This window comes from Ascaphus truei, chromosome 2 (assembly GCF_040206685.1).
Source record: "Ascaphus truei isolate aAscTru1 chromosome 2, aAscTru1.hap1, whole genome shotgun sequence".
Lineage (NCBI taxonomy): Eukaryota > Metazoa > Chordata > Amphibia > Anura > Ascaphidae > Ascaphus > Ascaphus truei.
In genome coordinates, this window is record NC_134484.1 from 140,019,543 (window position 1) to 140,091,631 (window position 72,089).

At 42.5% G+C, this 72,089-nt stretch overlaps 1 protein-coding gene across 1 annotated transcript; it reads left to right on the forward strand.

The window, feature by feature from the left end:
• The first annotated feature begins 5,037 nt into the window (after positions 1–5,037).
• Positions 5,038–43,484, forward strand: LOC142488145 (uncharacterized). Its single transcript, XM_075588518.1, has 4 exons — positions 5,038–5,460; positions 5,826–6,649; positions 38,911–39,452; positions 43,415–43,484. Exons 1-4 carry the CDS (start codon positions 5,364–5,366, stop codon positions 43,482–43,484), a joined length of 1,533 nt encoding a protein of 510 aa, XP_075444633.1. The 5' UTR covers positions 5,038–5,363.
• The last annotated feature ends 28,605 nt before the right edge of the window (positions 43,485–72,089 follow it).

Below are 72,089 nucleotides of genomic sequence, written 5' to 3' on the forward strand. Positions count from 1 at the left end.
TAGGATCGACCCCTGGGAAGAACTGCCCCGGGCAGCAGGTCGATCGGACAGTCAAAAGGTCGGTGCGGAGGTAGAACCTCGGATCGTGCTTTGTCGAACACATCGCGGAATTCGAAATATACAGTAGGCAAGGAGCTGACCTCCTCTGGCAAGGTACACAAACCTCCTACTTTCTGGGACAGCCTGGTACAGGTCTTAGCACATTGAGCACTCCACTGGATGAGTTCCCGGTTGGTCCAGTCGATGTGAGGATTATGAACTTGGAGCCAAGGAAGGCCCAGAATCAACTCGACGGAGGGAGTGTGGATGACATCGAGGGTAATGGACTCCGTATGAGCCCAGACAAACTGCAGTAGGAGAGGGCAGGGTAGAAGAACATAGTTCTGTAATAGTGCTACTAATGAACAAGGATGGTAAATGTATAATCAATCTTGATTGAAGAAGAATAATAAACGGTTGGTATTATACACAAATGAGTGCTGGGGTATGCAGGTGGGCGTAAAATAAAGACATATATATAGTCCTGGTGAGTGTTGTAAGCGGAGATATATATAAGCCCCACCACATCACTCCCAATAGGGACCAAGTCTATAACCGCCTATCACCTGTAGTGTTAATTCCCAGTTAATTGCTGCAATGCAAAAACTCACATGAACCGTGCCCGTTTTCTTCTGATGTGCGTGCTTCTGCTGGGTTGAGTAGACAGTCTGGTAACCACGAGATGCGGCAATGCAGAGAACAGCGGAACAACAGGACTCCACAGGACAGCAGCGGTAAGATAAAAAAGATTCTTTATTGGCACGTCATGGTGCAGACAGGGATGGGTGCAAAATGTCCTCCTCTTACGCGTTTCACGCCTGTGCGGTGCTTCGTCAGAGATCACTATCAGAAGTCTCATTATTTGTGCATTTTTCTAGGTTTTTCTCTTGCTGTCCTGTCTGATATTTACAACCATACCCGTTATTTTTTTGGTAATAACACAGGTCCCTAGAGAACTTCTTCTGTTTCCTCATTATGATTTGCTGCTGGAACGTTGCCATAACTCTAATGAGATTCATTTGATACAGTTCATAGTTAGCTAGTTTTTCACTTCCTTTGAGTTCTTCCACACATTTAGTAATGTCTCCTTCGACCCCAGTTAATGCTCCTTTCTCATATTCAACTAATAACGTCATTAATTCTAGCGAGCATTATTCCAATTTTTAAAGAAGTTCTCATCTGTTTTATGAAAGGAACGTTTTAATTTGAGCCTCAAACCCCTAGGGACCATGTATTTCCTTATATAATTCTCTATACTTAACACATCCCACATAATCTCATTTGAACCTTGTGAAGTTTATTCAGTTTTTGAAACTGCTGTTTAAGTTTGTGCATATCATCACCATTAAAATTAGATTCAACATCACTAGTAACATTAAAAATCTCATTGACCTTATCAACCCATCCAAACATGTTATGAAACAAAGCCATTGTGTGCAATTTTGTGATACAATGAACCAAGCATATCTAAAAAGAACTGCAAACGCAGAAAAAAACAATACTAATTGCAAGCATAGGGGGGGGGGGGGGTTGGGGGTCTGGGGGGAGATTCAGATACCAGCTCAAGGTTTGTTAATATGGCAATCAAAAGTCTAGTAGCAGAAAGTGCATATGGAATAAACCATATGATGGAAAGAAAAATGGGAGGGGGGAGAAAAAAGTATTCCCAGGCAATGCAATCAAAATATATAATTTATTAGCAATCAATGTTAAGTTCTAAATCATAAAATAACACACAGACGTTTACTACACCAAACATGACAAAAACAATAAAATCATCAGACAAAAAAAGCTACATATACACAGGTAATTCAATCAAAAATCTGCAGCTAAGTCAGCAATTTTAATAAAGATAATGTCCCGATGTAAAATGCTAAGGGAAACAAAGTGCTACTACAGGTACATGCTGTATGTAATGCATGGGGTCAAATAAATGAGGAAATCCTTGGTTTGCAATCTTTATCTCTGAACAAGTGCCCCTCAGATACAAGTAACACATATTGACACAACCCAATGTAACCTGACTGGTATGCCCATCGTATAGACAGAAACGTGTCTGTAAAACACAAGGAAAATATCACACTGACTAAATACAACTGCTAGAAAAAAGAGAGACCAGGGGCCTCATGCAGTAAGCGTCGATTAAGTGAAATCGGCAAGCTTACCGATTAGTCATGTTAATGGCGATTTTTCCTCTCCGTATGCAGTAAGTGCCGAATACATTCAAAATCAACCCGAAAACAAATCCGCCCACTCTCACGATGATTATCCGATCACACACAGGTGTATCGGCGTGCGTGGCGGGGTGCTGATAGGTTGCCCAATCACAAATCTTGCTGAATCAGGCGAAACAAGCATGTATTGGATTGCGCGCCATATTTAAAGGCAACGTGTACTGCTAATCATTCTCTGTGTTGTTGGGAGTGAGAGAGAGAGAGAGACGCACAGAGCTGGCTGATTGAACATTTGCATATTGACGGAGAGACTTGTTGTGTATTGGGTGAGCTTTGTCCATTGTTGTTTTGTTTACATCTTTGTCTTGTTTTATATGTGGAAGTGTTTCGTGTGATTGGCTGTACATTAGTTGTCTGTTTTTTGTGAGTGCTGGAAGTATGCCCGCAAAGCGTGGGAAGAGTGATGCTGGTGGGAGTGGGAGTGCTACTCGTGCGAGTACGCGTCGGAGTGAACGTACTGTTCAGGGGAGTGATGTTGCTGGTGCACCGAGTGGTGTTGCTGGGAGTGGGAGTGCTGGTGCTGGGAGTGGGAGTGCTGTTGCTGGGAGTGGGAGTGCTGTTGCTGGGAGTGCTGTTGCTGTGAGTGGGAGTGCTGTTGCTGTGAGTGCTGTTGCTGTGAGTGGGAGTGCTGTTGCTGTGAGTGGGAGTGTTGTTGCTGGGAGTGGGAGTGCTGTTGCTGGGAGTGGGAGTGCTGTTGCTGGGAGTGGGAGTGCTGGTGCTAGGAGTGGGAGTGCTGGTGCTAGGAGTGGGAGTGCTGGTGCTAGGAGTGGGAGTGCTGGTGCTAGGAGTGGGAGTGCTGGTGCTGTGAGTGCTGCTGGTGGCGCAGTTGCTGATGGGGTGTCTGGTGGTGGCGTGCTTGCTGGTGGGCAGCTTTTGGAGGCTCTTCCATTGGAAGAAGGAGAGTCCAGTCAGCACCAGCCAAGCTCTGACCCTAAACCTGCTCGGAAGAAACGTGTGGAGAAGCCACGTAATCCTCGCTTCAATGACCAGGAAAATACAGCTCTTGTCACTGGCATTCTGGAGCACTATGACAGTATATATGGACATTTACTAGGTAAGTGTACCTTTACATTTATTATTCAAATACATGTGATCCTAGGTCATCTGAGTTTTGTTCATATGCAAATATGGGTTCAGAATATCTTTCTATGTTAATTAGTCTGGAAACACAGCTTTTTATCATGCCTTACAAGGACAACTAAACACAGGCGGTCAATTTGCCATAACTGCATACAATATGAATGCAACCTTGCTTACATGTATAGGTTTAGTAGTGAATGCTCATGTGCTTCACATATTACACATAAAACAGCATGTTTGCTATCTCTTGGAACAGCTAGCAGTGTAGGAAACTGGTGCTTCTATTATTATTCATTTACCTCATATATTTTATATGTTTTTCAAGGGCGGACAAGTTCAGCAAGCAGAAAAGAAATGTGGGACACAATAGTCATTGGTGTCAATGCCTGTGGGAATCATGTGAGGGACAAGCGGAATTGTCACAAGAGATTTGATGATATTAGGTCCAAATTGAAAAAGAAAATACAACACCAACGCGTGCATGCTACTGGCACTGGAGGTGGCCCGACACCACAACGTCTCATATTAAGTCCATTGGAGGAGCTGCTTCGGGCAAAATTACTTCCCGTCGTCGTGGAAGGCTTACCTGGTGACCGTGATATAGGAATTTACCCCTCACAATTTCCACCAGGTGAGAAATATTACTGTACTAGGCATGTCGTTGCTTACAGTTATTTTGCATAGTTACACTGCTTTTTATACTGTCTTCACAATATAAGCATACCTGCATCTATATATGTATATGTCTGATTCTGTATATATATATATCTCAAAATAGACATATATGTTGTAGTCCTACTAAAAGCAGTAACTAATATAGCACGTGCCATTGCGTGCTCATTTACATGTGAATTCCCAAAATGCATTGCTGCAGTGGAAGCAATTGATGGTGGGCGAAGATGGGGAACAACAGGGTAGTACACATGTGTAACACATGTTAATGAGAAATTATTACTAGCTACAGGTACAGAACAGAAATATGTATAATATTATTGTGTATTTTATTTATTTTACTCCGACAAACATGACATTACTGCCTATTTTAAGCATGCATCAAATATATTGCATGCAACGGCCTACAAACATCACTTGCACTAACACATCTATAGTTGTTTATGAAAAGGTCCATTTTTGCTTTAACTCATATACAGACAGCATAATGAGGCACACGTATCATATTTTATGTCACTGTTTTCATAACTTAAAAACTGCACACGACTATTTAGCTCATCTACCATTGTGTTAAAGCAGCTGCAATTAATATCTCATCACAGCATACACTTCAACAGAGGGGGTGGGGTTCAGCACACACACTAATTACAGCCTCATTTTAGGGTCAACTTAGTTCACACCATTTTCACCTGTTTCAAGTAATTGAAAGGTGTGGCTGATTAGGCTTTTTGGGGAAGGGAATACCGTTCTTACAACCTGACTAGCACAACTGAAGTTAATCACACTCATTTGAAAGCTACACTTTAGCTACTAAATGCCCCAACAACTCATTACTTATCAAAGCGTACGTCACACATTAGTTCATTCATATCTATAGTTGAACTACTACTATCAACGACACATTATCACACACTGCATGTGTTGTCTTGTTTAGTCACAGCCACATTCATGTGTGCCACATCTTATATTAATGTACCACACATATCCTCTACCAAAAACAACACTTTTTGCAATATGACCACCTTCATGATAACCATTGTGAATGGTCATCTCATGATAGTTATGTACATTATGATACTGATATCACTACACAACATATGATTTTTATGTACAAATTTTATCTATTTATCCTCACGCATTACTGCAGGAACATAGTATGTTTTATGTTAGGGAACTCAAAAGTTCTAAGTACACAGGCATGCACATTGTTATTACAACTATTTATGTTCACTTTCACACACACATTTTGGGTTAAGGAAATGATGCTGTTAGGTACTCATAAATACAGAACATACAATAACTGTTTGTTCAATATTTACACATGTAAATGTAAAACTTATGTTATTGTTATATATAGTTGCCCCTGAAGGACATGTGTCACCTGAGACTGAACAAGTGTCTTCACCTGGGTCAGCCAGCTCAACACACCTAGAAGGTGAGTGTATCAGTTGGTGGCCATATAATATGTGCTCTTCTATATGTTATGTTGTCATGTTCATTATTTGTTTTGCACATCTTCTTTAAATAGGATTACTTAGTGTCAGTGAAAATGAAGTGTAAGGCAACTTGTATTGTGTTAGTGATGTTAACTATCATGTAGGAGTTGTGAGTTTACAGCAAGTTTTCATTCACTCATATTTCATACTGAGTCCAAACATTATTCTTAAGTCAAGGTAGTTTTTAATGTGAGGTTATAAAACGTATGGAAACATGTTAGTTGTTACTTATGACACAGTACAATTACATAGTAACACAGCAGAGATTAACATGCCATTTAATAATGTGTACATTTATTTGTAGAACATGATGAAGAGGATTTTGATGATGATGATGATGATGATGATGATGATGATGATGATGATGATGATGATGCCGCCGCCGCCGCCATAGACACACAAATACAAGCAAGTGACCATGAAGAGGTTCCAATTGAAACTGTTTTACCGCCAAAACGTCCAGCAAATACCACATATGATGCAATTGTAGCTTCTGAGGGAAAAATTGTGGAAGCAGAAAATCGTCGCCATTCTGACCTGATGACAGTGCTGGAAAGGATGATTGCACTGCAGGAAGAAACAGTTTCACAATTGGCACATCTCCACAGAGTCTTCATTGAAGTGCCTAAACAGTTGCAAAAAATCAACACCTCATTCGAAGCATTAGTTGTTCAGCAAACACAAGCTAATTACTGGAGAATGACTAATGTACCACAATTCAACACCTCCCAGCCAGGATCTGTTCATGCAGGTCAGTTTTCACCACATTCATCTGATATTCATTCACCAGGCCCAAATGTTACCGGTCAAGTAGCAGACATTGCTGTGCAGGTTCCTGATGACATCCTACCGCTGCCATCTGTACAAATTCAGCAGCAGACACCTACAAAGGAGGCGACAAAAACAAAACAAGACACACATGAAACAGACCAACCATCACTTGTGCAGTGTCTACCAACTTGCTCACATGTGTCAGTGGGCACAAGCCCTGTCCGTGAACAGTCACTACCCAAAAGCCCTGTAGGTGAGTCACTGGCCAAAAGCCCTGTAGGTGAATCGCTGCCCAAAAGCCCTGTAGGTGAATCGCTGCCCAAAAGCCCTGTAGGTGAATCGCTGCCCAAAAGCCCTGTAGGTGAATCGCTGCCCAAAAGCCCTGTAGGTGAATCGCTGCCCAAAAGCCCTGTAGGTGAATCACTGCCCAAAAGCCCTGTAGGTGAGTCACTGGCCACAAGCCCTGTAGGTGAGTCACTGGCCACAAGCCCCGTAGGTGAACAGTCACTGGCCACAAGCCCTGCCCGTGAAGTGCCAGAGGCCACTCAAAGTGGCTCTGTTGTGCCTAAAGTTGGTGGCAAAAGAAAAAGGAAAATTCAAGAGACAACAAGCAGGCCTGTTACTCGCTCGCAAAAGGAACAAAAAAAATAAATGTTATAATTCAGAAAATATGTCTTTGGCCTTGTTTTGTTGACTTCAGATTATCTAATTACTATTGTATGTATGCTGAAGACTGTGTTGTTTCCAAACTTTCAAGTATGTTCTTGTACACGTGAAGTTTTGGAAATGTTAACACTCCTAATTAATGAATAGTGTTATAAATATTTATGTTTTAATCGTCTGTTCAGTAATGGTCCACCAGGAGCCAGTTGCTAAGTTTAGAGAAGCTGCCATTGACTTTGCAGCAAAACATTGCATTTGGGTGTGTTAATTGATGTAATCATTGCATGTGCATATTATTTTCATGCAATTATAAAAGCACCTATTTAACTGCAAACATCTTTCTTGTACGTGTACAGCTGGATTTTGTGTTAAATATTACTTACCTTTGGTGGCCATTGTAATGTTGTCCTTTAATCATTTATGTGTTCTTGTTTCAAGAACATCTCTGAATTTATACTAAAATATATGTAGTATGTATTGATATATGCACACACACACACAGACACACACTGTGTGTGTGTGTGTGTGTGTATATATATAGTACTATCTAAACTGGTATAGATGTATTTACAAAAAACATACACTTCATGCTTCCTTGTGAAAACACACTATTTTAATAATACAGGCCTAATGTTTGACAACTATACTAAGTGTGAGCCTCTAACATTATTGGGTGCAAACAAATGTTTATGACTTAATTCACTCATGTTTATCACCATTTAAATAGGTTTCATACAAGGCCTACTTACTGCCATCAATATGTTGTGTGTACTCCTGCAATATAAAAAAAAAAAAAAAAAGATACATTATATATATATATATATATATATATATATATATATATATATATATATATATAATATATATATATATATACATATATATATATATACACACACACACACACACACACACACACACACACACACACACACACACACACACACACACACACACACACACACACACACACACACACACACACACACACACACACACTATACATATAGTACAATATACACTTTATATATATATATATATTTTTTTTTATGAGAGAGATATATTTATATATATATAGATACACACGTATTTAAACTCATGCAGACAGGTAGTTAACCAGACTTTCAAATACACACAGAAAAGTATGTGGGAAAAAAACATTTCATTTTGCAGGTGTGTGTATTTACTGATATGGCTGTCTAAGCACTATTTTCACACAGTGCTCTTTGTTATTTTTATAGAAAACTCAATGTTACTGAAATAAGTGTAGGAATGTTTTCACAAATGAGATAAAAAAATGATACATGTTTTTCCCACATTCGCCTATCACTAACCACAAAACTTAACCCAATTAAAAGGACACATCCAATTGGCGTTTGAAATAAGGAGTAAAAGTAGTTACTTTTGTTGACCTTGAAAACGAAACACAGGAATTTGTTAGCCATTGAGCAGAATCATTTTGATGAGCAAAGAAGACAGAACTGCACACATCTTTTGTGCTACTCTGACATGGCTGATGAATTCGTTAACAATATGAATCCCCTTTTAGGGTATAAGTACATGGTTTCAGAAGCAATTTTAAACAGTCGCGGACACAAAGCAAGCACACGCCAAATCTATGATTTGATTCGAGCTAAATATCCTTATTACCAAGACCGTAGGCATGCGCGGAATTTTAATTCCTCAATAAGATTCACTTTATCAACTAATGACTTTTTTGAACGTGTGCAGGATAAGCTAGAACACACCTATGGTTTCTGGAAGATTGCAAAGGAAAAGTATTTTACCCTGAAAGAGGGCACATATATTGTTGTGAAAGGCATATTTATTCCTAATGCCAATAGCAATGGATCCGCTACTACTGTTCCGTGTGAATCGATACCTGCTGCAATATCTGCACCCTCCATTCCTGAAACCCACATTGTACAACAACAAAAGTACTATGATTATGTACCAAGCCTTTCAGCTGAAAATGCATTGGAATGGGAACCAGAAGAAATGAACCTACCTCCCGACCAATTGTTTGAAGAAAGCAGTGGCGATTCCTATGAGCGCTTCATGGAGGAGATGTGTGTCATACTAGATTCAGCGGGTGGGTCAAGCGTGGATGAAAATGCCTTGCATTTCTGGAGCGACCAGTTGCAGCCAGACGAAGAGTTAATTCTAGAAGAATGGTAAATATAACAACCGTTATGCGTTGACTGTGCGTTTAAACGTTTTTTTTTTTTTTTTTTTTTTTTAACCACCATTTTCCCTTTCAATGCGTGGATACAGCGTAACATTGCAGACTGCATAACATGTAGCGATCACAAAGAAATTGTTGCCGAATACAATATAGTATAACCTGAAAGAGTAGTACACATTGCTGACGGAATAAATATACGTACTTTCCTATCCCTTTAACCATATTAGCAACATTTTAACATAACTCTAACACATACCTGTTTTGTTATCATGCAACATTTAAAAGCGGGTCCACCACGTATGACGTGGGACCCTTGTCATGGCCCAAGGCGTCCTTAAAAAGGATTACGGATGTAAGTCCCGCCCCCAAGCGACGTGCGCGCCTCAAAGCCTATTGGCTGTCATGTTTTGTTATAGTAACGGTAACTGCAGTGTGTCATGTGTGCGGCTCAGTGTTTGTAGCCGTAAAGTGGGCGTTAGCCGAATGTTAATTGAGTGGGAGGAGTGTTAGCGTGCGTTTCACGCTGGTTTAACATGACGTCACACGTATTGCATTTGCGCATTGTGTTATCGGCCATCCTTTCTGTCCAAACACGTCTGTTTAAAAAGAATACAGATGTACTCGTTTAGAACGAATGTAGTTTCGTATTCATTGTATTTGAAATAAAGATTTTATGTTTAATGGTATTTTCAAGATGTATTGAACACACAACGTACGCTTTGTTTTGCGCATGCGCTAACAGTTAGTGCAGCCAAGCGTGAAGTGCGTGCGCACACTAAGATGTGCGCGCACATTTTTCAGTATACAGGCAACGTTCACATCATATACATAGTTATGCCTGCTACAAATTTAAAGAAACATTACATACTGATGTACACTTGTACTTCTAACATATAAGTGAGTGACGTGTGTATGTACACAATCATATAGAGCTGTGTAATGCGTTGTCACGGATACATATATAGTAAGGTGCCATATTTGACCATCATGTGTTTGCTGTATTTCAGAGATGTCGGGGAAGATACAATCGGATCAATGTATGATTTCAGAAGAGTCTACCTTTATATGAGATGATTGTGAGGAGGAGCCACCGACTACTATACTACATATGGAACTAATTTTATATTGCTTGCAGCGCTTATTAACAAACAATTAAAAATGTGATACCCTTATGCCTATATTGCATAAGCACTTAATTAACATAATGATGTTGCAAAATAGTGCCTCATGAATTTTTATTGAGTGTTCTTTAATGACTACTATCATTTTATGGCATGGTGTGTTTTATATATAACAACCATTCCCACTCTGCTAACACATTTGTGAATTCTATTGTGTAATGGAACGTATGACTGTCGAAACTATGTAACAATAATAATAATAATAATAATAATAATTATAATATGAGCATGTTCATGTATAGCGCTGCTAGTTGTACACAGCGCTTTACAGACACATTTTTCAGGCTGAGGTCCCTGGCCCGTGGAACTTACAATTTATTTTTTGCCGCCTGAGGCACAGGGAGATAAAGTGACTTCCCCAAGGTCACAAGGAGCCGACACCGGGAATTGAACCAGACTCCCCTGCTTCAAAATCTCAGTGCCAGTGTGTGTCTTTACTCACTGAGCCACTCCTTCTCCCAATGTAAAGGACACTTACAACCAACTAGCCATTTCTTGTTAAAAATCTCTTGTTACATGGGTATGTTGATAAAATGGTTTGGGACTGTAGCAAATAATGTTATTGGCCAGATGTTGTGGTCCCCTACAATGCATGATGTTCTGATTATGACATCAACATCATGTAATGAAGTACGTTTCTGTGTATATTTCATTAACCTAACTAACTATAGTTTACTGTGTTTATTAAACGTTCTAAAAATACATAGTATAGTCAATATGATGATATAAGCTACCATAATAAAGCTGGTGTTATCATTTGTCGGTGTTATACATGGATCCTACACAAATTGATACAGACACAAACAGTTGTCTTACAAAGTGTGTCTATGCTAATGTGCACGTGATTGACGTTACAATTGTGAGAATACTTGATAATTATCATCATGATAATGATGAAGTGACGTGATTTATATTGCAAAAATATTACCAACATTGTCATATTGGTAAATTATAAATGCTAAATGACAGTAACATTAGTGACAAATTTGTCTTCTCTGTTAACAGTTTAACACTTGGTACATGTAGGACACATCCACACACGTGTGACTTATACATACACATGTCACAAATGTAAATTAATGTTGACTATTAATTCCTAGCATTACAAAACACCAACATTGCTAAATATAAGATGTAGTACGCATTGTTGTGATTGCAGGCATTCATGCATGGAGTTTTATGATCAGTCAATTTCATCCGTGATGAATGATGTCCCGTAAGTAAAGAAATAAGTACAGTTATCCCCTTGTCTCCAAACACCTCTATATTACATTAATGGAATTTATAAGGAAACATACATAAAATGTGATGAAATGGGAGTAATCATTTTCTAATACAATGCACATGAAAGCTCAAGAGTAGCTAAATGCATATACATGATACAGAAAGTACATATATGTAACATTTGTGTTTAAACCAATATGTTGGGTTTTGACTTCAAATAATTATAAGAAGATTGATGTAGGCACATCTTATGAGAGATGTCAGCAAATATACATACCATGATCAGTCATACTGGAGATATACCTATAATGCAAAGGAACAATATATAAATTGCAAACATTGACATGCCATCTTCAGTACCGTAAACAACACAGCAAAGTATGTATTTGGTGTTAAATGTGCAACACCATGTATATTTCATGACATTCAAAATGTAAATCAGGCTGGTGTACACATCATATGGATGTACATGTTACACTGCACCAATAACATTGTATGTAAGCATACTAGAAGCATGAATGAGTATGGGCATAATATGTGTATTGTGTTAGCATAAGGAACAACACAATGCTAAAATATTAGTGCTTTGTTACCCCAGTTGTATTCACATACACACAACTAAAGTACAATTGAAGAGGGATTATATAACCTGTGCAACAATAACATACCGGTGCCACATCCCTTTGTGCACACAGCAGAGAAAAGAAAGGTGTGCAACCCATATTCATCTGTGTCCTACCAGAAGGGTATATAAAAAAACATTATTGTTAAGATAACATAATGTAACTATAAAAGTAGAACTTGGAACATATATGTTTTTACTTACAAGAAAAAAATGAATTGATGAGATTCTGGCGTGTCTGACCACTGGCTGTTTGTTCATTTTCAGCAGCTACATGGGTGGGATGCTCGTCTACCAAAGGCTCAGCTAGGTCTGATTGTACATTGTGCCTGAGTGCAACATTGTGCAAAATGCAACAGGCAAGGATAATATCAGACACTTTTTGAGGCTTGTATAGAAGAGCCCCACCAGTTCTGTCCAGACACCTAAATCTGGTCTTGAGTAGGCCAAATGTCCTCTCTATAACAGATCTTGTAGATATATGGGCTGCATTGTACCTCTCCTCTGCTTCAGTTTGAGGGTTTAGCACCGGAGTCAAGAGCCACGGCCTAATTCCGTATCCTGAGTCACCTATAATGAATGGAGCACACATAAGCTTACATTAGTGATCAAATTGTACAATGCCAACATTCCTAAATAAAAATGTGTTTTGTGTTAGAACATGTAAATGTGTACTCACCCAGCAGCCAACCATGTTCAAAATGTCCCTCTTCGAACGCATGGAAGACTGAAGAGTTCCTCAGGATGGAGGAATCGTGACTGGAACCAGGGAATTTGGGTACCACATGCATTATCCTCATCGTCGCATCACATACCACCTGTACATTGAGTGAATGGTAGTGCTTACGATTGCGGTACACATGCTCACTCTGACTAGGTGCAATCAAAGCAACATGTGTGCAATCGATTGCACCCAGCACACATGGTATCCCTGCTATATTATAAAAGCCAGTCCTGACTTCCAGCCACGCTGTCGCCTCTGTAGGAAAATGAATATAATTCCTAGCGCGTCTATTGAGTGCATAGAGAAACTGGGTCAAGGCCCGCGAGAATGTAGATTGCGAGACCCCGCCCACTATGCCCACAGTTGTCTGGTATGACGCGGAAGCAAGATAATGTAATGAGCACAGCATTTTAACAAGCCCAGGGACTGCACGACCTCTGGCTGTGAAAAAATCTAAATCTCCCCTTATCTCCTGATAAAGAGCTAAGATTGCTGCTGAACTCAAACGATAGCGACTTACAATCTCCTCCTCACTCATCCCATCTAACAGGGTTCTCTCCCTGTACAGACGCGGACGAGGCACAACTTGTCTCCTCTATCTTCTCCTCTGATCTCCTGTCCCTCTCCCTGTCTCTGTCGTATCCGCGTGACTGTCCCTGTCACTGTCACTGTCCCTCGGTGTGTCCCTCCCTTGCCCTATATGATTGTCTTCATCATCAAGCATGTCATAGAAAAGAATGTTCCTCCGTCTCCTAAACAATCTCAACATTTTGAAATGAGTAGCTGTGAATGATCAGGTAATGGGCGTCCTTTAAATAGGTATGTGATGATGTCAGGTGACATAGTAAAATGCAAGGTGTTACATTAACATAATAAAGTACTTCTGTGGCAAGCTGTGTGCAGTTGTTGTTATAAGTATTTGTTGTATGTATTCTGCAGGGAATGATGATATTTGGCAATGATGTGACGTGAACCTTTGTAGAAACATTGCTTGCAAATAAATAGTTGCATGTGCAATGCATGTAACACTTGTGAACGCAACAGTCAGTCATGTAATTAGGCAAAAAGGCTGAGATTGACGTGGGAAAAGTTTTGTGTAACATGTGTAATTAGGCATGTTATTGTGACATGTTGACAACAATGAATAGTCGTGTGCATATGCATGCATTTCTGTAAGGAGGATAGTTGGTATAGAATGAGTTAACAAGGTGTCCCAATGCTGAATTACTGTACATGTGTGTATAAGTTAGGTTGAAGTGCTTGTAATGCTACGGTTACAATGTAAACATGCAATGTGATTGAGCGTCCAATAAGTGACGTCATGAAAATAGGGAGGACCCAAAAGTATATGTAAACATGAGAAGACAGATGTACATGAACGTTTAAAGATGCGTGTCACATTACAAGCATTGTGTAATGTAAAGGAAGATGAATATACTGTGTATGTGTGACATGTGTGACATGTGTAACATCATGTAAATAATTGTCGCTCAGTTCAGTAAAATGTGTGATATGATGTGAGGTTCTCCTTTAAGAGTTGAGTATAGTATTTTCCCTTGGCACATCATCACATGATGAGTAATGTGACCCGCAAATGCTGCAAACATCTAAAAGTATAATGTTATGCAAATAATACACGTCAGCTGTGACACAATGCAGGGAATGCCCCCACACTGTAATGCAAATGACGTTTGTATTGTGAGCAATGAAACGTAAACAGTACTATACTGTTATACGTCCCCGCTCCATTGACTCCATTGATGTACAGAAGATTTTTTTTTCTAAGTGCCTTTCCGGCAGCCTTAGCGATCGTTCTCCCCTCCAAACTGCCAACTTTAGTTGGCGGGAGAAATTGGCCATAACATCTCAATTTCGTAGTGCCGATCAGGCCCGATAAGCTGTTTTTTTTGTTGAATCCAGCCGATTTAAAAAAGTGGCGATCAGTGGCGAAAACAGGCTTATCGGCAGCCGACTGCCCATAACAAAATAATCGGCTCCGAAACATGGCGATATCAAGCACTTATCGGCGCTTACTGAATCTCAAACCCAATTTTGGCTATAAAATGGCGATAATTCCCTTATCAACGCTTACTGCATGAGGCCCCATGTGAGAGCATAATAAGATACTTAGCATGTATCGGAGGCCAGAGGGAGAGAAGCACTATATGTAGCTGCAGTCCGTGCTAGTCTCATGGCACTTCACAGCCTCAGGGAAAAATCCTGTACCTCAGCTTGCATCACAGTCCACAATCTCTAGATACGGACAGAGATACCACCCATCATGGCATCCACCACCAGCCAGGCAGAGGATCAGCTTTGCAGCTCCGTGAGGCAATATAGTAGGGTTAGTTGCGACTAATGCCGGGACAATTTGTCGTGCAATTAGCGCTTGAATATCTAGTAATACAAGTGTGTGACGGTGAGTGGGTTTACCAGGCTCACTAATAAAGGTTAAGCCTGTTTGGTTACCTCTGATCCATGTATTGGGGTTCGGGAGTGTCAGCTCTTGAGCCCAGTGATTATACATGCATTCTGTAAACTTATGCGACAAAAAAGAATTTATGTGTTTTTACCTATTCAAGAGTACCAGCAAGCAGAGATTGCTGGGCTATGAGTTTCAAGGGTGTTTTTGCGGAGAAAGTGTTGCCAGAATGTGTCTAGGTAGTCAGAGTCCAGAGTTGCTGGATACCCCAAAAATGGATGTAGCACTGAGCTCTGTCTGTGTTTCATGTTCTGTCTCTGGTTTTAAATATATATTGCCATGCTCAGTAGCACTCCTCTTTGACACCTATACACATATATATAGTGGTTATTTTGGGGGTTCAATATGAGCTTATTGGGGTTCTGTATGTATACCCCAAAAATGTACCTGGGAATCAGGTCGAATTCCCGGATACATATAGGCACCTTGTCCTGGCAAAATCTCCCCTTGAAAATGCTTCAGCACAGACCAGAAAGATAAATGGGGCATAGGGATGTGAGGTGTCCCTGGAATGGTCAAGGGGTCCTAGGTTAAGGGGGATACCCAGTTAATGCCCAGGTCATCCATAACCCGATATAAGGGTTCTGGGGGGTGCTCCAACCATAGATAAGGTTGTGAGGAGTTTTAAAAGTCTAAATCTAGTTTATAGTGTGTGGGGAATATGGCTAGTAAGAAATAAAGTGCAGTTTCTTATTCTATTCCCCATAATCAGAAGACTTAGGAAAGTTAAATTGTATATTTTATTAAACAGTGTGTTTTAAAGTACATACTGTATATGCTTGTGAAGGTATTATGAACTGGATCAGTAGGGACCAATGTTATGAGTGAGTCACTGGGCTTCCAACTGGGTGCCATCAAGTCTACTCAGACATCGGACATGAAAGCAACAGAGGATGCCAGAGGTGTGAAGGACATTTGGGCAGGAGGTTTGGGCACGAGTACCCACGTCCTGGGATGAATGGAAGTCCTCAAGACTGACATTTGCCCCAGCAGACTGTGAGGAGCCTAAACCAGCGGGTGGCTTCTGCATACCAAGTGGCTAAGGTGGCAAGCTTGCGCATGCCCATGGCTGATTCAGAAGATCTCATTGCCCCGCTTCAGAAGACTGGCATTGTTCTGATTGGTTGGTGAGAAAGTTCCCACGCTGGGATTGACTGTAGTATTTCATGAATTAACTCAGAAATACTATAAGAATCCCTCAGCCAATACGGTTATCAGATTCTAAGTGCCAGAACAGCAGTGGCAAATTTGAATTTACCAAAAGATGCTCTCGGAGAAATAGCAGCAAGCCGGCTTCAGAAATTTCAAGTTTAAATATTTTGTAAGTCCAGCTTTTTGGGACCAAGTTCTCAAAAAGGAACGTAGCGGTCGTGGCTACGATTGCAAGCCAAATTTAGATGTTAGCATAGCTAGGTGCGAATCTAGTCCCATGGCTGTATCACATTTTTGAAGATAGTATTGATCATTGAACCAAAAATAGTTCTTCTGCAAAATGAATTCTATGGACTCCAGAAGAACTATTTTTGGTTCAATGATAATATTATCTTCAAAAATGTGGTACTGCCATGGGTATGGGGGTGTGGGAGGAGGTCCATATTGGTCCCATTCCGAGCTTGGTGCGAGTCTAGTCTCCTGGCGAAAATTCGTTGATGATATCATATTCATCTCGAAAGGGAATATGGAAGGTTTAAATACATTCATTTATTATATGAATGAGAACAATAGGAACCTTAAATTCACTAGTAAAATAAGTAAGACGGAGATAGAGTTTTTAGATCTGGTCATATATATATAGAAGAAAATGCATTAAACACAAAAACCTTTTTTAAGGATGTTGATAGTAATAATTTCATTTTAGAGTCCAGCTGCCATCATCGGGACTGGATCAAAAACATACCTTACGGACAGCTCCATAGATTAATGAGAAAGTGTACTGAAGAAAGCATGTATCTTGAACAATCAGATGTTTTACTCAATACATTTAAAGATAGAAACTATAGCCCTGTTATTATAGAAGCAGTTAAGAAAGTTAATAATGTAAATTGAGATGAACTAATTAGAGAGGTTATTGACAACGACAATACTACAAATTTTAATATGTCTTTTATTACTGAATTCAATATAGAAGCTCCAAAAATCAAAAGTATATTAAATAAGCACTGTCATATCTTAAAAAATGATTCTGTTATGAAAGATTTTATGAGTGAACCCAGGTGATTTGAATAGGCGCTAATATCCCCACAAATAACAAGTGCAAATTGCAACAGACAAAAACAAATATAAATATAAATATAATGATGTGTAACCCAAAAAAATACTTCTCAACCTTCCAAGGAATATGCAAGGATTCCCTACAGAAGCAGTCTTGATTCGGGGTGGGAAGGGAGCGATGAAATCAGGAACACACCATAAAAATAAAGAAAATAAAAACAATAATAGTGCAGTATATCAATACAATTGGAGCGTAGTAGATGTCTTGGCTCTGTAGAAATTCCTACTTACAATAAGTGTAATAAAAACTGGCAGTGGTCTGACTCAGTCAGTGTTGGAGAAGTTATATCTCACACCGGAAGATAGATTCTGGCTCAGGAGAATTTCAGAACAAACTTCTTACAGATGTCATTTGCTCAGATCCAGATGGAATGGGGTGTATATGAAATATAAAAACGGACCAATGGTATAGATTGCAAAGACACTTATATCGCATAGAAATAAATTAGGAAATGTACTTACAATAAGTACAATGACTTGTACACATAACGGTTTCGTGAGACAGTTGAAATGCTGATCCTGGATGGTGAAGGTTACTCCCGTCCTCCCGCAACTCCAACCTCGCCGCCGATGGATGGCGTCTGACGTCACTTCCGGTAAACGGGTGACGACATCCGGTTGAAGGCGATTGCGACGGACAGCAATGGATCAGCAGCAGAACTCGGTCGTCTTCACTTCGTGGGCAGCTGCAGCAGATTGACTTTCTCAAGCTCTATGCGTTTCGCTGTACATAGACAGCTTCCTCAGGAGCAGATTAACTTCCCTTAAGGGTGGGTCCTATTATATAGTATCAGTGATTACCATCAATTAACAATTTAATTGAAATAACTGGCATTCAAATTGAAAATTTAGTATATTAACCCGCAGGCTCGCCTATAAATGAGGCACATAACTCTGCGGTTCAAAAAGACATACAAAACATATAATAAATTTATTCATACAAAATAGACATTAATTAAATATAAAATAAATATTAGCTAAAAATAGTGATTAAAAAGGCTTATCATTTAATAGGGATATCATCGCAGGAGGAGAGAGAGGAGACAAAAAAACGGGCATTAATAGAGATTAACACAGATATCTAAAAACCAGATTAAGCATATAGCTTTATAAAAAACATCTCATTATAACTTATCCCTTTTTTCCCTTTCCCCTTTTTGCTATTGGTACATAACCATAATCACATTTTATCCAGAGTAAATGAGTTATTTTAATATCTTTGGCTCTTATTATTTATTTTATTAGTAATTTTAACTTTATAAGCTGTTTTTATTCTCCTTGCCTAAGTTTAAATTATAATGAGATGTTTTTTCTAAAGCTATATGCTTAATCTGGTTTTTAGATATCACAGTTTTTATTACCTTTGTTGTAAGTAGGAATTTCTACAGAGCCAAGACATCTACTAAGCTCCAATTGTATTGATATACTGCACTATTATTGTTTTTATTTTCTTTATTTTTATGGTGTGTTCCTGATTTCATCGCTCCCTTCCCACCCCGAATCAAGACTGCTTCTGTAGGGAATCCTTGCATATTCCTTGGAAGGTTGAGAAGTATTTTTTTGGGTTACACATCATTATATTTATATTTATATTTGTTTTTGTCTGTTGCAATTTGCACTTGTTATTTGTGGGGATATTAGCGCCTATTCAAATCACCTGGGTTCACTCATAAAATCTTTCATAACAGAATCATTTTTTAAGATATGACAGTGCTTATTTAATATACTTTTGATTTTTGGAGCTTCTATATTGAATTCAGTAATAAAAGACATATTAAAATTTGTAGTATTGTCGTTGTCAATAACCTCTCTAATTAGTTCATCTCAATTTACATTATTAACTTTCTTAACTGCTTCTATAATAACAGGGCTATAGTTTCTATCTTTAAATGTATTGAGTAAAACATCTGATTGTTCAAGATACATGCTTTCATCAGTACACTTTCTCATTAATCTATGGAGCTGTCCGTAAGGTATGTTTTTGATCCAGTCCCGATGATGGCAGCTGGACTCTAAAATGAAATTATTACTATCAACATCCTTAAAAAAGGTTTTTGTGTTTAATGCATTTTCTTCTATATATATATGACCAGATCTAAAAACTCTATCTCCGTCTTACTTATTTTACTAGTGAATTTAAGGTTCCTATTGTTCTCATTCATATAATAAATGAATGTATTTAAACCTTCCATATTCCCTTTCGAGATGAATATGATATCATCAACGAATTTTCGCCAGGAGACTAGACTCGCACCAAGCTCGGAATGGGACCAATATGGACCTCCTCCCACACCCCCATACCCATGGCAGTACCACATTTTTGAAGATAATATTATCATTGAACCAAAAATAGTTCTTCTGGAGTCCATAGAATTCATTTTGCAGAAGAACTATTTTTGGTTCAATGATCAATACTATCTTCAAAAATGTGATACAGCCATGGGACTAGATTCGCACCTAGCTATGCTAACATCTAAATTTGGCTTGCAATCGTAGCCACGACCGCTACGTTCCTTTTTGAGAACTTGGTCCCAAAAAGCTGGACTTACAAAATATTTAAACTTGAAATTTCTGAAGCCGGCTTGCTGCTATTTCTCCGAGAGCATCTTTTGGTAAATTCAAATTTGCCACTGCTGTTCTGGCACTTAGAATCTGATAACCGTATTGGCTGAGGGATTCTTATAGTATTTCTGAGTTAATTCATGAAATACTACAGTCAATCCCAGCGTGGGAACTTTCTCACCAACCAATCAGAACAATGCCAGTCTTCTGAAGCGGGGCAATGAGATCTTCTGAATCAGCCATGGGCATGCGCAAGCTTGCCACCTTAGCCACTTGGTATGCAGAAGCCACCCGCTGGTTTAGGCTCCTCACAGTCTGCTGGGGCAAATGTCAGTCTTGAGGACTTCCATTCATCCCAGGACGTGGGTACTCGTGCCCAAACCTCCTGCCCAAATGTCCTTCACACCTCTGGCATCCTCTGTTGCTTTCATGTCCGATGTCTGAGTAGACTTGATGGCACCCAGTTGGAAGCCCAGTGACTCACTCATAACATTGGTCCCTACTGATCCAGTTCATAATACCTTCACAAGCATATACAGTATGTACTTTAAAACACACTGTTTAATAAAATATACAATTTAACTTTCCTAAGTCTTCTGATTATGGGGAATAGAATAAGAAACTGCACTTTATTTCTTACTAGCCATATTCCCCACACACTATAAACTAGATTTAGACTTTTAAAACTCCTCACAACCTTATCTATGGTTGGAGCACCCCCCAGAACCCTTATATCGGGTTATGGATGACCTGGGCATTAACTGGGTATCCCCCTTAACCTAGGACCCCTTGACCATTCCAGGGACACCTCACATCCCTATGCCCCATTTATCTTTCTGGTCTGTGCTGAAGCATTTTCAAGGGGAGATTTTGCCAGGACAAGGTGCCTATATGTATCCGGGAATTCGACCTGATTCCCAGGTACATTTTTGGGGTATACATACAGAACCCCAATAAGCTCATATTGAACCCCCAAAATAACCACTATATATATGTGTATAGGTGTCAAAGAGGAGTGCTACTGAGCATGGCAATATATATTTAAAACCAGAGACAGAACATGAAACACAGACAGAGCTCAGTGCTACATCCATTTTTGGGGTATCCAGCAACTCTGGACTCTGACTACCTAGACACATTCTGGCAACACTTTCTCCGCAAAAACACCCTTGAAACTCATAGCCCAGCAATCTCTGCTTGCTGGTACTCTTGAATAGGTAAAAACACATAAATTCTTTTTTGTCGCATAAGTTTACAGAATGCATGTATAATCACTGGGCTCAAGAGCTGACACTCCCGAACCCCAATACATGGATCAGAGGTAACCAAACAGGCTTAACCTTTATTAGTGAGCCTGGTAAACCCACTCACCGTCACACACTTGTATTACTAGATATTCAAGCGCTAATTGCACGACAAATTGTCCCGGCATTAGTCGCAACTAACCCTACTATATTGCCTCACGGAGCTGCAAAGCTGATCCTCTGCCTGGCTGGTGGTGGATGCCATGATGGGTGGTATCTCTGTCCGTATCTAGAGATTGTGGACTGTGATGCAAGCTGAGGTACAGGATTTTTCCCTGAGGCTGTGAAGTGCCATGAGACTAGCACGGACTGCAGCTACATATAGTGCTTCTCTCCCTCTGGCCTCCGATACATGCTAAGTATCTTATTATGCTCTCACATGGGGCCTCATGCAGTAAGCGTTGATAAGGGAATTATCGCCATTTTATAGCCAAAATTGGGTTTGAGATTCAGTAAGCGCCGATAAGTGCTTGATATCGCCATGTTTCGGAGCCGATTATTTTGTTATGGGCAGTCGGCTGCCGATAAGCCTGTTTTCGCCACTGATCGCCACTTTTTTAAATCGGCTGGATTCAACAAAAAAAACAGCTTATCGGGCCTGATCGGCACTACGAAATTGAGATGTTATGGCCAATTTCTCCCGCCAACTAAAGTTGGCAGTTTGGAGGGGAGAACGATCGCTAAGGCTGCCGGAAAGGCACTTAGAAAAAAAAATCTTCTGTACATCAATGGAGTCAATGGAGCGGGGACGTATAACAGTATAGTACTGTTTACGTTTCATTGCTCACAATACAAACGTCATTTGCATTACAGTGTGGGGGCATTCCCTGCATTGTGTCACAGCTGACGTGTATTATTTGCATAACATTATACTTTTAGATGTTTGCAGCATTTGCGGGTCACATTACTCATCATGTGATGATGTGCCAAGGGAAAATACTATACTCAACTCTTAAAGGAGAACCTCACATCATATCACACATTTTACTGAACTGAGCGACAATTATTTACATGATGTTACACATGTCACACATGTCACACATACACAGTATATTCATCTTCCTTTACATTACACAATGCTTGTAATGTGACACGCATCTTTAAACGTTCATGTACATCTGTCTTCTCATGTTTATATATACTTTTGGGTCCTCCCTATTTTCATGACGTCACTTATTGGACGCTCAATCACATTGCATGTTTACATTGTAACCGTAGCATTACAAGCACTTCAACCTAACTTATACACACATGTACAGTAATTCAGCATTGGGACACCTTGTTAACTCATTCTATACCAACTATCCTCCTTACAGAAATGCATGCATATGCACACGACTATTCATTGTTGTCAACATGTCACAATAACATGCCTAATTACACATGTTACACAAAACTTTTCCCACGTCAATCTCAGCCTTTTTGCCTAATTACATGACTGACTGTTGCGTTCACAAGTGTTACATGCATTGCACATGCAACTATTTATTTGCAAGCAATATTTATTTTATATTTAATTAATGTCTATTTTGTATGAATAAATGTATTATATGTTTTGTATGTCTTTTTGAACCGCAGAGTTATGTGCCTCATTTATAGGCGAGCCTGCGGGTTAATATACTAAATTTTCAATTTGAATGCCAGTTATTTCAATTAAATTGTTAATTGATGGTAATCACTGATACTATATAATAGGACCCACCCTTAAGGGAAGTTAATCTGCTCCTGAGGAAGCTGTCTATGTACAGCGAAACGCATAGAGCTTGAGAAAGTCAATCTGCTGCAGCTGCCCACGAAGTGAAGACGACCGAGTTCTGCTGCTGATCCATTGCTGTCCGTCGCAATCGCCTTCAACCGGATGTCGTCACCCGTTTACCGGAAGTGACGTCAGACGCCATCCATCGGCGGCGAGGTTGGAGTTGCGGGAGGACGGGAGTAACCTTCACCATCCAGGATCAGCATTTCAACTGTCTCACGAAACCGTTATGTGTACAAGTCATTGTACTTATTGTAAGTACATTTCCTAATTTATTTCTATGCGATATAAGTGTCTTTGCAATCTATACCATTGGTCCGTTTTTATATTTCATATACACCCCATTCCATCTGGATCTGAGCAAATGACATCTGTAAGAAGTTTGTTCTGAAATTCTCCTGAGCCAGAATCTATCTTCCTGTGTGAGATATAACTTCTCCAACACTGACTGAGTCAGACCACTGCCAGTTTTTATTACACTTATTGTAAGTAGGAATTTCTACAGAGCCAAGACATCTACTAAGCTCCAATTGTATTGATATACTGCACTATTATTGTTTTTATTTTCTTTATTTTTATGGTGTGTTCCTGATTTCATCGCTCCCTTCCCACCCCGAATCATGAAAGATTTTATACCTGATAGACCAAGTGTCATTTTAAAGATAGCGCCGAACCTTAAAACTAAACTAGCCCCTACCACTTTTAAAAAAATAGAAGGAAATCAAACATGGCTTGAGAAACCAAAAGGCTTTTATGGCTGTACCACTTGCAAGATAAATGTAGGTTTCTATCTAAAGTGACAGGTGAATCTTTTACCATAGAAAGTTTTATGAACTGCAAAACAGATTTTGTCATATATTGGCTAGGGTGCCCTTGTGGCCCTCAGTACATAGCACACACTTCAAGGCCACTGAGGGTGCGTATCTTAGAGCATCTCGCAAACATTAGAAAAAAACATTTTAACCCACAATGTGTTCAGATATTTTTCTATTCATCATAATTCAGACCCCAAATTTTTAAAATATAAAGGCATTCAACATGAATCCAGAAGATTGAGGGGCGGAGATAGGATGAATGCCCTAGCCCAGAGAGAAACCTTCTGGATACATAAAATGAAGACCCTTGTTCCTGGGGTCTTAATATAGATATCGTCATTGGTGCATTTTTTATATAAATTTTAATATAGATTAGTGTTGGGTTCCATTCTTTCCTTTTAATACATTGTTTTATATATTGTCTTTTATATATGGTTTTACTACCACATCCTAAATGTCTTTGAACAAATAGAATGATTGTTGATCTTATATATAGTTGTTTTCCCTGTTCTAATGGTGTTTTTTATGCATTTTTTTAGATTTGTTCTATTTACATTGCGTTGTTATTATTATTAAAATGCCCCTACCAAGATGGCCGCCGAGGAGCGCTGCCACACGCGGGATCCCGGCGCCTGCGCGGAAGAGAGAGGAAGCGGAGGGGCTTGCTGCCCTCACCAAGATGGCCGTCGAGGAGCGCTGCCACACAGAATGAGGAGGCTGACGGGGACACAGGCATAGAGGAGCTCTAGGCGCGCTGCAGGGAAGTGTGCATAGCAGCCTCCGCCTGTGCCTGTGCCCCAGAACTGTGGTCTCCCATATGCACATATCCATATACACGCATATAAAACATATTCAAACAATAAAAAGGATCTAAGGGAGGGAGGGAGGGGGGGGGAAGGAAGAGAGGGGGGGGAGGGGGAAAAGGAGGAGAGGAGAGGAGAAGGGGGGGATGGGGGAGGAAGGAGGAGAGGGGATGCAGATGTACACACAATAAAAAGGATCTAAGGGAAAGGGGGGTGGGGGAGGAAGGAGGAGAGGGGGATGGAGGAGGAGGAGAAGAAGGGGGGTGGGAGAGAGGAAGAGAGAGAGATGGGAGGAAGAGGTGGAGTGAGGGGGGAGGGAGAAGAGGTGGAAGAAAGAGGAGGAGAGGGGAGCAAGGAGAAGAAGAAGGGGGGGAGGAAGAAAAAGGGCGACTGGTTGGGTAAACAAAAAACAAGCCAATCCCACCACAGGGTTCATAATATAAGGTTTAAAAAAAAAAAAAAAAAATTACTTAAATCCCTCGACCACGGTCTAGAGAGACTAAACCCTATCACTCCCTATAAAGTGCTATCTGGGAAGCTAGACTCCCGACCTGAGATACCTTGGTGATGAGTACAGGAGCCGCTAAGATGCTGAACAACGTAGCCTCTGGAGGTATATAGATAGCGCAGACATAAGTGGGCAGGGAGACAGGTTATTTCTGCTACGTCTGTGGCACATGCACAGAGGGATCTCTGCATAGGGCTACTAGAAGACATGCAACTCACAATCTAAGAGGGGATAGGCTCTTTGGAGGGTATAGACAGACTGACGAGGATTAATCACTTGATAGGTTAGGCTCGGACTCACGGAGGGCAGGGTACATCTGTTCATCAGTGTAGATATCCTCATACATGGTAGAGTTACCCAGAAGAAAAGGGCTGCTATGGACATGATCATTTCAGACTGGAGGTATATGAGTTAACATTCTCCAAGGAACTAAGTAGATGAGCTCCAAATTGGTAACGTGGTTCAGGGAGGGTGACAGAAGGTTAGACACAGGGCAAAGTTTTTCGTTATGTTTGGGAGGTGTTTATTGATATGCAGTTTCTGTTCCAGTTTCCATCGTTGAAGAGTTTAACGGAGTTACATATAGTAGCTGATTATGAAAAACACGCCGGCGGGATCCCCCGTATTGGCGTGCATGCATTTCCACTTTTGATCCCTGAGAAAGAGAGATCGCACACAAGTCCCAGGGAGGTCGGGTCCCAGCAAGACGGAGAGATCCCTCTATAAGACTGGACCAGGAGACCAACCCCATGGGCGCAAGAGACACACTCGGGGGCTCCCGAGGTGGATTCTTGTTTTTTTATTATTTGATGTCTCTGCCATATTGACGTTATATATGCATGTTATTTTTTGTTTCCTCCCTAATGTTTTTACCTGCATGTGGTCCCCCATCCCCCGCCTTCCCACCCTCCCTTCCCCCCCTCCCCCTCCCACCTCCCACCCTCCCACCTCTCCCTCCCTTCACCTCTCAGGGGAACATCGTCCACACCGTCAAAACACACAACAGATGGTACAGATGCGTCTCAGCACTACGGACCGAACATGCTCCAAGGATGGATTCTTGGGTGAGTCCAAAGATTTCACGAAGCTATCACACACACACTTTAATAAATGGCGTTGATACTTATTTCCCATAACGTACAGGGCTTTAACAACCCAACCAAACGGAAGTTGGCCTTTACAGACTATAAAAAGAAACATGCTGAAATCCTTTTTTTACAGGAGACACACTTTAGTAAATCAAGTGCCCCTAAATATCTTGACAAAGTTTTCACCCAGGTTTTCACATCAGCAGCAGCAGTCAAAAAACGGGGGGTAGCTATACTATTCCGGAACAGCATTCCGTTCGAGGTGCAGTTAACTAAACGTGATACGGATGGTAGATACATCATTGTTGTAGGAACAATTAGGGGGCAGAGAATCACGTTGGCCTGCTTATACGCTCCCAGCGAGAAGAACACGATCTTTTTCGATAAGTTTTTCAGAACCCTGAACTCAGTAGCCCAAGGGAGCGTCGTGCTCGCGGGTGACTTTAACATAGTCATGCAACCGCACATGGATAGGTCAGGGGTCGTGGGTCAGTACAACAAAGGAGCGGGTGTATCTTTGCGCCGGGGCCTCAAGACCAACCAGTTGTCAGATATATGGAGGGAACTACATCCGGCAGACAGGGATTACACTTTCTTCTCTCACCCACACGGCTCGTACAGCAGAATTGATTACTTTTTTGTGTCCTGTCAACTGGTTCCTAAGGTTACCCGAGCAGGGATCCATGATATTTCATGGTCAGACCATGCACCAATAGAGCTAAGGTGCAATAATATCCGAACTGATAGACCTGGGACGAACTGGAAACTTAATGAATCAATCTTAAAAATACCGGAAATATGTGATGTTATTGGCAACGAGATTGACCAATTCTTCAATATCAATACGGGCTCTGTTGACTCACAGCTTGTCCTATGGGAAGCCCATAAAGCAACGTTACGCAGCACGTTAATAAATATCACAGCCAGACGAAAGAGAGAAAGAGAGTCCAAAATTATCAATCTCCAAAACAAATTACAGACTTTCTCCTCTAACCATAAAAAGAATTTAGACCCCAAAACCTTACAAGAGGTAAAAGATGTCAAAATTGAACTTAACATGCTACTAGCTTCCAGAGCTGACAATTCACTGAGTTGGTCAAAGAGAGAATTTTACGAGAAAGCGAACAGGCCGGATACAATGCTGGCCCGCATGCTAAAGGACAGGCAAGCTAAGTATAACATCCAAGCTATACGCTTAAAATCTGGTACCCCCACGTCTAATCCTCAGAAAATTGTAAACGAATTCGGCTCCTTCTATGAAACACTGTATAACGGTGAAAAAGTGGCACATAACTCTACAACGAGCGGTGCCCTAAGAGATTTCTTAGCCAGCTCGGAACTAGGGAGATTGACGGACACTGATAGAGCAGTTCTGAATGCTGACTTCACTATGGAAGAACTATCTCAGGCCATTAAAGAACTGAAGCCATCAAAGGCCCCTGGGCCTGATGGATTCTCAGGGCTTTACTATAAGAAATTTATAAAGCTGCTCGCCCCAAGGTTGCTCCGCATGTTTAACGCTATTTTAGCGGGAGCCCCCATCCCCAAGGAGATGTTAAAGGCGTCAATATCACTAATTCATAAAACTGGGAAAGACCCGCTAGACTGCAAAAGTTACCGGCCTATATCATTAATTAACACTGATGTTAAATTATACGCTAAATTATTGGCCAATAGACTTAGTCTCATCCTACCCAGACTTATACACCCAGATCAAGTCGGATTTATCAAGGGCCGGCAAGCAGCGGATAATACACGACGATTTATTGATCTGTTGGATTTGGCAAATAGTAAGGCAACTCAAAGCATGTTGTTAAGTCTGGATGCAGAAAAAGCTTTCGATAGGATAGACTGGCCATATTTAAAAGAGACGCTTGCGACATTTGGCTTTGGAGATCGGGTGAGTGAGGCGATTCTATCGCTGTACTCTGGCCCCACCGCCAGGGTCATACACCAAGGCTACCCCTCTCTGCCATTCCAAATAAAGAGTGGCACGAGACAGGGCTGCCCATTATCCCTGCTTTTATTTGCCCTATGTATCGAACCACTGGCGGCACAAATCAGAGGAAACCCAGACATCTCAGGGTTAAACGCATACTCCCAGACCCATAAAGCGGCCCTGTATGCGGATGACATCCTCTTGATTATCACAAAACCCCTTACATCCCTACCAAACCTCTTCGACCTACTAGATCGATTTTCTAAGGTCTCCGGCTTCAAAATCAATCAATCCAAATCGGAAGCCCTCAACATCAACCTCCCTAGACACATGGAGAAATTACTAAAATTAAATTTCAAATTTAATTGGCAACAAAACCACATAAAATACCTGGGTGTCCACATCACCAAAACTGTAAAAGACGTGTACAATGCAAATTACCCCAACCTGATTCGGACCTTAAAATCTGATTTACGGAAGTGGACATCCAAAAGGATATCCTGGATTGGACGTATCCATAGTGTCAAAATGAATTTACTCCCCCGTTTATTATACCTCTTCCAAACTCTCCCAGTGCCACTCAGTTGGAGGGACTTGCACTCACTTCAATCTGAAATATCCAAATTCATCTGGGGAGGTAAAAAACCGAGAGTAAGTAAATTAAATATGAAAAGATCTGTGGCGGCGGGCGGCCTGGCTGTACCCTGCCTGGTATCATATTACAAGGCGGCACAATTAAGTCAGATTGTACAATGGCATTCTAACCCAAAATTAAAGAGATGGGTGGAATTAGAAAATGCTGCATGTGCACCTCTGGAACTGAGCAGCTTAATTTGGTTACCTAAAACGGCGCGAAAATTTACCGCCATGCCGCTCTCCTCGATGACCAACTCAGTGTCAATTTGGGAGTCTACGAAATTTCGGCATTCCCTTACGACAAAAAATTCTATGGCAACACCCATTTGGAATAACCCTGATTTCGCTCCAGGTCTATCAGTCAGTAATATCTCAATCTGGAGACAGAGGGGCTACAATCGGATTAGAGATATGGAGGGTCACGACAGAAAAATCAAAACATTCGACCATATCAGGGAAGAAAAAGAGATCCCTCACTCAGAATTCTTTAGATACCTCCAGATCAGGGCATTTTATAACAAACTTGCCCCATACCCCCTATTAACATCTTTCGAAAAGCTCTGTCTGGCTGAGACCGACACGAAGGGACTTACATCTCAGCTATACGGAGAAGTGATCAGTTCTGGTGAACATGAGCAGCAGATACCCTCATTCCGTTCTCAATGGGAAACAGATCTGGGAGAAAACTTAGAAGATGAAGAATGGAGCGCCATATATATGGCCACAGCGAAGAGCTCCATATGCACCACGCTCAAGGAGAACGCATATAAAGTCCTAATGCGATGGTACCTCACCCCACTGAAATTATCAAGGTTTGTGCCGGGTTCCTCTCCCCTGTGCCCCCGCCAGTGCGGAGGAACAGCCGACCTGTTACATATGCTGTGGTCTTGTCCACGGATCTCTCCACTGTGGGAGGCGATTAGACATTGGATACAGAGACTGTTCGATCTCACCATTCCCCCAGACCCGTGGTTGTTCCTACTGAACAGGCCATTGACGGGCCTTTCCAAAACAAATAACAAACTAATTGCCCATTTTGCAATTGCAACGCGGTGCGAGATCGCAGCATTATGGAAACAATCTGATATTCCAACCATCCCAAAGATTCGGAATCGAATTTGGTTCATTTGCCAGATGGAAAAATTAACGAGTTTAGTTAATGATACTGGTGACAATTTTCTAAAAGTCTGGACGCCTTGGCTGGCACAGACAGATATCCCGGGGATTGAGAGGTCCTCTATATGGCTCTAATAACAGTAGGTGCGTTCTCCTTGGGAGGGGCTTACAGGAAGTATTCTATTCACCCAGGACCCCTTATAGCAGCATTATAACATAAGTAATAAGAGAGACGACTAGCTTACAAACATATGGGATGCTTAGCACGGAGCCACGTGTCGCACCTACTACCAACACACTCCCCCTACCTCACCCCCAACCTACCCCTTTCCCCTCCCCATCCCGCCTCAACCTTCTTTTTTTTTTTTTTCTGTGAGTATGTATTGTCTCCCCTTTTAAGTTGAGTTATATGTGTCTGTTTGTCCATTTAAGTAGAGTCGGCTTGGACTATATAGTCCACACCAAAGTACCCAGAAGACCGGGTCCCGAAGCACAGCAGGGCCTCGTTGTTACTTATATAATTGTTAAAATATTGTTTGCATACAAGACAAAAGTATTCTGTAATGTATTTTATGCTGTCTTGATTCAATAAAATTTAAGTTATAAAAAAAAAAAAAAATGATATTATATTGATGTATTTTAGTTGTATACAGGCATACCCCGGTTTAAGGACACTCACTTTAAGTACACTCACGAGTAAGGACATATCGCCCAATAGGCAAACGGCAGCTCGCGCATGCGCCTGTCAGCACGTCCTGAACAGCAATACCGGCTCCCTACCTGTACCGAAGCTGTGCGCAAGCGGGGAGACTATAGAGCCTGTTACACATGCGTTATTTACATCAGTTATGCACGTATATGACGATTGCAGTACAGTACATGCATCGATAAGTGGGAAAAGGTAGTGCTTCAATTTAAGTACATTTTCACTTTACATACATGCTCCGGTCCCATTGCGTATGTTAATGCGGGGTATGCCTGTATAGTATATATTGCACATTTTTGTAGTGGTAGTATGTTAGGACTATTTAGTATATATTTATATACATATAGCCAATAAAGAATATGACTTTTGAGCACATTCACATGTCCATTATCACCTAGCATACAGAGCTCCCACTGCAGCAAGGGATTCTGGGAAAGGACATACAAATGAGCACACGTGTCACCTTTTGCTGGAATATCCATTCACATGGAGCCCATTTAAGCTGATGCATCGCTGTTCACACAGCTTTTAAGCACAGCATGGAACTAGAAAAGCAAGTACAAACCACTCACAGACATGTTTCAACCTTGATGGGTATCATCAGTGTGAGGTTGGTTTATACTTGCTGTGCTTAAAAGCTGTGTGAACGGCTGTAACGGTTATGCTCACCACAAACCTGGACCGGACCGCAGGGCTGAGGTGGGAATAAATATACGCAAACCTTAGACCATGAAGCCGGATCCGTGTTGCGAATTCCGTGGTCAAACGTAGCCGGGTCAGGACTGGTGAAGGCAGGGTAATCAGTAGACAAGCCAGGGTTAGGGCAGGCGGCACAGGAGCGGAGGCAATCAGCGTGCACCGGAAGCTGAGGCACGCTGATGTCAGAGGCTGGGACAGGAAGGCCTGCATCTGATGCAGAGTGAGGGCCCGGTCGTGACCGGTAACCATCACCTTTTGTTTCCCCCCACCCCTTTGGTGGCCCTGACGGCTGCATAGGCCGGGCCCCTGACCCACAGGGGCCCGGATGCCAACTCCAGCAGACTCCCCCCCCTCTTGGCAGCCCTGCTGTGGTACCCTACTCAGCAGACAAAATTGTAAATTATCCAACCACCATGTTTACGCCCTCACAACAACAGGTCCATGACTGGGCCTTAGAGTTCCAAGAACCTCCGTGACAAGTGGTCGCAGTGAGTGGAGTCCCTGCCCTCACCTCAATGTTTGCTGTGCGCGACCAAGAAAAAGATCTCCCGGTATGAATGATGTCCGGATCCTCAGTAGGAAGTATGGCCTAACTCACCAAGGGAGTGCTGTGTTATTGGTTACCGGGCAAGAGATATGCCCAGACAATGCCCCCCAGGTTATATACCTGCCATTTTTTTACCCACCATAAACTGTATGTATGTATGTATGTATGTATGTATGTATGTATGTATGTATGTTGTGATGCCCACACCACGTTGTGGTCTCTTTTAGTCCCAATGTAAAGCAGGAAAGACTGTAATTCTTTATATGGGGCTTATTTGCAGGGTGTAAGGATCCGCGCTGCGGGTATACCCGCTTCCAGCGCTTCCTTACCTGGTCTCAGTGCTGCCCAGGCTCCCCGGCGGCATGCCTCTCTCCTCGTGGCCCCCTCCACGGCCGTTCCTGCACTTCCGGGTCGCGCGCGTCACCCTTGCGGGTGCGCGCGGACCCAGGCTGCTATTTGCTGGCGCCGTGCGCCTGGCACCTCCTCTTCTGCAGCTGCGCGTGCAGTGCGCGCTTCTCTGCCCTGCTCCCGCAGCTCCACCCCCAGGCATGTCTTCCCTATCGGATCCTTCCCCGGGCCACTCCTCCGCTCCTCCCCTCACCTCAATAGGTCCCAGCCTCCCAGACACTTCTACCCTTCCAGGTCCTCCCTCGGGCCGCTCCCCCATTCCTCCCCTCACGCTAATAGGTCCCAGCCTCCCAGGCACTTCTACCCTTCCAGGTCCTCCCTCGGGCTGCTCCCCCATTCCTCCCCTCACTCTAATAGATCCCAGCCTCCCAGGCACTCCTCCCCTATCAGGTCCTCCCTCGGGCCGCTCCTCCATAACTTCCCTTCCTCTGATAGGTCCCAGCCCCCTATTTAGTCTTCCCTCACCATTATCTCCTTGCTCTGCATAGCTTCTGTACCTTGGTGCTGTCTTTTGTTGCCTGGCCCCCTTTGTCTTTCAGTTCCTGTTCCTGTCCCTGGATATTCTGCTGACCTCCCTGGATTCTGACCCTTGGCTTTGGACTTCGTTTACGCTGCTCTCTGGTACCCCTTGGATTGGCTTTGGACATTACTACCCTGCTGACTTCTATATCCCCTGGACACGGCTTACGGACATTCTACTACGCTGCTCTCTCTATCCCAAGACCACCAGCTTACGGACACTCTACTATGCTGCTCTCTCCATCCCACAACCACTGGCTTACGGAATTTACCTTTCTACGCTGGAGATGTCAAGTACGGTAAAACTAACTACCTTTGTTACCAGGACCATCTACGCTACTTCCACACTCCGGCTGTGCCCCCGTTTACTGCTAGGTGTGTGGTATTACTCCTTTCCACCTCAGTCCCGGGGTCTCGTCTGGCTTGTGGGCAGGCCGAGCGTTACACAGGGATTAAATCATACTAACAGGCCCACCTTCCCTTTATGTCCAAACAAAACATAAAATAAGCTCCTACTCCTCTTAGGAGACTAACTGTACATTCAGCTTCAAACCCTTTCTAACGACAGCTGGCCAACTATACTTGTTCCCAGCTTAAAACATGCCCTGGCATATGCAACAATGTACACAGTCTCTGCACACAAAAATAAAGTGTTTTGCTTATCTTAGTCCATTGGAGCTGATGTCCCCGCTTCAGCGCAGCCTCGCATCCTTTTCTTCTTAGGGGAACCCAGCCCCATGTGAGCCCAGAGAAACTCTCCTCTGTATGTCCACAGTCAAGAACAGGACATTCCCGCTTCAGCATGGTCTGTCGCCCTTTCCTTCTTCCCTCTGGGATTCAAACTTCCGCAGATGGGGAGGACGCTCCTCTGTCCCCCTCTCTGGGATCAGCAGTGTCAATCTCACTCTCTGTGTCACTCTCAGCAGTGTCAGTCTCCTGTGTCTGTGTTAAAACACTTCTTTGTTCATTCAGCCCAGGCTGATTAATTAGTCAGCAGATTCATCAGCCAGGGAGGATTAACTCTGTGAGCTGGAAAACACACTTACTGCACTGTCCCAGCACCTAGAGATATGTGATGGTATCACAATGTATATATATATTTATGTGTGTGTGTGTATATGTAAGTATGTATGTATGGGGGGTTATAAGTATTTTTTATATGTATCGGTTAGGTGGTTTTTTTGTATGCATTTGGGGGGTGGGGGAGGTTATATATATTTGGGGGTGGGGATTTTTTTGTATGTATTTGGGGGTGGGAAGTTTTTTGCATTGGGAGTGGGAAGTTTTTTGGTATATATCTTGTGGGGTAATTGTGTGAGGGGGAGGTAATGAGTTAGCGTGGGGTAATTGACTTGACGTAGGGAGAGGAAAGAGGGGGTGAATGAGGAAAGGAGGGAGTAAGAGTGAGACGCAGGGGAGATAAATACATGTGAGGTGGGAGAGTGAAAGGGTGTGAGACAGAAGGGATAGAGATGCATGGGAAGAGGGGGGGAAGAGGGGGGGGAAGAGGGGGGAAAGAGAGGGGGCTCGTGATGTGTGAAATGGGGGAGGGGGGGGCAGATCGCAATACTGCCGACACAGGGGGGGCTGCTTAAAATGTTTGTCCTGGGCCCCATGATTTCTGTTGGCGGCCCTGCACCCCAGGTCTGAGATCTCAGCAGCGCCTCAAATTGTGGCTAGTGTGTGTGCGTTGCTTTGCCTGTGGCTCAGAGGAGGCCTGAGCCTCCGCTGCTGGGAGCCTGGGGTGTACCTAAATTGTCTCTTGGTAGCACCTCCACCTGTACAGGATCCTACTGTGTGGGATATCCCTGGTACAGCAGCCCATGCAATAAACACACTCAATGGTAAAAGTAACAGTTTACTGCATGAAGGAAATAATGAACATACTGTGTATGTATATATATATATTGTGACAAACGGCTTACTCCGGGGCTCTGCCGTCTGACCAGGACTGTTAGAACACAGTCTTTTAGGGTAGGTTAAATGACGAGGTGTAACGTGCTGTTCCTTTAAACAGGCTACTGCCTGGTTTATTCAGTCCCAGGCACAAAGAAACACAAGCAAAACAAAAGCCTGCTCACCTGAGCAATAACTTAACTGAGGTTTTTCCTGACTAGGATTGGGGCAGCTTATCCGCTTCCAATAAACAAAAATAAGGAACTTTGCAATTTGATAAAGGTACAAAATGATTTAACCTGTTTGGGGAGAGGCTTTTCCCCTCTCTGCTTCCAGCAGCCTTCCTGCCTCCAGTCTCTTGGGGACAGGGAAGAGGAACCAGGAAATCAGCCATAAATACGTGATTTCTAACTAGCAGGACAGGTGACAGAAATCAGGCAGCAGACAAACTCTGGTCTGGATCCCTCATCTCTCAGTTCCAGCACTTGCCAAACTGTGGGATGAAGTGCATGCATTCTGAGGCTGCACTTTTCAGAAAACAGGATAGAGACTTTTCAGTATCCTGTGAGCCCTATATATGGAATTTATTACCATACCCTGGTTTCTGTCACAATATATATATATATATATATATATATATATATATATATATATATATATATATATATATATATATATACACAGTGGTTGACAAATCACCAAAAAATCTACTCGCCACACAAAAAAATATACTCGCCACCTAGTACCAAACGTGTGCTGCTTGGGCCAATATTTACTCGCCCGGGGCGAGCAAATGTATAGGTTTGTTGAACACTGTATATATATATATATATATATATATATATATATAAAACCACAGCCACCCGGTCACGCACGACCGTACCCTCCAACGCCCTTTGTGTCCCACACTTGATACACAGTCCCCAAAGTACTTAGGGCCCTTGGGCACCCAACCACCCTGGTGTTCACAAGAAGCCACCCACCCCAGTGTGTGAGACAGTGCTGCCCCACTAAGGTATATAGTTGGTGCACTTGATGAGGTGAGGTACCTGCCGGCTGGTCCCACACCCGGTAACGCCACAGCAGAAGAAAGGATCCACTGATCCAGCAACGGTTGTGGTCAGCGATGAGTCCGCCTCCGCATTGGGTGGTATCCAGTTGGTGGGTCCCACACTGCAGACAGTCTCTTATAGGTAGCTCCTTGTCTGGTCCCAGACCAACGTAAGCCAGGATGCAGCTGCGTCCTGGCTGTGTCCCTATGCTGGTTCTACAGGGACAGTATCCTTAACTGATGGGCCTGTCCCTGCAGCAACCACAAGCTGTAGTGAGTTGGGGCCTAAGGGGGTCTCTGGCCTAGTGCAGGGGTCACTGATTCCCTACACACGCACACCCTACCCTTCTGGTGTCCCAGCTCTGACTGGCGTGGCTGCAGCTCGCAAAATGTATCTATATCCTCCTGCAAGGGAAGCTGCAGCCCTATTGACTGTTGCACGGCATGTCACTGCAGCCCCTGGGGCTGCTGGGAGTTGTAGTTCCCCATGAGGAGCCTATTCCCTAATAGCTACCGTTACTGCTGCTCTGCGCATGCGCACGCAATCCAAGATGGCGACCCCACTAATCGGGTGCGCCGTGAAGCTCCCGGCGACCGGTTCACCTCTCAAGCCACCACCGCAACCTGTTTGCGAAGGTACCCGGGCGCTATCTCTCTTTGTTATATCTAATGTGCAGAAGTATAAAAAGAATGGTGTAATACTGCCTGTAAATGGTTTTCGGGTGGTATCCTCCTGTGACTCGAAACCCCAGCAGGATCTATCCAGGACCCTTATAGTTAATGAATACAAAAAAGATGGGGGAGCACAATGGTCGGAAACAGGCAGTGTTATATAACTAAAGTGAAGCAAATGTAACCTGAGTAGGTGTGGTAGCTCAGGTGTCTAATGTCTAATTGGGAGGGTGGACACACATGAGTGTATGTGTGTTGGTGTAAAAGTGGAATAAAGGTATATAAGACTTACACGGCCTTGTGTAAGCCCAGTCGCATCAGAGTTTCTTTAGGAGTCCCGTGTGCTTCTGATGAGGCTTTTCTTCTTGCGATGCTGGTTCTTCTTCTTGTTTTGCAGTCCACTTCCTTCTTTGGTTCACAGTGCCGCTCCAGGGGAAATTTCCTCTCGTGTAAACAAAAAGGAGGATAGGGTTAACACATATAATTGTACACACGTCAATGAGGGGGGGGGGATGGTGTGTTTATAAACCACCAAGATTTGTATTATATAATATAGTTTAGCACTCACACGGGCTAGTGTGAGTGTAATCCTATCTTGGTATCTTGTTCTAAAGAAGTTGCCCAAATCAATATCAGGTAATGAAAGGGTAGGGTATGAAGGTATTAATAATAAATATATCACAATACTCACACGGGCCAGTGTGAGTACACACTTCTAGCGGTATCTTGTTCTTTTGTTCCAGTAGTCACCGATGGTGAAGATGGGGTTTAACAAATAAAAGACACTAATGTCTGGGGGGTAAAAACTATCTTTAATAAAACATAAAAAATAAAAACAGAAACAAACTCAGAATACAAACGATTCTGTGGAAAGTGAATGCAAGGGGTAGGCAGTGTGGTGTATAGTTGTAGGGGGTCTCTCTCTTCCGCGTCCGGATGGAGAGCTGCAACTTCACCTCTGCCTCCTCTGTAGTGTGCTTTGAAATGTTCCAAGTAGAGAGCAACGCGTTTCGTCCAGGTACTGGACTTCCTCAGGCTCTGTGTATGTGGTACTCCTATTCCCAGCTTCTTTTATTCTAGGTTTGGCCAATCGTGGCTTAGATGTGGTCTCCGTTCCGCTTTCTGATGCGACGCGGCGTCGCCATCTTGTGAAGTTGCGCGCACATCCCATCCTCTATTGGTGTTGCGCGTGTAATGAATTCTGGGCATTAATAAAGTTATTCATTGTTGAGGGGTCGCGTGTCTTGCTGTCATAGGCAAGGCAGCCCCATGTCCTTAGTAGTGTCCATGAATGTCTCAATAAAGTTTGTTATTGAAAAAAAGATTTGAAATTGAAAAAAATGAAAAAAAGAAAAAATGACGATGGGAAAGTTACGCACATATTCCCCTGCATGCAGTATAAATGTGTGCTCCATTGAGGATCTTTATGTGTTTCTCCTTATGTTATGAAGTCTCAAAAGGGATAAAAATAACATAGAGGGTGTCAAAGATATACCTAAAATTGCTGCTACATAAGATACATTATTCTGTACCATATGTCTCTCGATGTGGGATTAAATAAAATAGTATATTTATAATAAATAATGTGTTTTTATTGTGTACTCATTTTGTAAAAAAGGGGTGGTCTTGTTTTTAAATTTAAAATGAAAAATATGATTCAATATTGGTTTTATCGATTTATAAATAGTGTATGCTCTAGTGTGAATTGCCTAATAAGGTGATAGACATAGTTGAGTCTTGTGTTGATAAAAAGTGATTGGTGTTTAAAGTGCAAGGTGTTTAGGCTTAATTTGATTAAATTAAATTAATTGATCTGTTTGTAAATTAATTGAGATAGTTTGTGGATCAATAGGGAATGTATAAAAAATGTATAAAATATATTATCATTTTAATAAAAGGTAGTAATTTAAATATTTAAAGTGCAGTGTGATTAGGGTTACTTATGTGAGATTAATTCAAATATCTATTTAAAATTGGTGAAAATAGTGTTGATAGTGATATTCCACGGTTTAATAGTGAGCAACATGCTAAATTAAAATCCTATGTGAGTAAGTATGACGGGTGGGATATCGTGTTCTAAGTGTGTGCCATCCAAGTTTAAAATGGACTACTGAAAAGGGTGAGTAGAATTGATAATGCCTGAAGCAAGCTAATATATATATTTAAACAAAAAATATGTCTAAAAATGAAAACAAACAATGTCTAAAAATGAAACGGGAAAATGGTCCCTATCCTTGATAGATCGGTGCAAAAAAGGGGGGGATTTGGATTTTTGATAGGATTTTGGAAAAAGGGAAACAATTAGGAATCCTAAGCGACAAAGAATGGGGCTATGTTCACCAGGAGAAACCCATTTTACCGGTATTTTACTTTTTGCCTAAAATTCACAAGTGCATGGAGAAACCACCAGGTAGACCCATAATATCGGGCATAGGGTCTTTAACCCAGAACCTGTCGGAGTATTTAGACTTCTACCTACAGAAATATGCCGTCAGAGGGAGATCATACCTTAAAGATACCACTCAGGTTCTAAATCTCCTTAAAGATATAACTTGGCAGGAAGACTTCACGTTAGCCACTTGCGACGTGAAGTCGTTGTACACATGCATTCAACACACAGATGGCCTCAAAGCAGTAGAGAATGCCATTAGCCAGGACACTGACATCCTAGAAGAACAGCGTAGCTTCATTATTGATAGCATTAATTTCATCCTTACGCATAATGCTTTTTGGTTCAATGGCCTGTTCTACCTCCAGATGTGCGGAACTGCGATGGGGACCAGGTTTGCGCCCAGTTACGCGAACATTTTCCTAGCGAGCTGGGAAGAATCAAACATTTGGTCTAACAACCCCTTTAGCGCAAACCTGGTCTCATGGCATCGCTATATAGATGACGTACTGTTTATATGGAAGGGGGACGAATTAGGACTGAGGGATTTCATTACACACATTAATCAAAACAACGTCAACTTAGAGTTCACATCAGAGCACAGCAAGGAAAATATCAACTTCCTGGACCTCAACATATATATAGAAAATTCAGTAGTTAAGACAAAAACATTCTTTAAACCAACGGATGCAAATAATTTTCTAATGCCGAGTAGCTGCCACCATCCAAAGTGGTTAGACAACATACCGTTTGGTCAGTTTCGGAGAGTCCGAAGAAATTGCACTGATGATAGCACCTTCAGAGATCAAGCCGATATTCTGAAAGGCAGATTTCTTGAAAGAGGCTACTCTCAAGAACTCATAGAATCAGCAGTAGCCAAAACTAATTCACTAACACGTAGCGACATGCTGATCTCAAAAGCGAAACAGGGCAATACACACTATCAAACCCCGTTTATTAGCACATACAATGCAGATGCCATGAAAATCCAGAAAATAATAAAAAAACACTGGCATGTGGTATTACAAGACCCTGTCCTCAAAAACAATGTCCCCAATGTCCCAAAAGTCATATTTAGAAAGGCGCCATGTATTAAACTCCAATTAGCACCTAGTGTCTTTAAGAAAGAGGAATCAAAAATTCAAACCTGGTTACCCCCAGTAAAAGGCTTCCACAGCTGCTTTAATTGCAAAGCATGCAAACAAGCAGCGAAGGGAAACAAACTGGAATTCACGTCAAATGCCACAAAAGAAACGTTTAAGATAAATCAACATTTAGACTGCCGCACGGACCACATTGTTTATTTATTGTCCTGCCCCTGTGGACTACAGTACGTGGGCCGCACTTCAAGACCTTTGCGAGTCCGCGTACTGGAACACATGGGAAATATAAAAAGACAGCTAATGACACACAGCGTTTCCAAGCACTTTAGCTTATTCCATGAAGGCAACCCAAACCTTCTGACATATAAAGGAATAGAGAGGGTAGACGTTAATTGGAGAGGTGGGGATCGCCTACGTAAACTTTGCCAACGAGAAACCTTCTGGATATACAAATTAAAAACATTGATACCCAGAGGGCTCAACATAGACATAGATCTGGGGGCATTTATGTGAGCATCCAGGCTATGGCCCACATACTCCACCCTCTGGACAACATCTATGTTTAATCCATGGCAATAACTAACCTACCTTTCTCCTCCAATAAACAGATACTTTCACTCAAGACTTTGAAATTCCCTCTGTTCATTAGGATTGGACTGTTTTAACCACGATGTTTTTTAAAAAACGTAGAACATTTTTTATCTTATGGAATACCCCCCCTTTTTTGCACCGATCTATCAAGGATAGGGACCATTTTCCCGTTTCATTTTTAGACATTGTTTGTTTTCATTTTTAGACATATTTTTTGTTTAAATATATATATTAGCTTGCTTCAGGCATTATCAATTCTACTCACCCTTTTCAGTAGTCCATTTTAAACTTGGATGGCACACACTTAGAACACGATATCCCACCCGTCATACTTACTCACATAGGATTTTAATTTAGCATGTTGCTCACTATTAAACCGTGGAATATCACTATCAACACTATTTTCACCAATTTTAAATAGATATTTGAATTAATCTCACATAAGTAACCCTAATCACACTGCACTTTAAATATTTAAATTACTACCTTTTATTAAAATGATAATATATTTTATACATTTTTTATACATTCCCTATTGATCCACAAACTATCTCAATTAATTTACAAACAGATCAATTAATTTAATTTAATCAAATTAAGCCTAAACACCTTGCACTTTAAACACCAATCACTTTTTATCAACACAAGACTCAACTATGTCTATCACCTTATTAGGCAATTCACACTAGAGCATACACTATTTATAAATCGATAAAACCAATATTGAATCATATTTTTCATTTTAAATTTAAAAACAAGACCACCCCTTTTTTACAAAATGAGTACACAATAAAAACACATTATTTATTATAAATATACTATTTTATTTAATCCCACATCGAGAGACATATGGTACAGAATAATGTATCTTATGTAGCAGCAATTTTAGGTATATCTTTGACACCCTCTATGTTATTTTTATCCCTTTTGAGACTTCATAACATAAGGAGAAACACATAAAGATCCTCAATGGAGCACACATTTATACTGCATGCAGGGGAATATGTGCGTAACTTTCCCATCGTCATTTTTTCTTTTTTTCATTTTTTTCAATTTCAAATCTTTTTTTCAATAACAAACTTTATTGAGACATTCATGGACACTACTAAGGACATGGGGCTGCCTTGCCTATGACAGCAAGACACGCGACCCCTCAACAATGAATAACTTTATTAATGCCCAGAATTCATTACACGCGCAACACCAATAGAGGATGGGATGCGCGCGCAACTTCACAAGATGGCGACGCCGCGTCGCATCAGAAAGCGGAACGGAGACCACATCTAAGCCACGATTGGCCAAACCTAGAATAAAAGAAGCTGGGAATAGGAGTACCACATACACAGAGCCTGAGGAAGTCCAGTACCTGGACGAAACGCGTTGCTCTCTACTTGGAACATTTCAAAGCACACTACAGAGGAGGCAGAGGTGAAGTTGCAGCTCTCCATCCGGACGCGGAAGAGAGAGACCCCCTACAACTATACACCACACTGCCTACCCCTTGCATTCACTTTCCACAGAATCGTTTGTATTCTGAGTTTGTTTCTGTTTTTATTTTTTATGTTTTATTAAAGATAGTTTTTACCCCCCAGACATTAGTGTCTTTTATTTGTTAAACCCCATCTTCACCATCGGTGACTACTGGAACAAAAGAACAAGATACCGCTAGAAGTGTGTACTCACACTGGCCCGTGTGAGTATTGTGATATATTTATTATTAATACCTTCATACCCTACCCTTTCATTACCTGATATTGATTTGGGCAACTTCTTTAGAACAAGATACCAAGATAGGATTACACTCACACTAGCCCGTGTGAGTGCTAAACTATATTATATAATACAAATCTTGGTGGTTTATAAACACACCATCCCCCCCCCCTCATTGACGTGTGTACAATTATATGTGTTAACCCTATCCTCCTTTTTGTTTACACGAGAGGAAATTTCCCCTGGAGCGGCACTGTGAACCAAAGAAGGAAGTGGACTGCAAAACAAGAAGAAGAACCAGCATCGCAAGAAGAAAAGCCTCATCAGAAGCACACGGGACTCCTAAAGAAACTCTGATGCGACTGGGCTTACACAAGGCCGTGTAAGTCTTATATACCTTTATTCCACTTTTACACCAACACACATACACTCATGTGTGTCCACCCTCCCAATTAGACATTAGACACCTGAGCTACCACACCTACTCAGGTTACATTTGCTTCACTTTAGTTATATAACACTGCCTGTTTCCGACCATTGTGCTCCCCCACCACCGCAACCTCCCTGACTGCTGCAAGGTCCCCCGTTGTAGCGGAGGTAAGCGAGGGGACTGGGGAACCTCGGAACTGGGGGAAAGACCCTGCTATACTTAGTTAGATACATCTATTTGTCTCTTACTTTCTATTTTCAATTGTCCTAATATATCAACTGTCACACATTATTAATCTTGTTTAGCATATGTGCAAACAAAAAGATTGGTCAAATAAAATTACATACACATATAGGCGTTCTACTTGAACTCACTATATAGCATAGCAAACTGTTTCCTGGCCCCTTTGACAGTGAATGGGTTAAATATTACATGTTGCCTGTGCAGTATTTTGTTTTATCTGTCCGTGGTCTACATTCTTACTTAAGCCCCAAATAAATATTTGTTCTCTCCTCTTTACAGTTATGTTATTGAGTTTCTGATAACCTTAGTAGAGTTAGAACAGATCCTTGGTACTACCTTAAAAATCTAAGATTTGTCAAATAATTTTTCTGGATCCAGCTACACCGATTGATTACCTAGTCCAGAAATCCATGGCTTTAGTAAGTTAAAAAAAACCATTCTTCTCAGAGCTCACGAAGGTCCAAATTTACTTAGCACCCTAAAAAGATTGCAAGTGAAGAGACCATAAGATGTCTTCTGGCGTCAGAGAGTGTTTTGTGGCATAGCGTTGCTTAGTAAACATAGGCCAGGCTCTCCATGATGAACTCTAACAATCACATCACAAGTCTAACAACTAAATCCCCTTATGCCTCCAATTCAGGTCCTTTTAAGCTACAGTATACTCTGAATTCATCCAAATGTTTTCTGATCATTAGGTAACTCAAGCATCCTTTTCCTTTCTGTCACTTTTACTGGCTGTGTATATTGCTGTTATGGTAATATATTGCTTTGCTATGTTCCATAAAATAACGTTGAGGTGAGATTTTCTGTAAAATTCTATCTTTAGCTTTCCCATCTTCCTGCTGCTGTAGGTGACATAAGAATTACAACCATTATTGTTGTCAAGCTCAATAAAACCACTCCAAGTGGCTCAGAGAGATAATTTGTCAGAGCCTCTAGTGCCATATTGAGAAATAACATGTCATATTTGTTCTGTGCTGAGGAGGCCACAGAGAGAGTTAACTACACTAGTTTGGGAATTTTCACAATCTTAAGTGTAGCCCCATTTCTTATGCCTAAGGGAAACTACGCATGCTGCTATACCTGTTTGCTCAAAGGAGGCCTAAGGCCGAGCTCACACTGCCTGCTACGGCAGTGCGCTTCCATGCACTGTCATCTATTGCACTTAGCCTCCCAACATACCACTTAGATTGTAAGCTCTCTGGGCAGGGGTTTCCTTTCCTATTGTCTGACTTTGCTGTGCTTATTGTATTATTACAACTCCCAGTGCTGTATTGTCTTTGTAAAGCGCTGAGTACACTGTTAGCACTATGTAAATAAAGTTATACAGGCATACCCCGCTTTAAGTACACTCACTTTAAGTACACTCGCGAGTAAGTACATATCGCCCAATAGGCAAACGGCAGCTCACGCATGCGCCTGTCATCACGTCCTGAACAGCAATACCTGTACCGAAGCTGTGCGCAAGCAGGGAGACTATAGAGCCTGTTACAAATGCGTTATTTACATCAGTTAAGCACGTATAAACTGATTGCAGTACAGTGCATCGATAAGTGGGAAAAAGGGAGTGCTTCACTTTAAGTACATTTTCGCTTTACATACATGCTCCGGTCCCATTGCGTATGTTAATGCGGGGTATGCCTGTACATACATACATACATACATACATCCCCTTTGTGATAGACTGAGCGGCCTCTCACTCAGCCAGGAAACACGGGGGGAGGAGATTTTAATGGCATTGGAGACAGCAAGGAGAGGAGGAGACAGATGAGATGAGTAGGAGAGGAGGTAGTATGCCTAGAGGAGCAGACACAATAAGGCAGGTGAATAGAAACGGAGAAAAGTGTGCAGCAAAAATAAATTCAGGGATAAAAATAAAAAAGCAACTAGTGCAATGTGACAGGCTCAAATAATGAGATCCCAAATACCCAAATCAGAAGATGTGAAGTATACCCATATAGCAAGTGCACAGTGACATGTACAAAACCTTATAGGTGGAAAGAGAACGTCTGCAGTTGTTAATTACGGTAGTGGTGGCTCAGCACCACTCAAATGCTAGAGGAAAAAGAAGACAAATAACAGCGCACAACGCTCATAGTGAAGTAAAATCTAATATAATACAATTGTCATAAAAAGGGTAAGTATTCTGCATACATCAGAGTAGTTCTTTTAATCATTTAATGTTACAAGACATGGGTTACCACTGGAACAGACGAGATGGATGTCCGACGTCGTTTGGTCTGTCTTGGAACGTGACTGGGACTCGGGAACAGGACTGGGACTCGGGAACAGGACTGGGACTCGGGAACAGGACTGGGACTCGGGAACAGGGAAACAGCGCAGGCAGAGGCATGGAGTGCAAAGAGAGGGGAGGGTGCAAATTGGAGCAGGACATGATGGAGAGAGTAAGGTGGGGAAGGGGGGACAAGACACAGCAAGAAATTACAGGGGGGGTTGAAAACAGAGAGTAATGTTTAATAAACTTTCAGAACTCCCAGATTGGCGTATGCAGGGCCCTGCTTCTCGGCGTTTTGCTTCTGTGCGATCCGCCAATACGGGGGTACCGAGAAGGGGGCCGCCATGTCTGTGCATGCACAGAAGGGGGAACGGCCGAGTTCGTGCATGCGCAGAAGGGAGGTGGCCGAGTCTGCGCATGTGCAGAAGGGGTAGGTAAGATGGAAAATCGCCGGTCGACATAGCAAATGCTATGTTTCGCTTTTCGGCATTTTTCACTTTCCGGCGGTGGCCTAGAACGGAACCCGCCATATCAGTGGGGCCCTACTGTATGTGTGCATATATATGTAGCCGGGACCCCTATATCACCAATTGTTGTTGCAGTGTGGGAGAGTGCTGCAGTAGCGAACGCTCCGATATCGGAGGTGCCGTGTAGAGGGAGCGGTTAGCACAGGCGCAGGATCGGCCCGGCAGGAGGTTGCGCATGCGCGGGCATAGTGAATAAAGCCCGCGAAAGGGGAGAGCTCTGATAGGAGGGAGGCCGTGGGACTACGGGTCCCAGCAGCCCCGCGGACCCTCGTGACACGGGAGGACCAATGAGATGCGAGGAAGGGAGGAAAAGGGGTCGAGGGGCGCGCACGTGAGTCAGAGCTAGCGGTGCGAGGAAGGAGAAGGCGCTCCGGTGTAGGGAGGCATTCCGCCCCTACCTAGGCCTCATACCCCAGGCCCAGTTAGACCCTGAGCCCCAGTAGTGTGAAGCTGAGCTAGGGACTGGCCATTGATAGGTTCCGGTTCCCTTATTGTGTGTGTGATTGCTATCAGGACAGTTCCAAGACAGCGGGAGGTCTGGGCTCAGACTCCGCTGCCGTGCTGCTGCGGGTCTGGGTGGGATCGCCCCGGACACCTACGGGTGACGTCATCTCGGCCCACACCGATCCTTTGTGAAGACTGTTGCAGGACCGGGTACTGGAGTGCCCGGCAGGTAAACTACAAGTGCACCAACGATATCCCTATTCATTCAGGACACAGTGGCTGCGCAGTCACACACATATTAATTCACTGTCTCACTTGAGGGTGGGGGAAATATTGGACGAGGTATCTGGACACAGGGTGGGATCACCCGGTGAAAGGGGAGGGTAGTGAGCGTCTTGCGAGACGCAGAGTATAGTGTCTGCCGAAATTAGGGACGCTGATTGATGATAAAGGAGGAGAGAGGTTGCATCATTTCTTTCATGCTAGTAAAGTTAATTGGTTTTACTGCTGTGTGGGTGTGTTGATGTACATAAGGTCCTGTGAAGAACCACTTCCCCTCTGGCGGAAGCTGTCGCAGGTGCAGGCTCTGCACCAAGTATCAAGTATTGCGCGTGCACCAGGCTCTCCGTGGCAGAGGCTTAGGCCCTTTGAGCCTACAGGTTATACAGCATATGGTAGTGGTCTGTGTTCGCTAGGAACCAGGGCTACATTTGGAGGCGCTGCTGAGAGCTTAGACCTGGGATGCCCCTCGAGCCAAAAATACCGCCACCATGACCCTTACCTTGCGTCAGAAAGTACACGACTGGGCTCGGCAGATGCGAACGCCCATCCGCCGCGCAGTGACTGTGACCCAAGTACCCATGGCCCTACCCTTAGATACATTACAAACAGCCCTCCGACAACTACCGGGTTTTGCCAAAGCCCGCCTGGTAGATGTCCTCATAGACCAAGACGCTAAGTGGAACACCTTGCTAGTAGATTGCCGGCGAGATCTAGTGGTTCTCGAACTGTTGAATATCTGCCGCTTCTCAACTCTCCGCCCGACGGCAGCCCCCTTGTCTACCCACTCCGGGACCCCCCCTGTGGAGGAACTGGGTGACGACGATCCTACGCTTCCCTTTGCGCACTACCCCGTGAGCGAAGCGGGCAGCTGTCCGTCAGAAACTAGCTATCCAGGGTCTAGCGTATCCGAAGAAGCAGGGTTGCGTTGTGACATGCTGCAGAAACTAAATGATAAGATATACCGGTTAACCACCCCATCAAGTTTACCTCCGTTAGTAGAAGCGATCACCTTGGCCACGCATTCTCAGAGCTACAGGAAATTGAAGGCCTTCTCGGGGACTCTACCTGTACCCACGGGGGAAGATGGGATAGACCCCTGGAACGAACACCCCCGGGGGGTAATGGAAGAATGGTCCTGTACGGACGTAGTGAAACGCCAACGACTCATGGAGTGTTTGAGACCCCCGGCGTCCACCCTGATTAGCATCCACCGAGAGCAGTATCCCGACCTGACCTCTCGAATGATGATCGAGTTCCTCGTCGAGGCCTCGAGGCCTATAGCACGACCGATGATGATGGAGCCTTGTGGGCCAAATACTATGCCATCAACCAAAAGGAGGGAGAAAATTTGTCTGCCTACATTCACCGCGTGCAAATTTCATTAGGGCCCCTGTTGCATCATAAGTACGTAAATGCCTCACAGATGGACGAATATCTCCGTAAACAATACCTACGGGGATCCAGTCCTAGTCACCCTATTGCGAACATGATCCGTGATAACCTCACTCGAGGGCCCCCCCCCTCGTTTATCAAACTATTACAGCAAGTCAAAGAACACAAAACACATCTCATGCTTCACTCCCCACAGAAGGCTAAAGCAGCCAGCAGCCCCAAACCCAAGGGAGGTGCAGAGAAGAAGGAGGATCCTCCGGACAAACCTGGCTCTGAGCGGCTGAAATACACCGGACGAACCTCGCCCCCGTATGATCGCCGTACCCCACCCAGGGATATGTCCTGCTACAAGTGCGGGAAGAATTGGCATATCTCCTACGATTGTCGAATGTTTCCACCCAAAGTGGCGAAGGACCTGATGACGAGAGTAACCGCGTGGGGCCGGTTGCGCTGATACGGGTGCTAGTAGACGGTATCTACTCCTCCGCCCTACTGGACACGGGATCTCAGGTGACCATCATATATCAAGGGTTTTACGATTGACACCTCCAGAAGCGGCCTCTGAAGTCGGCAGGGCACATCAAAGTAAGAGGACTAAGCAATGAAGACTACTCCATCTACGGCATAGTAACCATGGGCCTAGAAATACAACAGCTCAATACTGGAAAGTCCCACCCCATGAATGTGGACGTCCTAGTGTGCCCCGAACCCAAAGATCCACCTAAGTATCCGATCATCCTAGGCACGAATGCGGACATTGTACAAGCTGTTATCCAGGCATATCTACAAGAAACTAATGAGTTACTCATGTCCAGCCTACAACTGCAGCTTGTCCAAGTGAACCCAAATTCTTCCCCGACACCCTCCGAGGACTATGGACTGTTGTTCTGCGGCTGCGCTGGGCTGGTCAGGCTTTTACCAGAAGAGACACAGAGGGTACCCACCTGGTGTGCCTATGCTGAATGAGTAGATGAGGAACAGCTCTTTTCCCTAGAGAGCACGCCAGAAGAAGATGTCCAGCGAGGATATCGGCTGGTACCGGAATTCCGGGATTGGCCGACCGCCATTCCCCGTCGGATATATGTGATGGTCCAGAATCTTTTGCCCTTTCCCATGGCCATCGACGCCGGACAGAGAATAGGGAGAATTTACCCCGTCAGCTCGGTAGAAGAAGAAGTGCAAGTAAAGTCTACCCGAGTGGAATGTCCCGGTTCGAACCTAGACTTCGACTTTGGCACATCCGGACTGTCCGACGCATGGAAGGAACGGTTGCGAGCTCAGCTGGAAGAGAGGCGAGCAGTATTCTCTACCGGGAGATGGATGTGGGGTGCAGCCGCAGTGCTCAACACACTATTCGGATGAGTGATACAAAGCCCTTCCGGGAGCGTTCCCGCCGGCTCGCTCCTAGAGACGTAGATGATGTACGGGTGGTACTTCACAAGATTGAAGAAGCCGGAATCGTCACGGAGTCACGAAGCCCCTACGCTTCTCCTATAGTGGTAGTGAGGAAGAAGAATGGGACCGTGAGGTTATGCGTAGATTACCGGACACTGAACAATCGGACGGTACCGGACCAGTATAATCTGCCCCGCATAGAGGAAATTCTGAACACCCTACATGGAAGCAAATGGTTCAGTGTACTGGATCTCAGGTCGGGCTACTACCATGTGCCCATGAATCCCGAGGATCAAGAGAAAGCGGTGTTCATCTGCCCACTGGGGTTCTACCAATTCACCCGCATGCCTCAAGGTATATGTGGAGCCCCCGCCACATTCCAGCGGCTAATGGCGAAGACTTTAGGTGACTTGAATCCCAGAGAGTGCCTAGTGTATCTGGATGACATCATAGTCTTCGGGAAAACCCTGTAGAAATCCTCCCAAAGGAGGTATGAACGCCGCACAGCCGTAATAAATCAATGAAGGCTGATATTGTGGCAGTAGAAAAAGCTTTATTTGCACAAGGTGCAAGCGGATCCTCTGATGCGTTTCAGCCTGTCAGGCCTTTGCCTGACAGGCTGAAACGCGTCAGATGATCCGCTTGCACCTTGTGCAAATAAAGCTTTTTCTACTGCCACAATATCAGCCTTCATTGATTTATTATGGCTGTGCGGCGTTCATACCCCCTTTGGGAGGATTTCTACAGTGCTGCTGACTACCGCCAGCACGCCGAGCTGCTATTGGTATCTTGCTGCTCCTGTGATTGAACCCGGAAGTTTCGTTGCTGCCGCCGGTCAGGTGACCACCCACCGCGATGGAGCGGGCGTAGGGTTGGCGGTGAAGATGATATCTGCCATCTGTGGTGTTGGGGCGCCACACTTATTCCATACTTACTCAGCGCAAAGATGAGTTCTTACAGCAGGAACAGCGACATCATTTCAAGAAGGAGGACCCGGCAGGCACGGTGTTATCAACCCCAGAATTTATAAGTGAGTCTTTTTATCTCAACTACATGGTGCTTGAAGCAAGCCAGTTGCTGGAAAATATATCATATGTGTTTATACCTACTTTATCTGGGGTTGACCTTAGCCTAGGTCCCGGGATTATATTAACTATATTAACTATACCAATTAGCAGGACCATGTTATTTCTGAGTGCCTGGTGTGTTAATCATTGATTCACCCGTTATATACATTCGGGAAAACCCTGGAGGAACACGAGGCCTGGCTCCTGAAAGTGCTTGACCGATTAGCTCACGAAGGACTCAAGCTCTCCCTGGATAAATGCCGCTTGTGCAGGACATCGGTGATTTACGTAGGGCACATAGTGTCCGCCGAGGGGATTGCCACTGACCCCGCCAAAATAGAAGCCGTCTTAATTTGGCCCTGACCTGACAATGTGGCGGAGTTGCGATCATTCCTGGGATTCTGCGGATACTATCGCAGGTTTGTGGAGGGGTATTCCCGATGGGCCAAAGCTCTTAACGGCCTCCTCAAAATATATCCGGAAGAGACCGGTCGGAAGGCCACACCTGCCCGACAGCCCTTCGGGGATAAGTGGATGACAGAGTGCGAACAAGAATTCGTGGACCTGAAACATAGTTTGACCGCGGCCCTGGTGTTGGCCTATGCAGACCCCCAACAACCGTATATATTACATGTGGATGCTAGTCTAGGCGGGTTAGGGGCGGTGTTACATCAAAGGTATCCAGAGGGGCTGCGACCCGTAGCTTATATCAGCCGCAGTCTTACCATCAGTGAACAGAACTACCCCATGCACAAGCTCGAGTTCTTGGCCCTCAAGTGAGCCATTGTAGACAAACTTCCTGATTACCTATACGGGGTGTCGTTCGAGGTGCGGACCGACAACAATCCGCTTACCTATATCATGACCTCCGCCAAACTCGATGCGTGGGGCACCGCTGGCTGGCTGCCCTATTCAACTACAACTTCATGCTGAAGTACAAACCAGGTCCCCTGAACATTGGGGCTGATGCATTGTCTAGGCGACCAGGTCTGGCTACAACCCCCGACGACGACCAATGGGAAGAAATTCCGGGACCCGGGATGAGGGCCCTGTGTGGCACCGCTGCAATAGTCAATGATCAAGTGGCGTTCTCTGAGTTACGGGTGGCCGACTCCCTGGGATGCGCCTCCCACGCTATCCCGGCAGCCTATCGGGACCCCAGCGGTATGCACGTTACTCCTGACAAGATCATAACCTGGAAGGATATGGTGCGCTACCAAGAACGAGACCTGGTAGCCGGGGCTATTCGCCATTCTATCAAGCACAACCAACCTGACCTCCTCCGGCATGCTCCGGGCGATGTAGGAGGCATACTGCGACGGGAAGCCGACAAATTCGAAATACGGGACAATTTGCTATACCGAGTTGTAGAGTACCATAACCACCCTAATAGGACTACCTAAACGATTACAGTATATGGTGCTGAGGGCGTTACACGATGAACATGGCCATTTGGGTGTTGATAAGACTTTTGGATTGGTGAGGGATCGGTTCTTCTGGCCGAAAATGAGGGAGTCAGTAGAACATCACTGTCGTCGGTGTGTAAAGTGTATTCAGCGCAAGACATTGCCCACCCGGGCCGCCCCAATGGGCCATTTAAAGGGTGCTGGGCCCATGGACTTAGTATGCATGGACTTCCTATGTATCGAGTCTGATAGCTGAGGCATTGGCAATGTGCTGGTCATCACTGATCATTACACTAGGTATGCCCAGGCCTTCCCGACGAAAGACAAAAAGCAATCACAGTGGCCAAGGTGCTTTGGGAAAAGTATTTCATACATTACGGGCTTCCCCAACGACTACACTCCGATCAGGGTCGAGACTTCGAAAGCAAATTAATAAGAGAGCTGCTAAAACTCCTGCACATCACCAAATCCCGAACCACTCCATATCACCCGGAAGGGGAAGCCTTGCCCGAACGATTTAACCGCACGTTTCTGGACATGCTGGGGACATTGACGGGAGCAGAGAAACTGAGTGGAGCCGCCATGTGGGAAACTTTAGTACACGCTTATAATTGCACTCGACACGACTCCACCAGGTTTTCTCCCTATTTCCTGATGTTTGGCAGAGAAGCCCGATTGCCTGTAGATATACGGTTGAGAGTCTCCACTGACGGAGTACACAATGCCACCCACTTCCGATATGTACAGAGACTACAGGAGAACCTGCAGCAAGCCTATCAGCAGGCAGAGAAATCCACTGAGAAACTGAACACCGGAAACAAACGGCGTTATGATCACAAGGTCAAACACTGACATTCAGCCAGGAGACGCCGTACTCCTTCGCAATTTAGGAGTGCCTGGGAAACATAATCTGGCTGACCGATGGAGAGAAGGGGTGTATGAGGTAGCATTGCAAATGCCCGGACTTCCAGTCTAGCACATCAAAGACTCGGAGGGTCGGGTGAAGACATGGCACCGAAATCACTTACTCCCTATTCCGCAAGTGGAGGATGGGGAAGTGGAATGGCTTACAACCTCATTGGATGGTGATATTATACAAGGAGAAGACGCTTCTACACCCCACGACACAAGACAGCAAGAAGATCCGCAAGAGGGAACCTCTCAAAGTTGCCTTCAACAGCGAGCACCTCCCGGCGGAGCTACGGGTAAAGGGCTCGGGGAGCACCCGCCCCATGGGGTGGCTCCGGAAAGGTTGTCACTGGACCAGCTGAGTCCATGCTTTGTACCAAGTCCTGATAATATAGAGACTGTAACCCCCACAAGGGAAGAACTTGAGCCTCATGACCAAGATAGTCACTCTCCCAAGGGAGTGACAGAGCAACAGTTAAGGCGAAGTCAAAGGAATGGGCAACCTCCAATGAGGATGTCCTATGATCAGTTTGGGGCACCCCACTATGAGGCTCAGCAGTGGGCTTGCAATCGAGTAAAATCAGTGATTGTGATGTTTAGCGAAATGTACAATCTGATTTAGAATGGGGAGAATGTCGTATGTTATGCATTTTCATTATATAAACGTTGTACCAGTTTAAGGGTATTATCCAAGCGGGGATGTTGGAATCCACAGGGGGGAGGATGTAACCGGGACCCCTCTATCACCAATTGTTGTCGCAGGGTGGGAGAGTGCTGCAGTAGGGAACGCTCCGATATCGGAGGTTCCGCGTAGAGGGAGCGTCATGTTGAAGGATGGCGCAGGCGCAGGATCGGCCCAGCAGGAGGTTGCGCATATGTGGGCATAGTGAATAAAGCCCGCGAAAGGGGAGAGCTCTGATAGGAGGGAGGCCGTGGGACTACGGGTCCCAGCAGCCTCGCGGACCCTCGTGACACGGGAGGACCAATGAGATGTGAGGAAGGGAGGAAAAGGGGTCGAGGGGCGCGCAAGTGAGCCAGAGCTAGCGGTGCAAGGAAGGAGAAGGCGCTCCGGTGTAGGGAGGCATTCCGCCCCTACCTAGGCCTCATACCCCAGGCCCAGTTAGACCCTGAGCCCCATTAGTGTGAAGCTGAGCTAGGGACTGGCCATAGATAGGTTCCGGTTCCCTTATTGTGTGTGATTGCTATCAGGACAGTTCCAAAACAGCGGGAGGTCTGGGCTCAGACTCCGCTGCCGTGCTGCTGCAGGTCTGGGTGGGATCGCCCCGGACACCTACGGGCAACGTCATCTCGGCTCACACCGATCCTTTGTGAAGACTGTTGCAGGACCGGGTACTGGAGTGCCCGGCAGGTAAACTACAAGTGCACCAACGATATCCCTATTCATTCAGGACACAGTGGCTGCGCAGTCACGCACATATTGATTCACTGTCTCACTTGAGGGTGGGGGAAATATTGGACGAGGTATCTGGACACAGGGTGGGATCACCCGGTGAAAGGGGAGGGTAGTGAGTGTCCTGCGAGACGCAGAGTATAGTGTCTGCCGAAATTAGGGACGCTGATTGATGATAAAGGAGGAGAGAGGTTGCATCATTTCTTTCATGCTAGTAAAGTTAATTGGTTTTACTGCTGTGTGGGTGTGTTGATGTACATAAGGTCCTGTGAAGAACCACTTCCCCTCTGGCGGAAGCTATCGCAGGTGGAGGCGCTGCATCAAGTATCAAGTATTGCGCGTGCACCAGGCTCTCCGTGGCAGAGGCTTAGGCCCTGTGAGCCTACAGGTTATACAGCATATGGTAGTGGTCTGTGTTGGCTAGGAACCAGGGCTACATATATATATATATATATATATATATATACATATATATATATATATATATATATATATATATATATATATATATATATATATTGTGACAAACGGCTTACTCCGGGGCTCCGCCGTCTGTCCGGGACTGTTAGAACACGGTCTTTTAGGGTAGGTTAAATGATGAGACGTCACGTACTGTTCCTTTAAACAGGCTATGCCTGGTTTATTCAGTCCCAGGCACTGAGACTGCCACAGTTTAAACAGAAAACAAAGCCAAACAAAAAGCTGCTCGTCTGAGCGATAACTTAAACTTAGATGTCCCTGACTCAGAGTTGGAAGTGGCTTGTCCACTTCCACCAACAAAATAAGTACCTTTGCAGTATTTAGACAAACTAACAGAATGAATGAAGCGATTTGGGAAAGAGGCTTTCTCACCCCTCTGCAGTTCAGCAGCCTTCCAGGCTCTTGGGCGGGGCCCAGAGGAAACAGGAAACAGGTCTTATATACCTGAACTCTAATCAGCATGACAGGTGACAGAAAACAGGCAGCAGACAAACTGTGGAATGGAGTGCCTGTACCACGAGGCTGCCCTGTTCAGCTTAGACAGGACAGAAACTGTTCAGTATCCTGGGAGCCCTGTATATGGAGTTTATTACCAACCCCTGGTTTCTGTCACATATCCTCCCCCCCAGCTCAGACCTCGAGGGGTGAGCAACCATGGATATTAGGGAGTGCATCCTTGACAACCCGTCGGCATTGCCATGTTTGTGCCCCGACCTGTGTTCCACAGAAAATTTAAAGGGCTGTAGGCTTAGGAACCACCTGGTCACCCTAGCGTTCTTCTCCCTATTTTGACACATCCAGGTAAGGGGTGCATGATCTGTGACCAATCGGAACTTTCTCCCCAACAGATAATACTTGAGTGTCTCTACAGCCCACTTTATTGCGAGACACTCTTTCTCGACTATGGAGTAATTTTTCTCCTGGGGATTTAGTTTCCTACTAGATCCATAGCAATCCGGTCAAATGGTACCTCTATTATGGGAAGGGGTACCAATGGGCTGCGGTATGCCTTGAACGGGGCGGTGATCTGACATTCTGGGCATGAGGAACAATAGTTTGTAATTTCTGCCAGAACCCCAGGCCAATAAAAGCTTCGGAGAACCTTTTCTTTTGTCTTTTCCACCCCTAGGTGTCCCCCCAATGGATGACTATGTGCGAGGTGTAATACTACGTTACGGAATGTCCGTGGTACCAACAATTGTTTAGTTGTAACAGTTTTTCTTTTATCAACCCGATATACTAGGTCGTTCTCTACCTCGAAGTAGGGGTAAGCAAGTGACCTATCTGGTTGGCCATGAGTACTATTCTGGTCCCGTATATTTCCCCTTGCTACCGCTAATGTGGGGTCCTCCCACTGGGCCTTCTTAAAACTCCCAGGACTGACCTCTAGGTCAGCGAGGGTCTTATCCTGTACTGGGGTGGTAAGTGCCTGATCAACATCTTGATTTGGGGTATTCCCTACCAAAGTAGTGATGGGGAAGGGAATTTCACAGCACTCCTCCTTTTCCCCTTTCTTATTTGGGCCCTTGTCAACCTCCATTTCTGAAAAAGGGAAAGGATTTGTTTCTTCTAACACTTCGTTATGGTCTGCTATTGAACTCTGGGCGCTATTCTGAGCTGGGGACCACATTTTTAGAAAATGGGGAAAGTCGGTCCCTATTAACACATCATGTGCCAGTTTGGGTACAACACCCACCTTGAAATCTAAAGAACCAAATTCTGTTTCAAAAAAAACATCAACAGTGGAATATTCATGATTATCCCCATGTATACAACAAATTGCCACTCTTTGTGAACTGTTTACCTGTTTCTGCTTAATGGGCAATAGGTATTCAGACACTAGTGTGACCATACTCCCAGAGTCAAGAAGTGCCCGAACCCTCTTACCATTAACCTTTACAAATGCCCACAGATGGTTATTCAAGGGGTCCTCTGGGCTAGGGCCCATACATTGGGACAACAGCGAATAAGGTTCCACGCTGTTGCATTGCATGGGCTCATCATTTAGTGGGCAGATTTTTGCTGTGTGGCCCCTCTCATGACAATTTACACATTTAGGTACATAGTCTGTGTCCCACTTAGAGCCTTTTCCCGGCTCCCCATGTTGGCTATTGCCCTTAGTGTGCGAACCACTGTTGCTGGTGCTGCGTGAAGGTGGTCGCCGCTCTTCAGCTCCCCTTAACCCCGGTACCCTTTTACCGTCTCTGGAAGAGTCCTGGAACCTCGGGTAGTGGGGTTGCTCCACGACTGTGGGTTGCGGGTGCTCTCCTGCTGCATTGTACCTTTCTACGAGGGCCACAAGCTCATCCGCATTGTGGGGGTCACTCCGACTGACCCAATGGCGTAAGGCAGAGGGAAGTTTCCTCAAGAACTGGTCCATGACCAACCGTTCCACGATGTGGCTTGCTGAGTTGATCTCGGGTTGTAGCCACTTCCGGGCGAGGTGGATGAGGTCATACATCTGGCTTCGGGTGGCTTTATCCATCGTGAAGGACCATGCGTGAAACCTTTGGGCGCGAACAGCCGTGGTTACGCCGAGGCGGGCGAGGATCTCGAACTTCAATTTTGCATAGACGTTAGCTTCGGCTGGCTCTAGATCAAAGTAAGCCTTCTGGGGTTCGCCGCTTAGGAAGGGTGCGATTAGACCAGCCCACTCAGCTTCTGGCCATCCCTCTCTCTGTGCCGTGCGTTCAAACGTGAGAAGATAGGCTTCCACATCATCCGAGGGTCCCATCTTCTGAAGGTAGTGGCTTGCCCTGGTCATTTTCGGAACTGGGGCTGCCGCTGCCAGTGGAAGGTTACTGATAGTCTCCCTCAGGATCTCGAGTTCCTGCTGTAAGCCCTGAGCGAACCGCTGTTGCTCCTCTTTCAGCAAGCGGTTTGTTTCTTGCTGGTTTGCATTCGCCTGTTGCAGGGCTTCATTCGCGTCTCTCTGGACAGCGACATTGCGTACCAGCGCACTCACCACGTCTTCCATCTTGTTTGGAGAGAGAGAAAAAAACCTTTTTTTTTTTTTTTTTTTTTTCTTTAAAGTTCTTTAACCCCCAGACCTTTTAGTGTTCTGCCCGCATTCTCCACCATATGTGACAAACGGCTTACTCCGGGGCTCCGCCGTCTGTCCGGGACTGTTAGAACACGGTCTTTTAGGGTAGGTTAAATGATGAGACGTCACGTACTGTTCCTTTAAACAGGCTATGCCTGGTTTATTCAGTCCCAGGCACTGAGACTGCCACAGTTTAAACAGAAAACAAAGCCAAACAAAAAGCTGCTCGTCTGAGCGATAACTTAAACTTAGATGTCCCTGACTCAGAGTTGGAAGTGGCTTGTCCACTTCCACCAACAAAATAAGTACCTTTGCAGTATTTAGACAAACTAACAGAATGAATGAAGCGATTTGGGAAAGAGGCTTTCTCACCCCTCTGCAGTTCAGCAGCCTTCCAGGCTCTTGGGCGGGGCCCAGAGGAAACAGGAAACAGGTCTTATATACCTGAACTCTAATCAGCATGACAGGTACAGAAAACAGGCAGCAGACAAACTGTGGAATGGAGTGCCTGTACCACGAGGCTGCCCTGTTCAGCTTAGACAGGACAGAAACTGTTCAGTATCCTGGGAGCCCTGTATATGGAGTTTATTACCAACCCCTGGTTTCTGTCACAATATATATATATACATATATACAGTGGTTGCCAAATCACCAAAAAATCTACTCGCCACACAAAAAAATCTACTCGTCACCTAGTACCAAACGTGTGCTGCTTGGGCCAATATTTACTCGCCCGTTATATGTTATAGTGCTTATTTGCATGTCATTTCCCAGAATCCCTTGCTGCAGTGGAAGTGCTGTGTGCTGGGTGATAATGGTGAAAGGCGGGGTTGCAGACCTGCCTAAGACATGCAGATGAGCATACAGTTGTATTTCCATTTGCTATATATATATATATATACAGTGTTCGACAAACCTATACATTTGCTTGCCCCGGGCGAGTGGATTTAACCCCCGGGCGAGTAAATATTGGCACAAAAAATGATAATGGAAGAGCAGAGCACTGCCAAAGGAAAATGAAAAGGGCCTGATGCAAAAAAAGAGTTTATTAATTAGACATAATAGCCAAAAAAGGACAAACACACTAAATATAAAAACTCTGACGCGTTTCCCGCCGTGGAGGCGCTTTATCAAAGAGTACTATTGCTCCCTGGGAGTCGGATTATATAATGGTCAGAGGCTAATGCACGCCCACAATGAGATCAAAGTTAAATGGTATAAGCTGAAGGGTATCAGTAATCAACTGAATCCTCCGCCCAACAAGATCTACCCCTAAAGGAGCGTCCAGAGCCTCTGAACATCACAGAAGTCCAATGGAGCTTTAACAATAAACAGCAATTTAACATGTTAACCAATCAAGAATGGAAGACTAATATCCCAAAAAAAAAAGCCAATAATATATAACACTTAAACAAGGAAAAAATATGTCTAAGAACAAAAAAACCTATATCCAAGTTTATACACTAGTATAACATATGTATAAGTAAAAAGTTAATGATGTTAACCCTTAGTATTTAAATATAATCTAGTGTGAATGTGATATAATATGTGATGAAAGTAATTAAAGATGAGTGAATATGAATGTGCAAATAACCAATGGATATATAATAAAAATAATATTAGTCTAACCAATAAATGTGTAAAATAAATACAATAAAAACAAGAAAAAAATGTATAATAAAAAACCCCAATTAAAATGTAATATAATATAATATATGATAGTCACCAATGTATATAATGAAATGATAAATTAAATGTCATAAGATGATATCAGTGTTTAGATATAAGAAAAATAATAATCTAAAATATAAATATAGTAGATATATAATAAATGTATATATATTAAATATATGTATTGTATTTAAACAGATGTTTAAATCAAAAATTACCTAAACATAAATGAGGATCATAATATGGAGACAATTCATAAGTGTACTTTGCAAATACAAAAAATGAAACAATATGGCTACAATTAGTCATATAAACAGAATATCAAATATAATAATAAATTCAACATAAACATAATATTAGAAACAGATCTTCAAGAAGGTATATAGAATAGAAAATGAATATCTAAATACATAAATAAACCATTTAGGAAAGTTTAGACAAAAATAATGAAAAAAGGAAATTGTTATATAAATATATTGTTTATAAAAAATGCTTCAATTCCCAGTCAATATTTATGCCAGAGGGTTGCATTGTATCTAAGCTGTACATCCAGAACATTTCCCTCCTATTCAACATGCCTAATCTATCACCACCCCGAATTGGGGCATGTATATGATCAATACCTGAGAATGTGAAGTTTTTTATGGTCCCTTTTGGGCAAATGGAAAAATGTCTCGAGACCGGGTGAGATTGGTCTTTTTTGATAATTGCACGGACATGTTCCATAATTCTGATTTTAAGGGGTCGTTTAGTACGACCCACGTAGCCCTTCTCACACCCACATCTTAGAAGATATACAGTGTAACTAGAGTTACAATTGATGAAGGTGTGTATGGTATGTTCTCTTTTGGGGTTTATGCCCATAACTTTTTTTCTTTTTTTCGCAAACTTGCATACACCACAGTGTCCACATGAGAAAAACCCTTTGGGTATATTTGGTATCTTATTTTTGTTCATCCTAGAGTCAAACAAGCTAGGGGAAAGGAATGTACCCAACGATTTGGCCTTTCTAAATACAAGTTTTGGTTTGTTAACAAGAACTGAAGTCAAATCCCTGTCTAGTTTCAAGGTGTCCCAATGTTTATGGATAATGGATCGTATATGGTTTGCCTGCCTGCTCTGTTGTGTAATAAACAATGGTGTCGTTGCCTCATCATGTTTTGGTCTCTTTTTGGAGGGAAGTAGAAGTTCTCTTCTGTCTAATGTTTTAACAATTGCATGAGCTTCAATAATGTCATCTCTATTATAACCTCTAGATAAGAATCTTGTAATAAGGTCTTTAGATTGTACATCGAATGATTCCTCAGTGGAACACAACCTTTTTAGTCGTGTAAATTGTCCTTTGAGAATACCCTTTTTGAGGGACTTTGAATGGTTACTGTCTGCTCTTAGGTAGGAATTACGCGCATTTGGTTTCCTGTAAATATCACTTTGGATGCTACCCCGCATATCGACATACAGCATTAAATCCAAGTAGTAAATGTGATTGATGTTCTCCTGATATGTAAAATGTAAATTGTGATCATTGATATTAAGTGAGTGAATGAATGTTTCTAAAGATGTGAAATCACCATCCCAAATAAACAGAAGATCATCTATATATCGTTTATAAAATTTGATCTGGTGCCGAAAAGAATTTTTATCACTAAAAATAAATTCAGACTCCCACAACCCCATAAAAAGATTAGCATATGAGGGTGCGAAAGAAGTGCCCATAGCAGTGCCCCGAATTTGTAAATAAAATTGTGAGTCAAAAGAAAAATAATTGTGAGTGAGTAAAAAAGTGATGGAATCTAATAGAAAAGTGCATAGTGCTGGTGATAAGTGAGAAGATCTTAGAAAATGCTGTATGGCGAAAATGCCCTGATCATGTTTGATGATGTTATAAAGAGAGGTAACGTCCATAGTCACCCATCTATAACTCTCTCGCCATTGTACTCTATTAAGATCAAAAATTAACTGACTAGAGTCTTTCAAAAAAGATGGAAGTGACTGTACAATTGGTTGCAAATATGCATCTATGAATCGTGAGAGCCCATCTCCCAAAGATCCAATGCTCGCCACAATGGGACGTCCCGGAGGATTTGTGAGCGATTTATGGATCTTTGGGAGATGGTGAAAGATGGGGACTATGGGGTTAGGGGAGCACAGAAATTCAAATTCTTTTTTACTTAGTACATAGAGTTCTCTACCCAAGAGCAGCAAATCATTTAGTGCATGAGAGAAATTGGTGGTAGGGTCCGACAATAATTTACAATATGCTTGATTGTCCGATAACTGTTTTAAGGCTTCCTGGCTGTAATTCTCAGCTGATTGTACAACAATCGCACCACCCTTGTCAGCATTTTTAATCACAATGCTTTTATCCTCTTTTAGGATTTCTAATTCTTGTAATTCAAGGGTGGTGAGATTGCTGCCACAAAATGGAGCATGTTTACAGTTCTCTGCTAGAATCCTCAGATCCTTTTCCACCAATCTCTCGAAAGTGGTTATAAAGGCACTTTTGGAACCATAGGGACAAAAAGTAGATTTCTTCCTAAATGTGGTATGTTCAAAGCTAAGGAAATTAGAAAGAGACACATCATCATCATTATTCTCCATTTCTTGTTCCATACGCAAATCTTCTAAATCAGAGATCATACAATAATCTTTAAATGTAAAATCGGAGCAAGCTTGTTCTGTTGTGTCATCTCCCCTGAGGAGAGGAGGTGACTCCACTGAACTGCATATAATGGGTACAGTATTCTTAGAACTATTACAGAAGAATTTTTTCAATGACAGCTTACGAGTGAATCGCTGTAAGTCAATATATGTATCAAACAGGTCAAAGTCACTTTGAGGTGCAAAATTCAGTCCTCGATTGAGTAGGGACAATTGTCCTGGTGTCAATGTCTTATGTGAGATATTAATAACATTACAATCTTCAGGGGTTAGGTATATTTTTTCCTCTTGGCTGCCCCTCTTGTTCCCCCTCTTCCTCTTTGACCTCCTTGTCCTTGGTAGTTTTTTGACTCCTGTGGTCTGGTAGATTGAGAAAGATAACCTGATGTACTAGGTATGGCGTCATCTCGTGCTGTATGGCCTGAGGGGCTTTTTCCTCTCCATGTGTCTGATGTGATATCAAAGGACACTGATGGGTATTTATTCTCATTTTCTGAGGTATCAGATTCATAGCTAGAGGTGTCAGTATATTTAGACTTTAATATGGATTTCTTCGGTGTACTGGATGTTTTATCCTTATGTGCATGCGAATATGAGGGGGTTCTGGATCTACCTCTGTTTGAGTTAGGATTCCCAGGTCTTTCCCAGGTATAAACCTGGTTTCTCTCGTAGTCCAAGCGATCTCGTTCGAATTTGGATTGCTTTTTTTCCATGATTGTGTCCTCAATGGCCTCTATATTGGATAACAATATTTTATCATTATTGGAAAAATGTTCCATGTGTTCATAGGATTTTAGCTTGGTCTGTAGAGATTTAATTTCAATACCCAATGATGCTCTTTCCGTCAGCTTATGATCAATGATCAATCCCATGAGTTTGAATGAACAATCATTTAATGTTGATTTCCATTTTTCCTCAAATTCTTTACTACCAAAACCAAAAGTAGGTGCCTTTTTAATTCTCAGCCCTCTGGGGATTCTTTTGGTTTTGGTGTAATTTTCTATTGTGGTTATGTCCCACCAAAGCCGGATGCTATCGGTTAATAATTTTTCTAACTTGAGGAAATGTGCTGTTAAATCAGAATTTTCCTCACATACAAACTCAATGGAATTGTCAAAGACATGTTCAGCTCGCTTAATTCTTCTAGTATTGTCGCTGCAGGTCTGAACAAAAAGATTACTTTGTATATCCTCATTTTCAGACTGTTCAATGTCCTCCATGATAGATTTGCAAAAATAGACTTGGAATAAAAGCTAAAAAAAGGGGGGAGGGGGTTGTAGTGTGTGTATGAAAACTTTAATGGGAAAAATAAAATATCCAAAAATATATCAAAAAACGGTTTGCATCATCAGCCCTTTGGGAATAATAGATAATCTACCTTACTGATATGAGCTACCAACCAATGTGACAGTCCAAGTGAAAGAAATGGGGATGATCCCCTGGTGGTGCTACAAATATACCAGGCAGTCAATAAAGAAATATGCACTAAGTAAAAACCAAATAATGAATAAATGAACGGTATAAGTGTCCCAATTGTAATGCCGATGTTATGTGCGGGCCTGAATACCCCCACCTCACCTGTTTGGAGCCGTCGGAAGCGATGTCCCCACGCCGATGGAACACACCCCCCCGGGGAGGAGAAGATAGCTGGTGTACACCTCCTCGGCTGAACTTGTGGCAAACCCGGTGAAGAGACTAACAGGTGTAAAGCAGCCCTGCAGGCAGAGTCTCTGACCGTCTCACCGGGTGCCTGCTGGAAATCCCTTGGTGAACCGGTCCGTCGCTGCAGGGGGGTAAGTGGCGGCTAATGGTGGGGAGGACGACACACTCAAACCTCCATGCTGGGTCCGTCGATGCTGTGATGTCCCGGAGCAGGTGAGGAAAGGGGTTATCGGCTGCACACTGGCTATGTCCAGGACACTGCGCAGCTCGTGAAGGAAATCCTCTCGGATGGAACAGCTGCTCCGTGTGTAAAGTGCCGGTGCGTGCTGCAATGCTAGGGAGAGGTCAAAAAATGATAATGGAAGAGCAGAGCACTGCCAAAGGAAAATGAAAAGGGCCTGATGCAAAAAAAGAGTTTATTAATTAGGCATAATAGCCAAAAAAGGACAAACACACTAAATTTAAAAACTCTGACGCGTTTCCCGCCGTGGAGGCGCTTTATCAAAGAGTACTATTGCTCCCTGGGAGTCGGATTATATAATGGTCAGAGGCTAATGCACGCCCACAATGAGATCAAAGTTAAATGGTATAAGCTGAAGGGTATCAGTAATCAACTGAATCCTCCGCCCAACAAGATCTACCCCTAAAGGAGCGTCCAGAGCCTCTGAACATCACAGAAGTCCAATGGAGCTTTAACAATAAACAGCAATTTAACATGTTAACCAATCAAGAATGGAAGACTAATATCCCAAAAAAAAAAAAAGCCAATAATATATAACACTTAAACAAGGAAAAAATATGTCTAAGAACAAAAAAACCTATATCCAAGTTTATACACTAGTATAACATATGTATAAGTAAAAAGTTAATGATGTTAACCCTTAGTATTTAAATATAATCTAGTGTGAATGTGATATAATATGTGATGAAAGTAATTAAAGATGAGTGAATATGAATGTGCAAATAACCAATGGATATATAATTAAAATAATATTAGTCTAACCAATAAATGTGTAAAATAAATACAATAAAAACAAGAAAAAAATGTATAATAAAAAACCCCAATTAAAATGTAATATAATATAATATATGATAGTCACCAATGTATATAATGAAATGATAAATTAAATGTCATAAGATGATATCAGTGTTTAGATATAAGAAAAATAATAATCTAAAATATAAATATAGTAGATATATAATAAATGTATATATATTAAATATATGTATTGTATTTAAACAGATGTTTAAATCAAAAATTACCTAAACATAAATGAGGATCATAATATGGAGACAATTCATAAGTGTACTTTGCAAATACAAAAAATGAAACAATATGGCTACAATTAGTCATATAAACAGAATATCAAATATAATAATAAATTCAACATAAACATAATATTAGAAACAGATCTTCAAGAAGGTATATAGAATAGAAAATGAATATCTAAATACATAAATAAACCATTTAGGAAAGTTTAGACAAAAATAATGAAAAAAGGAAATTGTTATATAAATATATTGTTTATAAAAAATGCTTCAATTCCCAGTCAATATTTATGCCAGAGGGTTGCATTGTATCTAAGCTGTACATCCAGAACATTTCCCTCCTATTCAACATGCCTAATCTATCACCACCCCGAATTGGGGCATGTATATGATCAATACCTGAGAATGTGAAGTTTTTTATGGTCCCTTTTGGGCAAATGGAAAAATGTCTCGAGACCGGGTGAGATTGGTCTTTTTTGATAATTGCACGGACATGTTCCATAATTCTGATTTTAAGGGGTCGTTTAGTACGACCCACGTAGCCCTTCTCACACCCACATCTTAGAAGATATACAGTGTAACTAGAGTTACAATTGATGAAGGTGTGTATGGTATGTTCTCTTTTGGGGTTTATGCCCATAACTTTTTTTCTTTTTTTCGCAAACTTGCATACACCACAGTGTCCACATGAGAAAAACCCTTTGGGTATATTTGGTATCTTATTTTTGTTCATCCTAGAGTCAAACAAGCTAGGGGAAAGGAATATTGGCCCAAGCAGCACACGTTTGGTACTAGGTGGCGAGTAGATTTTTTTGTGTGGCGAGTAGATTTTTTGGTGATTTGTCAACCACTGTATATATATATATACAATTATAAACCTGTCTGATTATAAACTCTGAAAACCTGAGATCTCTGTTCTCTCCAAGGGACTAACATTCTGACCCACCACCAAACTGGACCCAATCCAATTATACTCAGACCTAGAAGAGTTCTTCAGGAGACTACGACTGAAAGAATATTTCCACAAAGGAGTGCACTCCCATAATGACGGAGTACAGCAACAAGAACACCTATTTCACACCACCAACAGGACACAATGTCAAACTAGACAGCTACAGACAGAGCTTCAAATCACGAGTTTCCTCACTAGCATCAGCACAGCAGAAAAAAACAATGTACAACCTATCCCCCATGGAGAGATCTGCAATCAAGGAACTGTGAAACAACCACAATATCACCATCAAACCATATAGTACATAGTTACATAATAGATAAGGTTGAAAAAAGACGTCTATCAAGTTCAACCTATGCTAAATTTAGACAACAGATACTTTATCCTATATCTATACTTACTTATTGATCCAGAGGAAGGCAAACAAAAAAACCCATTAAGGGGAAAAATAAATTCCTTCCTGACTCCAAGAATTGCCAATCGGATAAACATCCTTCCCTTGTTTACTTATTTGGTACATCCCTGTATACCTTTCCTTTCTAAAAAGATGTCCAACTATTTTTTTTAACAAATCTATTGTATCTGCCATCACAGTCTCCTTTGGTAATGAATTCCACATTTTAGCTGCCCTTACTGTAAATAACCCTTTCCTTTGTTGCTGGTGAAATCTCCTTTCCTCCAACCTTAATGGATCATCCCAAGTCCTTGGGATGAATAGTTATTTTGAAAGCTCCTTGTATTGTCCCCGAATATATTTGTATATAGTTATCATATTCCTTCTTAGACGCCTCTTTTCTAATGTAAATAAATCTAATTTAGCTAGCCTCTCCTCATAAGTTAGATTGTCCGTCCCCTTTATTAATTTGGTGGCTCTTCTCTGTACAGTACTCTCTCTAGTTCCATAATGTCTTTTCTTAGGATTGGTGCCCAAAATTGTACTCCATATTCAATGTGTGGTCTTACTAATGCTTTGTAAAGGAGCATTTTTAACATACGTTTTAACATATAAACATACGTTTTAACATATAAACATACTCCACCTCCCCTTCTATTTGTTCGATGCTACCGAAAAAAGGGAATAACCCTCTAAATTAACTGTCCAGTCATGAGTTTCATCCCACCATGTTTCAGTAATGCCTATGATATCATACTGCTCCCTTGCAGCTATTAATTCAAGCTCCCCATTTTATCTGTCAGGCTTCTTGCATTAGCAAGCATGCATTTAATTTGTTTTTCAGCCTGTACTATGATCTTATCTGCTCCTTCCTTTCTGCGCCCACTTGGTTTAATATTTAGAAGTTTTCTAGTATTATCTGTATTTACTATGGGTGTCTCACTGCTTGTCAAACTTGCACATGCCCCCATTCTACCTCCATACCCCCTTGTATCCTCCTCTATTCTATTTAGTTCATTATCTGTTTCATTCCCCTCCCCCCTCCATCCTAGTTTAAAATCTCCTCCAACCTTTTTAACATTCTTCCCCCTAGCACGGAAGATCCCTCTTCATTGAGGTGCAATCCGTCCTTAGATTATAGATGGCACCTCTCAGAAAAGGAGTCACAGTGCCCTAAAAACCCAAACACCTCCTTCCTGCACCCCTTTCTTAGACATGCATTAACCTCCCTAATCTCTGACTGTCTCCCTGTGGTAGCGCATGGCACTGATAGTATTTCATAAAATACTACCTCTGAGGTCCTTGCCTTAAGCTTTTGGCCTAGATCCCTGTAATCATTTTTTATGACCCTCCATCTTTCTCTAACTTTGTCATTGGTGCCAACGTGTACCAATATCACCGGGTCAATCCCAGCCCCCCCAACAATCTGTCTACCCGATCCGCAATGTGCCGAACCCGAGCATCCCAGGAGACAATAAACTGTTCGGTTCATTCGGTCATGGCAACAGATTGCCCTATCTACCTTCTTAATAAGGGTGTCCCCTACCACCACAATATTTCTTTGTATCTGAGCATCCTGAGTCCCCTCTGTGCTGGACCAGCAGATAAAGGAGGTGGAGTGGTGCTTATGAACACAAATAAATACATAGAAGAAGGAAACAGACAACTCACAGACAACAGCTACTAAAAGAAACTCACTCATGATCCAACCCAGGAATATACAAAGCAACTCATAAATCTAATCAAGTAATTCCCTAACCACCTGCAACCACAATTGAAGAAACTTATAGCTGACAACCCAGGAGTTGGGATCTTCTACATGCTGCCCAAATCCACAAACCAGGAAACCCCGGCAGACCTTTTATAACAGGTATGGATACACTCACTGAAAAAATATCAGGCTTAGTGGAGAATATCCTCAAACCGTTAGTCAGAAGAGCCAACAGCTTCATACAAGATACCACAGATTTTCTCAATAACCTTAACAACATCAACCAACTACCATCCAACACACTGCTAGTTACCATGGATGTAGAATCCCTTTACAGCAACATCCCCCACAAGCATGGTATTGAGGCATGCTTGCAATTCCTTACAATATCTCCCCTGGATCAGAAATACAGCACTGATGTAATTACCAAACTGATAGAATACATCCTCACGCACAACTACTTCAGCTTCAACAAGGAAATGTACCTACAACTAATGGGTACTGCAATGGGTACCAAGATGGTACCACAATTTGCCAATCTTTTCATGGCAAATCTTGAACAAAGATTCCTAACTACATTCCCCCATAAACCCTGTGGCTGCAAAACAAGCCCAAATCGTCACCCCTCCACCACCGTGCTTGACAGTTGGTATGAGATGTTTGTGCTGATATGCTGTGTTTGGTTTTCACCAAATGTGGCGCTGTTCATTATGGCCAAAGATCTCCACTTTGGTCTCGTCTGTCTAAAGGACATTGTTCCAGAAGTCTTGTGGTTTGTTCAGATGCAACTTTGCAAACCTAAGCTGTGCTGCCATGTTCTTTTTAGAGTGAAGAGGCTTTCTCCTGGAAACCCTTCCAAACAAACCATACTTGTTCAGTCTTTTTCTAATTGTACTGTCATGAACTTTAACATTTAACATGCGAACTGAGGCCTGTACAGTTTTAGATGTAACTCTTGGGTTTTTTGCAATTTCTCTGAGCATTGCACGGTCTGACCTTGGGGTGAATTTGCTTGGACGTCAACTCCTGGGAAGATTGGCAACTGTCTTGAATGTTTCTACTTTTGAATAATCTTTCTCACTGTAGAATGATGGACTTTAAATTGTTTGGAAATGGCCTTATAACCCTTCCCAGATTGATGGGCAGCAACAATTGCTTCTCTAAGATCATTGCTGATGTCTTTCCTCCTTCGCATTTTGTTAACACACACCTGAATGCTCCAGACCAGCAAACTGCTAAAACTTCGGCTTTTATAGAGGTGATCACACTTGCTGATGATCAATTAATCAAGGGCATTTGATTATCAGCACCTGTCTGCTACTTAGAATCTTAATTCCTATGGAAGCAGTAAGGGTGTACTTAGTTTTTCACACATAGCTTCTCCATTTTGGCTTTATTTTTGTTAAATAAATCATGACACGGTGTAATATGTCATGTGTTGTTGTTCATCTGAGGTTGTATTTACCTAATTTTAAGACCTGCTAAGGAACAGATGATTGTTATTATGTCCTGATATGTAAAACCATAGAATTCAAAGAGGGTGTACTTTCTTTTTCACACAACTTTATGTATGTAAGTGTCAAAAGGAGTTTAAATTGAATTAAAAAGTATTTATTGAGTAGTTAACACATGGGTAAGAGAGAAGCAGGTTCGAGACACCCCTCTAACGCGTTTCGTGCTGCAAAAACACTTTGTCAAAGAGAGTAACCTCTCTAACCCTGTTACTGCTGGGCACAGCAGCTATAATACGTTTGATAACCAGGCAGGGAATCTACCCTGTCACATGCATCTATGAACATCTTCTGAATATATGCAAACATGTAACAAAAAGATACTAATCCCATATTTTAAACTGACTGGGGGGTACCTAGTAAATTGACGGAGCAATGTTAAGTTAAAAGGGTTAACCAAGTTATTGTGTTTTAAATGCAAATGTGAAGTTAACTTTGTTAGCAACAAGAAACTTTATATTTAGTTACTGACATGCATTCTAAGAGCTCTAATAAAAAAATACATCTACAGTATTGTGAGTGGAAAATTGTAACCAGTGTATTGTAAGTAGCTTCATCTAAAATACATGGAATATATGTTTCCTTCTTGGCACTGAATCAGTGACATCATTTTATTTGTTGAACACTGGAATTCTGCCAGACTCTTATGTCACTTATTAATGTACACTTTGGGTTTCCTGGAACAGATTCCTAGCGGTCATAAATGCTGTGTTTTCAGTTTTTTACAAGGGATAGAAAATAGACTTTTGCAAAATAATTTTTCTCCAAAGAGAAATCATACATAAAAATACAACTATTCTTATATTAAAAGAAGAAGAAAAAAGGCACCTATCTTTCATTACAGTATGTTCCTTTGAAACAATCATTGGCCACAAAGGAGCCTGGTGAACTGATCTTATTTGAGTGCTGACATTCAATATTGTTGATATTGGGTTTATGCTACTCATATATAGTATTTTGTTTGTTGGCCAGTAACTCACAACAGAATGCAGATGCCAGAACTGTTTTAAAATACCAAGACATGTAATTTCACAGACAATCTGAACCAATAAATACAAAACATTGAAGAATCATACTCAATTGTTTCACATGGTTACAGGAAAGGGAATGGCATGATGACTTCAATAAAATGTAGGTAAAATACTGTATTAAGAATTACATTATTTGCAATGTGTCTTATTCTGTTTTAATCCATACCGTACCTGAATTATATATTAGTCAGGTGTTATAGTTGCAGAAATAGAATATTTTCTCTGGGACCAATATGATAATCATAATTTAATTTTAAACCATAAAAGTGCAATAACCATTTATTCTGAGTAAAACTGTTTTGCACTATGTCTTCTCCTTTCCAATTTTTGGGGTAACTTTGGAGGACAGCATCAATCGCACAAACCTTTAAGCAAAATGTTTTCTTTGCAACGCTGGAAAATCACTGACACTTGAGTGTTTCAGCTGCAGTATATCTTTCTTGGAAACACTACTGTAGTTCTTTTAACCTTATTACACTATTTGTATTTTTTCTGTTTATTCCTATGTATACCTTGGGAGAATTTGCACCCTGGTACATGTTTCTTAAGCCATACTATGCCCCAATTATATATTATATTTGGTCCAAAGCAACGGTCATAGTTGCAGAAATAGAACATTTTCTCTTGGACCAAAATGATAACCATAATTTCATTCTAAACCATAGAAGTGCAATACAGGGTAGCCGATACAACTAAAATGTTGTGTAGAATGTAACAATTTATTAGGCTTCTATATAGTAAATGCAGCCATGTTTAAAACATATACAGTATGTGGTTGCCTTTGTTTCTTTGGAAATAGTACAAAGCTATTTCCTCTGGGAATTTTGAATAGGGAAGGTTTGACAATCAAAATGTTCTTCTTCCTCCCCTGATTCCAGCTTGTCCTTATCTTAGAGCTAATAAAGGGACAACAGAGAGGTAGGCTTAACCTGTGCACATCTCTGTTCAGCACGGATACATCAATCTCGGTTAAATGTGAGTTAATATAGACTTCCTTATCCTATGTAGTTAACTACAGTATACTGTTTAAGCCCATGCTTTCATGACACACGCTGGCAGTGCTGTTGGGAGGTACTGTAGATAGGACAAACTAAGCTACAAAGAGTTGGTAGTTTATTTGCATTTTTGTGCTATTTCTTGCAATATCTGCTTGTGTTGTCTTGTCATATTTGTGGTCTGTTTGTGTGGGTGCTTTCGTGCTTGATACTGTATATTCTGCCTTAAAGGAGCAATTTCATGCCATTTTTCTATCTTAGTTTTTTAATGCAGGATTCAAGCAGGGGGTCACTGGAGAATATATTGTTCTGGGTCAAAGCACATTCCAGGCAGTAGAAATCGAATTTGATAGGAACCCTTAAATTAAGTTGGGATAGAGGTGAATGAAGTTGGGATAATAGGCGAATAAAGATGGAATTGAGAGCATTTAGAAAAAACAAGACAATTTTTCAGGGAACCTACCTCTGTGCCTCAGAGGACAGTTTTCAACCAATGGATTCTGTC

Bases quoted from the DNA above. Each gene is read 5' to 3' on its own strand.
- LOC142488145 (XM_075588518.1), top strand. From the start codon at position 5,364: ATGTTATTGTTATATATAGTTGCCCCTGAAGGACATGTGTCACCTGAG. The intron at 6,650-38,910 runs GTAGGTGAATCG...TATCCTTGATAG, and splicing joins AATCGCTGCCCAAAAGCCCT to ATCGGTGCAAAAAAGGGGGG. The intron at 39,453-43,414 runs GTTTGCGCCCAG...TCCTCTTTACAG, and splicing joins GGAACTGCGATGGGGACCAG to TTATGTTATTGAGTTTCTGA.